The following is a 71185-nucleotide window of genomic DNA, read 5'->3' as shown; positions in this document are numbered from 1 at the left end:
AGCATCATAATGGCAATAAATTCCTATCTTTCAGTACTCACTCTAAATGTCAATGGACTAAATACTCCAATCAAAAGACATAGGGTAACAGAATGGATAAGAAAACAAGATTCATCTATATGCTGTTTACAAGAGACCCACTTGAGACCTAAAGACACCTTCAGATTGAAAATAAGGGGATGGAGAACCATCTATCACGCTAATGGTCAACAAAAGAAAGCCGAAATAGCCATACTTATCTCAGACAATTTAGACTTTAAAATAAAGACTGTATCAAGAGATGCAGAAGGGCATTATATCATATTCAAGGGGTCTATCCACCAAGAAGACCTAACAATTGTAACATTTATGCACCAAATGTGAGAGAACCCAAATATATAAATCAATTAATCACAAACATAAAGAAACTCATCGATAATAATACTATAATAGTAGGAGACTTCAACACCCCACTCACAGCAACGGACAGATCATCTAATCAAAAACTCAACAAGGAAACAATGGCTTTGAATGACACACTGGACCAGATGGACTTAACAGATATATTCAGAACATTTCATCCTAAAGCAGCAGAATATACATTCTTCTCCAGTGCACATGGAACGTTCTCCAGAATAGACCATATACTGGGACACAAATCAGCCCTAAGTAAGTACAAAAAGATCAAGATCACACCGTGCATATTTTCAGACCACAACACTATGAAACTCGAAACCAACCACAAGAAAAAATTTGGAAAGGTAACGAATACTTGGAGACTGAAGAACATCCTACTAAAGGATGAATGGGCTAACCAAGAAGTTAAAGAGGAAATTAAAAAGTATATGGAAGTCAATGAAAATGATGACACCACAACCCAAAACCTCTGGGATGCAGCAAAGGCAGTCATAAGAGGGAAATATAAAGCAATCCAGGCCTTCCTAAAGAAGGAAGAAAGATCTCAAATACACAACCTAACCTTACACCTTAAGGAGCTGAAAAAAGAACAGCAAATAAAACCCCAAACCAGCAGAAGACAGGAAATAATAAAGATTAGAGCACAAATTAATGCTATCGAAACCAAAAAAAAAAAAAAAAACAAACAGTAGAACAGATCAATGAAACCAGAAGCTGATTCTTTGAAAGAATTAACAAAATTGATAAACCTCTAGCCAGTTTGATCAAGAAGAAAAAGGAAAGGACAAAATATATCAAATCAAGAATGAAAGAGGAGAGATCACAACCAACACAACAGAAATAAAAACAATAATAAGAGACTATTATGAGCAACTATATGCCAATAAAATGTGTAATCTGGAAGAAATGGACAAATTCCTAGAAACATATAAACTACCAAAACTGAAACAGGAAGAAATAGAAAATTTGAACAGACCCATAACCAATAAGGAAATCGAATTAGTAATAAAAAATATGCCAAAAAACAAGAGTCCAGGGCCAGACGGCTTTCCAGGGGAATTCTACCAAACATTTAAGGAAGAGTTAACACCTATTCTCTTGAAGGTGTTCCAAAAAATAGAAATGGAAGGAAAACTTCCAAACCCTTTCTATGAAGCCACCATTACCTTGATTCCAAAACCAGACAGAGACCCCACTAAAAAGGAGAACTATAGACCAATTTCCCTGATGAACATGGATGCAAAAATCCTCAACAAGATATTAGCCAACCGGATCCAACAATACATTAAAAAAATTACTCACCACAACCAAGTGGGATTTATACCTGGGACGCAGGGCTGGTTCAATATCTGCAAAACAATTAACGTGATTCATCATATCAATAAAAGAAAGGACAAGAACCATACGATCCTCTCAATAGATGCAAAGAAGGCATGTGACAAAATGCAGCATCCTTTCTTGATAAGAACCCTCAAGAAAGTAGGGATAGAAGGAGCATACCTCGAGATCATAAAAGCCATATATGAACAACCCAACACTAATATCAACCTCAATGGGGAAAAACTGAGAGCGTTCCCCCTAAGGTCAGGAACAAGACAGGGATGTCCACTCTTGCCACTGTAACATAGTATTGGAAGTCTTAGCCTCTGCAATCACACAACACAAGAAATAAAAGCATCCAAATTTTCCAGGAGGAAGTCAAACTTTCACTCTTCGCAGATGACATGATACTCTATATGGAAAACCCAAAAGATTTCACCAAAAAATTGCTAGAACTGATTCATGAATTCAGCAAAGTTGCAGGATATAAAATCAATGCACAGAAATCGGTTGCATTCCTAGACACCAACAATGAAGTGACAGAAGGAGAAATCAAGGAATCGATCCCATTTACAGTTGTACAAAAAAACCATAAAATACCTAGGAATAAATCTAACCAAAGAGGTGAAAAATCTATACACTGAAAATTATAGAAAGCTTATGAAAGAAATTGAAGAAGACACAAAGAAATGGCAAAAGATTCCATGCTCCTGGATAGGAAGAACAACTATTGTCAAAATGTCGATACTACCGAAAGCCATCTACATATTCAATGCAATCCCTATCAAAGTAACACTGGCATTCTTCACAGAGCTAGAACAAATAATCCTCAAATTTGTATGGAACCAGGAAAGACCGCAAATAGACAAAGCAATCTTGAAAAAGGAAACCAAAGCAGGAGGCATCACAATCCCAGACTTCAAGCTATACTACAAAGCTGTAATCATCCAGACAGTATGGTACTGGCACAAGAACGGACACTCAGATCAATGGAACAGAATAGAGAACCCAGAAATGGACCCACAAATGTATGGCCAACTGATCTTCGGCAAAGCAGGAAAGCATATCCAATGGAATGAAGACAGTCTCTTCAGCAAGTGGTGCTGGGAAAACTGGACAGCAACATGCAGAACAATGAACCTGGACCACTTTCTTACACCAGACACAAAAATAAACTCAAAATGGATGAAAGACCTCAATGTAAGACAGGAAGCCATCCAAATCCTCGAGGAGAAAGCAGGCAAAAACCTCTTCGATCTTGGCCGCAGCAACTTCTTACTCAACACGTCTCCGGAGGCAAGGGAAACAAAAGCAAAAATGAACTACTGGGACCTCATCCAAATAAAAATCTTCTGCACAGCAAAGGAAACAATCAGCAAAACTAAAAGGCAAGCGACGGAATAGGAGAAGATATTTGCAAATGACATATCACTTAAAGGGTTAGTATCCAAAATCTGTAAAGAACTTCTCAAACTCAACAGCCAAAAAACAAATAATCCAGTGAAGAAATGGGCCAAAGACATGAACAGACGCTTCTCCAAAAAAGACATCAGATGGCTAACAGACACATGAAAAGATGCTCCACATCACTCATCATCAGGGGAATACAAATCAAAACCACCATGAGATACCACCTTACACCTGTCAGAATGGCTAACATCAACAACTCAGGCAACAACAGATGTTGGCGAGGATGCGGTGAAGGAGGATCTCTTTTGCATTGTTGGTGGCAATGCAGGCTGGTGCAGCCACTCTGGAAGACAGTATGGAGGTGCCTCAAAAAACTAAAAATAGGGGCGCCTGGGTGGCGCAGTCGGTTAAGCGTCCGACTTCAGCCAGGTCACGATCTCGCGGTCCGTGAGTTCGAGCCCCGCGTCAGGCTCTGGGCTGATGGCTCGGAGCCTGGAGCCTGTTTCCGAGTCTGTGTCTCCCTCTCTCTCTGCCCCTCCCCCGTTCATGCTCTGTCTCTCTCTGTCCCAAAAATAAATAAACGTTGAAAAAAAAATTAAAAAAAAAAAAAACTAAAAATAGAACTACCCTACAACCCAGCAATGGAACTACTAGACATTTATCCAAGGGATACACGTGTGCTGTTTCGAAGGGACACATGCACCCCATGTTTATAGCAGCACTATCGACAATAGCCAAAGTATGGAAAGAGCCCAAATGTCCATTGATGGATGAATGGATAAAGAAGATGTGGTATATATATATATACAAAGGAGTATTACTCAGCAATAAAAAAGAATGAAATCTTGCCATTTGCAACTATGTGGATGGAACTGGAGGGTATTATGCTAAGTGAAATTAGTCATTCGGAGAAAGACAAAAATCATATGACTTCATTCATATGAGGACTTTAAGAGACAAAACAGATGAACATAAGGGAAGGGAAACAAAGTAACATAAGAACAGGGAGGGGGACAAAACAGAAGAGACTCATAAATATGGAGAATAAACAGAGGGTTGCTGGAGGGGTTGTGGGGGGGGGATGGGCTAAATGGGTCAGGGGCATTAAGGAATCTACTCCTGAAATCATTGTTGCACTATATGCTAACTAATTTGGATGTAAATTTTAAAAAATAAAAAATAAAATTTAAAAAAAAGGAGAAGAAGAGGAGGAGGAAGGAGGAGGAGGGAGAGAGGGAGGGGGGAGGAAGGGGAGGAGGAAGAGAAGAAGAAGAAGAGGAAGAGGAGGAGGTGGAGGAGGAAGAGGGAGAGGAAGGAGAAGAAGAAGGAGAAAAGAAAAGAAGGAGGAGGAGGAGGAGGAGGAGGGAGAGGGGGTTGGGGATGAGGGGGGAAGAGGAGGAGAAGAGGAAAGAGGAGGAGGAGGAGAAGAGGAAGAAAAAGGAGAAGGAGGGGAAGGGGAAGGAGAAGGAGAAGGAGGAGGAGGAGGAGGAGGAGGAGGAGGAGGAGAAAGAGGAGAAGGGAGGGGGGGAGAAGGAAGAAAGGGGAGTCTGTGGCTCCACCCCCTTGTCTGTATGACTTGCTTTGGTCAAAGAGATATTGCCAGTCATGATGCGAGTAGAAGTTGGAAAGTACTTGCTCATCGGGCTTTCCTCTTTTGCTGCTCTCTGGCAGCCCAGGCCGGCTTGCTTCCTGTGAGTTGGAGAGGCTCCTGGAGGTGAAATGAGCCAGACCAGCGGAGGGGCCTCCCACCAGAGCACAGGCCAGAGCCTATGCTCCGAGAGGACTCCCTCTGTCCTGCCCTTCCTCTCTGGCCAAGTCCCTCCGTCTCTGGGTCTTGGTCCCCTCATCCATGCACTTAGGACAATGGGTCGGAGAAGTGGTTCTCAAACACTGATTTATGACAAAGTTTGCATCTGAGAGCAAAGGAGAAAAAAATAAGACAGTAAATATTCCCACTTAATCTGAAAGTCTTTCGTTTAAAGGATTCTTCTATAATTTCAGACCATACCCTCCCTATGCTGGTACTGTGAAATTGTCGTTTTAAATAATGCGAAGAGATGAGAGTGGGAGGGGAGGATACGGGTGAGACAAAATTTGCCAAATGTTGATAAATGTTGAAGCTGCGTCATCTGAGTATACGTTTGAATAATTCCGCAAGAAAACGTTTTCCTAAGTGATGATACAAGTCAGAGCTGGTGTTTGGAGTGCAGAGGGCTTGGATGGAGTAGCGGGGGGCTCAGTGAGTGCCCACTGGCTCCCCCACCCCCGCTTCACCCTTCTCCCGCAATGCGCGCGGCCACTCCTGCGGTCTCCACTGGGCGCCAGGAGGGAAACTTTGCACCCTGACCTCCAAGTGAGTCAAGGTCACATCAGGAATCTCTATTTCACAGGAGGTCAGATGAGATGGTGACTGTGAACAGGTGGTGGGAGGGGAGAGTGGTCTACACCCACCCACCTTCCCACCTGTTGAGCAAAGCAGGCGGATTGACTAACTCTTGGCCCTGGTCACATGTCCCTCCAGGAGTCCTACGAATACAGAGATAGCCCCTTGCTCTGCTGCTACCACACCCTCCTCCCATACCCATGGCTGACTGGCAGAAACTGTCAACGCCCTGACCACATCCCATTGGCCTTTGCCATTTTAGCAATTGATGGCCTGACTTCCTCTTGCCTGTATCTCCTTATCGACCGGTTTTCTCTGGCCACCGGAGCCCGCTGTCCCCCAAGCATGGCAGGCTACGAGTGCAAGGGAATTAACTCGTTGCACAGCATCCCTTGACCCATGGCCGATAGCATTCGGGTAAAAACACCCCAGCTCCCTCAGCCTGGGTGCAGGGATAACTCAGAGACCCGTGCTCCATGCTGCCCCCTGCAGTTCCTCAGTGGGATTCAACTCCAGCTGCCCACAGGGGCGGCCCCCTCCCTTCCCTGTCGCACACGCCCACTGCCCTACTGTGTGTCCTGGGACCACGTCCTAAATAAACCACTTGCTGAAAGCTTTGTCTCGGGATCCATATGTTTATGAGAGAACCCAAACTAAGAAGCAGACATTGGAAACTGTGGTGGACAGAACAGTGTTCCTCCTCCCCACCCCCCACCCCCAGTAGTATCTACACCCTAGTCCCCGAAACCTGTGAATATGTTACCTTACAGGGCAAAAGGGATTTGGCCAGTCTTGAGATTGCAAGATAATTGCAAGATTGAAATAATCCTGGATTATCTGGGTGGGCCCAATGTAATCACAAGGGTCCTTTCAAGAGGGAGGTGGGGGAGTCAGAGAAGATAATATGATGGGAGAAGTCAGAGCAATGTGATTGCTGGAAGGGACCACAAGCCAAGGAATGTGGGCGGCCTCTAGAAGCTGGAAAACGCAAGGGAACACATTCTCCTCTAGAGCTTCTAGAAGGAATGCAGCCCTGCCAATACCTTGATTTAAGCCCAGTGAGACCCTTTTGGACTTCTAACCTCCAGAACTATAACAGACTAAATTTGCGTGGCTTTAAGTCACTAAGTTTATGGAAATTCATTAAACAGTGAAAGCAAACTCATTCAGTAATCAATCAGCCACTCTTTCCCACTGAACCCGAGCAGTCGCAGCAAGCTTCCCAACATATGCTCATCAGCAGGAATTAGTACACAAGGAATTACCCATGAACCACCCATGTGCCAGGAACACCTGCCCTCCAGATCCAGACCCCGAGGACACATCAGAACCACCCTCTCCCCATGGGTGGGTCCAGCCCTCGCTCGCCTGTGTTCTCAGCAACCTTGACAATCAGGGACACCACTTCACTAACTCTCTGTGTGAAAGATGCTTCCTGGAGCACAAGCCCCACGAATGATGCCCGGTGGCACCTCTCAAGTGCCTGACCCTGTGACACAGCCGTTTGGGTGTGAGACGCTTTGCTGCGGCTGCTTTGAGGCCGCCATTTCGTTTCAGGGACATTCTGACAAAGCCTAAGAGACACAGCACTGAACAGTCCATGCTTTATTATCAAGTAATGTGGGGAAAAGGCACCTTGATGCTAAACCCAAGATCCTCCCTACCCCATCCCTCCACCCAAGTGGGGATCAGGGATGCCTGCCGCATCATAACTCGTTGGTGTGTTCAGGAGGTGTTAGATGGTAGCTACTATTTTTCCCAATCGGTCGATCAAGCCCCCATCTGCCTCCTTTCTCCCCAGAGGCTGAAGCTGTCTGCAGGGCGGGGGTCAGTCTGGCCTCCCCGAACGGACAGGTAGAGAAGCAGCAGTCCCGCCGCTGGAGCCTCTCGCGGCCACACGGCGTCGCTGTCGAGCCATCCTGGGCCCATAGGGAGGCGCGCAGGGCTGCGGGGCGGCGAGGCTCCTCGCGGAGGCGTGGGCGCCCCCCCACCACCACCACCGCCCAGCAGCAGCGATCCCCCCCTCCCCGGGGCTGCTGTCCTGGGCCCCAGCCCGGCGGGAGTCAGCCGCCTGGCGGGCCCCGAACCACGCCGAGGTCCGCAGCCGCCGCTGTGATCCTTCAGAAGGCGCCCCCCTTCCCCGGGCGAGGAGCCCCTCGCCGCCTTCTGCGAGAGGCTGCCTCCAGAAAGACTGGCCAAAGAGGCCCCGGTGGTCCAGGTGGACCTTCCTCCTCTCGCTCTGGAAAAGATGCACGTTCGCGCACACACACACACACACACACACACACAATCGCTGGAGGGCGCCCAGACACTGGCTGGGAAAATACAAATTGAAGACCAAATCTGCCGACCCAGAAAACCTCTGAGCAAAAGTAAAAGGGAAAACACACCGTTTCATTATTAAATAAGCGTTCAACTAGAATGTGCTGCACATCACAGGCAGCCCGCAAAGGGACGGCAAAGGACGACTTCTCTCCTTTAAATGGCCAGGCAGACAGCCCATTAGGTACACGTTCTCAAGATAAGCCACGACCAGTCCTCCAGCAAGAGGACTCGACAGCGCTGTGTGTCACCACAGTTCACGCTAAATTTGCCTAGCAATTATGGTGGCCACCTGTGTTTGCTAATTGCCTTTCTGCAAAAGAAAAATACTTTCCTCTTATCTTTTTGACAGGAAGCAGGTTTGCAACTTGGAACCAAGCACCAGCTGGTCAGGCTGCTCCTCTCCCACAGAAAGGGGAAGACGGGGCGCTGCTTCCTCCAGGATTCCATTTCAAAGAGATGGCTTCCAGGTCCTTAGGGAAACATTCCTGGGAGGTAAAGCCGACAAGAGGCTTATTTAGCTTTTGAAAAGATTTAGGTACATTTCAAAGAGGCAGAACTTACCAGGTTTCTCAACCGAATGCTCTAAGAACAGGGAGGGAGACAGTCTCTTCCCTTTGTTTCAATAGGGAGAATTAAACTTCTTTTGTTTTTGGGGGGCGCCTGGTTGATTTCAGCCCAGGTCATGACCTCAGGGTTCCGGTGAGTTCCAGCCCTGCATCTGGCTCTGCGCTGACATCAGGGAGCCTGCTTGGGATTCTCTCTCTCTCTTTCTCTCGCTCAAAATAAATAAACTTAAAAACTCTTTTTAAATTTGTATTTGCCCTTACACACCCGTGGTAAACACTCATTACCCCTGGAAACCACCACCTCTGCCTGCCCCACCACAGGAGCAGATACCACAGGCACAGACACCCACACATGTGCAAGCACACACACATGCACACATGGGCACGTGCATACACCAAGGCCGTGCACACGCATGCTCACACACACACATGCACAAATATGCGTGCACGCCTACTCTCACTCACCCTTTGCTTATCCTTTGTTTTCTGGACCCTTTTCTTTTCCAAGTGGAGCCAACAAAACCCAGCAAAAGTGAAGCCGGGGTCTAGGTGACCCCCAGGCAAACTGCAGGAGCGGAAGCAAAACTAAATCATGGCGACTGTAAGCCACTGAGTTTTAGGAGACAACTGACCAATACAATAAACCTTAATTTCTTTTTTTAGCGCCTGATTTGTAGTTCAGGATCCAGCAGCATGGAAAGCTACCCCCCCTCTCACTGCGCATGCGCACGCGCGCACACCCAGCTTAGTGCACCTACACGTGTCCGCGCACATACATGCAGAGCACAGCCGGGAGAAATTGCTTGACCTTGCAGTCCCTACTCTGTCTAGAGCCGATGCAGCTAATGACATGCCAGACATCACCCCACGGTTGGCTTCGCAGCCCCGCCTTCTGCCCTCACCCCACCTAAACCCTCTCTCGTGCTCACGGGGTTGACCACGGACCCAGGGGCCGCAAGCCCTCAGCCAGGAAAAGAAAGTGAGGGGTAGGAGAGGTGTCCAGAACCATAATGTGACCAAGGGTCTCCTGTCCTCTATAAGTTCAATGCCAAACATTTGGGCGCTGGGCCCGGGGTGGGCGCTAGTAAAGGCCAGACGCAACCTAAAAAAAAAAAAAAAAAAAAAAAAAAGGCTGGGCCTGGCTGGTTTTGCAGGGGTGCAAATGAGGCTGAGCCTGGGGCAAGGCCAGGGATCTGAGCCCGCCTGGCTTCTTTGCTGCGAACCCACAATCTGTGTGTCCTGCCTGCCTCCTGACCTACCACAGCCCAGCCTCTGTCCGGCTCCACCTTCAACCAATGATAATTATTATTATTGCAAATCGTAGTAATAAAGTTCCCTGGTGTGTGTGCCAGTCTTCTGCAGAAACTTCAAGAACTAGAGGGGACAGCACCTCTAATCAGGACTTTCCTGCCCTCGGGGCTCTCTACCGAGGCCCCAGGGCCACTGAGAGATAACAAAAGCAAGCCCTCACCCCACCCCAGTTCAAGAGAGACTGTTCCGAGTTAGAATTTCTTTCCAGGGAGGTGTCAGCCCAGGAGGAGGAAGGAGGTGGTGTTGACACAAACACACCCTCAAAACCACCACCCCTCCAGCCATGCAAGGGGGACTCGAGAGCACCACCATGGAGGACGTCGGGTGCCGGAGAGGACCCTGGCACATCATCCCCACACCCTCGCCCTAGGCGCCGACTGAGCCACAGACCCTCAGGGCCAGGAGGCTGTGTCCAGAGCGCTGCGGAGGGTTTGAGTGTCCCCCTGGATCAGACATTCCCCAAGTCAGGAACATTGCAGGCTGAGCCCTGAGGGGCACGCCTACCAGTCTCCTTCGTGTGACAAGAGCGTCATCAAGGAGCGCTACCCTTTTGCTGTCACCCTTACTCCCCTCTGGACCCTGACAGAGCCTGAAAACAACTGCCCACCCAGGCGGGGGGGGGGGGGGGCGGAATCAGAGAGACTTCCGTGACCACACACCCTTCTTCTCCCTTCCCTACTGCTGCGAACCCCGCCAGCTTGCATTGGAGAAGCTGATATTGGATGGAGGAGAAATATTTTTATTGAGATACGACTAGGCTTATTTTTTAACTTGCCAAAAATAGTTTCTTTTTTGCCCAACTTTTTTTATAAGAATTTTCAAACACACAGAAAAGTTGAAAGAATAGTGCAATAAACACCCATATGCTCACCCAAAAATTGTTGACGGGGTGTGTGTGTGTGTGTGTGTGTGTGCGTGTGTGTGCATGGTTTGGCTGAACCGTTCGAAACCAAGCTTCAGACATCACAGCATTTCACTCCTAAATCCTTCAATGTACATCTCCTAAAAGAATCTGATTTTGGGGGGCGCCTGGGTGGCGCAGTCGATTAAGCGTCCGACTTCAGCCAGGTCACGATCTCGCGGTCCGTGAGTTCGAGCCCCGCGTCAGGCTCTGGGCTGATGGCTTGGAGCCTGGAGCCTGTTTCCGATTCTGTGTCTCCCTCTCTCTCTGCCCCTCCCCCGTTCATGCTCTGTCTCTCTCTGTCCCAAAAATAAATAAACGTTGGAAAAAAAAAATTTTTTTTTAATAAAAAAAAAAAATCTGATTTTTGATGCCAGAATTTGAAAATGGTCTAATACCTGAAGGAAATGGATAAAGCTACACTTAGCTGAAACATTTTTTTTTAAGATTTTATTTTTAATAAATGTAATCTCTACACCCAGTATGGGGCTCGAACTCACAACCCCGAGATCAAGAGTCGCATGCTCTACTGAGCCAGCCAGGTGCCCCTGAAATATTTCCAAGGAGCAGGGGAAGAGAGAAGCAACAGAGAAAGTGCTAGAGCAGTGGGGTGAGAAAAACCGAATGATTTCCTGCACCCTACAAAGTCCAGCCAGTTGAACAATTCTATAAAGAAGATAAGACAGTTTCAGGTAATGACCGGTGCTATGAAGAAAGAAAACAAAGCAGGATACAGGTGATAAGAGTAGGAGGCGAGGCAGCCTTGGAGTGGGTGGTTCAGAGTGATGTCACACAGGAGCTGAGACCCCAAGGACAAGAAGTCAACAAAACAAGGCAATTGGGGGATCTATCTGTGTTCAAGACAGAGTAATCAGCAAGGGCCAGCGTCCTGGAGGCAGAAAGGAGCCTGGAGTGACAGCTCAGAGAGAAGGGGGGGACAGGAAGTAGTGAGAGAAAAGCAGTGGTCAGGATCCAAGTCTCATCGGCCAAGGGGAGGAGTTTGGGGAGAATTTTAAGCAGGCGGGCGACTTGATCTGGCTTGTAGTTTTCTTTTCTTTTTTCTTTAATTTTTTTTTCAACATTTATTTATTTTTGGGACAGAGAGAGACAGAGCATGAACGGGGGAGGGGCAGAGAGAGAGGGAGACACAGAATCGGAAACAGGCTCCAGGCTCTGAGCCATCAGCCCAGAGCCCGACGCGGGGCTCGAACTCACGGACCGCGAGATCGTGACCTGGCTGAAGTCGGACGCTTAACCGACTGCGCCACCCAGGCGCCCCTGGCTTGTAGTTTTCGATCCTCTGCAGGTTAGTTGAAAAAGACTTGGGCGGGAGGGCCAAGAGGGAAACCCGGAAACCATCAAGCAGGCTGTTTCCAATTCTACAGGCAAAGGAGGATCTGGCTTGGATAAGGTGGTGGCAGGGAGGTAGGCCATAAGCCCCCCCCCCATTTTAAAGTTGAGGAAACTGAGGCTCAGAGAAGTGAAGTGACTTAACCAAGGTCATGCAGCATCTAAGGGCAGGTCCAGGATTTTTTCTGGGATTTTTTCTTAATTGTGGTAAAAATATATATAACATGAATTTACCATTGCTGCCACTTTTTTTTTAAATTTTTTTTTCAACGTTTATTTATTTTTGGGACAGAGAGAGACAGAGCATGAACGGGGGAGGGGCAGAGAGAGAGGGAGACACAGAATCGGAAACAGGCTCCAGGCTCTGAGCCATCAGTCCAGAGCCCGACGCGGGGCTCGAACTCCCGGACCGTGAGATCGTGACCTGGCTGAAGTCGGACGCTTAACCGACTGCGCCACCCAGGCGCCCCTGCAGCCACTTTTAAGTGTACAATCCAATGGCATTAAGTACATTCACCATGTTGTGTGACCATCACCATTCGCCCATTCCCAGAATTTCTCATCATCTCACACAGAAGCTCCGTGCCATTAACTCCCCGTGATGAAACACTGGGTTCTATTCCTGAAACCAGTTCTACACTGTATGTTAACTAACTTGAATTTAAATAAAGAAATAAAACAGTAGCTCCCTCCCTCCCCCGCGCCCCCAGTCCCTGGTTACCTCTACTCTGCTCTTTATATGTCTGAATTTGCCGATTGCCACCTGTAAGTGGACTCCTACAGAATTTGTTGTTTTGTGTCTGGCTGATTTCACTAAGCCTGTTTTCAAGGCGCACTCGTGTTGCAGCATGTATGGGAATTTCATTCCTTTTTAAGGCTGAATTGTATTCCATCGTGTGTGTGTACCGCGTTGTATTTACCCAGCCACGTGTCGATAGGGGTCCAGGATTTTTACCAGGATGTCCGAGTTGCAACGTTATTCTGGTCGGCTCCGCTCCGAGACCTTCCACAGAGCCCAGCGCCGTGCCCCCTGCGGCCACCGGAGGGCGCACGGGGAACCCCAGGCAGGCGGTTTGCAGGCAGAGGAGTGTGGAGCCCCCGGCTTTTGCACACACAATCGTACACCCAGAACGTGCAGATGAGAGGGAAGCTGGCTGCGGGTAAAGTGGCCGCACTACAGGATCAGCCTCAAATGGAGGAAAGTGGGGAGGTCAGGGTGGGAGGGGCTGCCCCTGTAATCTTCTCCAACAGCACAAAGGAGACAGGTGCCGGCCACCCACAGCCTCCCGGGCAGCTGTCCTCCAGTGTGAACAACCCTGGTGCTGAGGAGCTCAGTGGGTCATGGGGGGGAGTGACGGGAGGGGGGAGAGGATGAGTCCAGCGAGGCTCGGATTCCCATTGCTGCTCTTCTCCAGCAGAGAAGAGTGACTGAGCTCCGGCCTGCGCAGTGGGCACATTTTACAGACGAGGAAACTGAGGCTTGGAGCCATGCACCGATTGTCCACGCAAGTGGAAGGGGCCAGCTCTGAGCGCCGCCACGTGGTCCTGGGCACCTCTCGTCTCCAGGCTCAGTGCCCTGATTTCTTCAACCACACCTCCTGACGGGCGGTCTTTAGGCCTCTCCGCAGCGGGAGTGTCGAAGGGTACGCGGCTCTGGAGGCTGACCGCCACGGCCTCCCTCCTTCTGAGCACTGGACCTCTAATAATGCCACCTGAGTTTGCCCTGCCTGGTTTTGGCAGCCACCTCACGGTGACCAAAATTGCTGTCTGCTTAAATCCTTCGACTTTTCCCTCCTGTACCGTTTGTTGCTAAGCCATTCCTCCCCCCGCCGCATCCATGGGTAGCTGGGTCTTTGGATCTGAGTCCGGGAACTGACATTTATCCCCGTCAAATTTCATCTCGTTCACTCATCTGACAAACATTTGTTCAGTGCCCACGCCGTACCAGGCACTGAAAGACAAGTCCCCTGCCCCGAAGGAGCTCTCACGGCCATTAGTCACAGCCGCAGCCATCAGCGAGGGCCTGCTATGTGCCCAGCACTGAACTGGGTGCTGCCTGCAGGTTGTCTCGCTGATGCTCATGGCACTAGGGTACAGGGGACATTGCCCCCATGTTGCAGGTGGGGAAACCAAGGTTCAGAAAGTTTATGTCACTTGTCTGAAGTGGCATAGCTAGAGAGTGACAGGCTCAGCATCCAACCCTCCAATCCCTTTGGATTCTGAGCCTGTCCTCTTACTTAGACACCCTCTATCTCAGCTTTGAGTTCTCTGCCGAGCTGGTAAACTTCACTGTCTGGATTTCATCGACCGCACTGATGAAACTAAGATGAAATCGGGAGCCCCGGGGTAGGCCACCCAAGCCCCCGTCCCCCAGACAGGCAGCCACCTGTGATTCCACACCCTGTGGGTTCAGCAGATACAACGCACCTGACCGTGAACCACCTGACCGTTCCCCCACCTTCACCCCCAGCCCCAGGCTCCATCCCCTGTCCAAGTAGCTATATATCTGCTTGTTAGCATCTGTGGCCATCAAACCCGTCCCCAATGCCAAGTCCTCTACATGCAGAAGCCCTTTGCCTGCACCACAGTGAAGATTCATCTGCCATTGTCCCTCCCCTGGGGCTAGGGGTGCGGTGGGGGGGGGGGAGACTTGGAGCCCAAGGACCCAGAGAAGGCAGTTGCTTTGGGATTTCTCAGGATCCAAACATCCCTCCCCACCCCACACCCCCGGCATCTGTGGCTTCTTGTCTCCCGCACCGTCTGCTCCCGGAGTCTCAGCCCATCTTTTTCACTCAGTGTTTCTGCCCAGCTCAGGAAAACCAACTGCAGAGCAGGCCTGTGGGCAGGAAACAAGGCAAGTGGAATGAATAAATGCGCTGCTGGCGTGGGAGCTGAGGTGGGTGGGGGGGAGGGTTGTGACATGAGCTCCCAGCCAGGACCCAGGGACACCACACCCCAGGACAGGGCTCAGACTTACCACCTCACAGAACCACATGCACCCGCCCTCCTGACAGCCCTGTAAGGTTAGAACTATTATCGTTGGGCCCATTTTGCAGGTGGGAAAACTAGGGCCCGGCCAGTGGGCTCCAGGGCTGAGTGCTCCCCCCGCTGAGACTGCTTCCTAGAAAGAGATCAGCGGCTTGTGGACCGAGCCCACCTGCCGACCGTGAACTTGGCCAGCTCCTACCATAAGCCCGGTCAGCGCTGCAAATAGGTCAGAGCCAGGCCCTGCCCTCGTGGCCTCAGGGTTGGGGGCAGAAGAGGTGGAGGACAAGAAAGGACGCAATTCCAGGCAGTGACAAATGCTATAAAGAGCACGGAGCCTGGTAGAGAAGGTGTTCCTAGAGTTGGGGGCCCTACTCAAGCTAGCATGTCCCGGAAGGCCTCTCTGAGGAGGTGACATCGGAGGAGCTGAGAGGGGCTGGCCTTGGGAAGAACAAGGGTAAAGATGATAAAAGGGCGTGAGAGCCAAACCCACCCTTCCACCCCCCAATCGGGGTTGATTTCAGAGAGGGAAACCACCGCTCTGAGATGAAGCCCAGGCGGGCAAGCACATGGGACCGTGCCCTCAGGGTGACTGACACCTGGCTCCATGGATGCCTGCCTCCTCCACGCTCCCTCCAGGGGGCTCTGTGGGCCCCCAAGGCCTCACTCTGTGTCTTCCTCACTTCCCCCATCCCCGACTCCTTTCTGCACAAGGCCCAGCCCAAAGCAGGTGCTGCGTCATGTTTGCCGAATGAACAAACACGCAAAGGCCCTGCTCACCAAATCCCGAGCACCAGCAAGGAGGAAGTGTGAGGACAAAGCCGAGGAAATCCTACCTTGTTCTACAGGGAGCCACTTGATGGAGTTTGTGGCTCCTCTAGGTGGGGGAAGCAGAAAAGACAAAGGGATTCCAGAAGGTGGGAGGAGGGGTCGCCTACACAATTGGAAAATTTCACAAAGTCCAGATTTCAAGCTATTTTTAAAATATCTGAAGCTCTGGCAACCCCAAGCCTGCATATTCCCATGGCAACACCAGCGGGTGCTGAGCACCGCTGCCCCCTTCAGACTGGACATGCGCCCTGCACTTCCCCGCGCACCCGGCCACTCACTGTGGCCAGCACCTAACCCACCCCCCCTCATTCACATCACCCGGCCCCGTGGGCACCTGAGTCGGCCCACCCTGGTTGAAAACATGGAACGAACAGAAAGCAGTGCCGGGGACATGGGGACTGAGACATCTGTCGCATCAGCCTGTAGCTAGGAGGTCCCCTCCCTCAAGTTCTTAGAGCACTTCTCTAGCGTGGGCGTTTCCAGATCCACATAAAGCCATTCTCTGTGCTGCGTTCAGGTGGCAGATGGGCTCTGAAACTCAGGCACGCCCTGGAGGTGTGACTTACGATTCCTGATGGGCCACTCTCCCGGCCATTCCCTCAGAACTACTGGAGAGCGCCACTCCTGGCCTTCCCTGGGCTGGGGGCTCCAGCTGCTAGAGTACCGGCCCTCAGCCATCCTGGGACCTGTGTCCTCGAGCTTTCCTACACGGGGTGACAGCTGAGGCCCAGCCTGCCTGGCCACCTGATGGGCTCGGCAGTGATTGGCTGGACCAGGACCTACTCTGGGTGCCTAAGGACAGCCTTGGTTAGTCATAGTCGATCTAAGGTTAGTCATTAAGTTTGCCCAAGTGCAGTCCTGAGCAAGCTGCATTTTTTCTCTTGTCATATCTCACAATGTTAGGAGCCTGGGCATTTGTTTATTCCTCTGCCCTCCCGGATCCCTCCCGGGAAAGGGGCGGGGGGGGGCGGTGGGCAGCCTGGTCTGGCTCCAGGAGGAATGTGCGGTCCATAAGTTCCTCTTGGCCAATTCGGATCCCAAGGCCAGATATGGAGCACAAGCCAACTAAGCCCCCCATGATTGCGTATGTGCGGCTCTGGGCAGAAATGTATGACAAGTCACACAAACAAGTTTCAAACAGAACTGGGAGTGCTCAAGCGAGCCTCAGCAGGGGAGGGGCAGAGAGAATGCCAAGCAGGCTCCGCACTGCCAGCGCAGAGCCCGACATGGGTTTCGAACTCGCGAGCCGTGAGATCATGACCTGAGCCGAAATCGAGAGTCAGACGCTTAACTGACTGGGTCCACCCAGGAGTCCCAGGGCTGACCCTCAAATTAAGTGCTGTGTGCTAGGCACTGTGCTCGGGGGGTTATATGCTTTATTTAAAATCCCAACAACCCTCTAAGGTAGGTATTAATCCGCATTTTACAAGTGGGGGAAACTAAGGCTTAACCAGGTGATGTCACCTGCCCAAGGCCAAACAGCTAGCAAGTGGTGGAGTCAAGATTCAAATTCAGGCATGTAGGACCCGCCTTTTCCTGGACTCCCCTGTTCCTGGGAAGGAAATTTGAGAATAAATGGAGGGGAAGGAGGGGTCGGTTAGAGTCTGAGGGCAGAGGACAATCCCTTGTGCAGGTCTACTGCTATTCTGTTAGAACCACGCAATGACGGGGACTGAATCTGGAGCCCCTGAACCAGTGGGGAAGACTTAGGAATAGCTCTTGGCCCTTGGGAATTGACTAAACATCTCACCATCCCCGCCCAGGGCCATAGTCTGAGCACCCGACAGGCCCCACATATGCCGCAGCTTCTGACTTGAACCTGTGAGCGGGTGGTGAGCGGGCAGACAGGCAGCGACACCAAGAGGGGCTCGCATGGCCACTCAACTGGATGGAACCTTTGCAAGAGGCAAGAGACCCAGACCGCACAAAGTGAATTTAGGCACGACTTGAGCATGACTCCACTGGGGAGCCACGGCCTCAGGGGAATCATCAGCCCCTCTGAGACTATCACAGCCATGTCTCAGCCCCTGAGGCCAAGGCCACCACCTGGATTGGGAAGAAAGGGTCCCTCCATGCTATTTATCCAACTTCCCTCCCATTTCTCCCCCCCCCCCCAAAACATGCCTGCACTCGCGCCCCTGGGTCTGCAGGTCCCTCCCGATTCTGCCTCCTGATGGTCCAAATCCAGTGTTAACACCACCTTCTCTGGGCAACCCACCAGAGTCTGATCTATCAAACCTCGTCATTCTTTCCCTCTCTGGAAACCGCAAGAACTGCGTGAACCTCTCCTGTGGCACTGAGGCCAATCTCCTTTGTGCTGTAATTGTTTCTGGGCTGCTGTTTTCTCTGACAGGCAGACTGGAGGGTCAGGCAGGCATCATAGCTCCTAGCATGGGGCCTCATGCATACAAAGCATGAAGCACATTGGACGGATGGAAGGGTGGATGGACGGACAGTTGGACGGACGGATGAATGGATGGATGGATGGAGAGATGAACAAACAAATGAGTAGGTAGGAGAGTGGATGGCCCACAGAAAGTTCAGTGTGACCCCTGTAATTGGCCAGGACACCCAGTCCCTCCACTGCTCCTGCAGAATAAGACCTGCCCTGTTTCACCTGTCATGGCGTGTCCTCTGCTTCAGCGAATCACAGATTTAGAAAAACTGTGCCGTGCAGAGCCTCCAGGGACGCTGAGGACAGGTGTGTGTTCCTTCCTTGGCTGAACCTCTGGCTCCCTGCGGGTAAGGTGAGGATGTTGGACTCGAGGATTCCCTGGGCCCTTCCAGCTGAAGACACATGTCTGTGCTGGGACGCAGCAAGAACAGGGAACACTGGCTGAGCCCAGCGTCCCTGAAAGGACACTCTGGAAAGGTTCCAGCAAAAGATGAAAGCATGAAAGAGAAAAGGGAAAGAAGGAGAGGGAAGCGGGGGGAGGAGGAAGAAAGAAGAAACTGCATTTCTATAACCCAAGCTAAAAATGCATTTAGCATGTAAGATTTCCCAATGTCACATCTCTTTAAAACAAGTTAATTTCAATACGTTCAATGTAGTGTCACTTCAAGGAAGAAGTGATGGGTCTTGTAAGATAATGGAGATGCCTCAGAAAGAGACAACCTGGGGCGCCTGGGTGGCTCAGTCAGTTAAGCATCCGACTTCAGCTCAGGTCATGATCTCATGGTTCGTGAGTTCGAGCCCTGTGTCGGGCTCTGTGCTGACAGCTCAAAGCCTGGAGCCTGCTTCGGATTCTGTGTCTCCCTCTGCCCCTCCTCCTCTTGCTCTCAAAAATAAATAAACATTTTTAAAAAAATTTTTTTAAAGGAAGAAAGAGACAGCCTGGGGCAGAAGGTGCCCAAAGGAAGGACGAGCTGGGGCTGGAGGGGGTTATGAAGGGGCTGCTCTCTCCACCTTTGCCACTCTAGCCAGACCACCTCCTCTAGTATCTGCTTTATGTATTGATCTTACAACCCCAATATATTGTTTGAATAAAAGCTTTCTGGGGTGTGTGTGTGTGTGTGTGTGTGTGTGTGCGTGTGTGTTTTAAGCCACCTAACTAATGAAGAGTGACAAGAGGCCCAGAGGGAGGTGATTTGCCCAAGGTCATTCACAAGTGCAGGACACAACCCCTGGGGGGGCCCTGGCTAAGAGAACGCCATGGTTCAGATATCATGAATCCAAGCACATCCACTGGGGGCTGGGGCCGCCCCTGGCTGGGCTTGCACATCTATACTCTGGCTCACCTCCAGCGGCCTCCGTGGGAAGTCACCAGGCTCCTTTAAACAACATTGCACTAGGACAGAAACAGACGGATAACCCAGGCCCAATTAGGAACCGGAAAATCTCGCGGAGGGCGAAAGCCCAGAGCAGGGGTGCTCGGAGAGGCGGCTCAGCTCTCTGCAAGCCTCACAGTCGAAAACCTTCCTAAAACAACCCCTTGGCTGCTTCGGAGCATAATTTAATCTTCCTTTGATGACTCCGGATCTCGCCCTGCCTCGGGCCACTCTGAGAATGTCAATTACTGCTGGGCCCAGGTGGGAAGCCGAGCTGCGGGCCTGACCCTGCCCTGGAGGGGGTGGTGGTGAGGCTGGCAGAGACTTCAGGGGGTGGGGGCCAGCCTGAGCAGCCTGAGCCGGGGAGCTAGATGCCTACCTTGGTGGAGAAGGGGGCTGCGGGGGAGAATAGGAAGCCCCCGCCCCAGCCAAGAAGGGGAGCCTGATGTGGGCCCCTCACTAGCCCCCAGAGCAGACAGGGTGGGGCAGCTCCCCAGAGCCCTTGGAGGTAGAACCAGAGAGCTAAAGGCAGGCAGGAGTGATGTGGACAGCCAGCCAAGGTGACCTTGCTAAGGGAGGGATGGTGCAGGACAGTGTCCCAACAGACTTTGCAGAAAATGTTGGTTCCACTGCCCCTGACCTGCCACTTCCTGGCTGGGAGACCATAAGCAAGTTGTTTAACCTCTCTGCTCCTTAGTCTCCGAATGTGCAATACTTAGAATAGTAACAGGGCTGCTGTATGGTTAAATGAGCCTCGTGTTGGCTGCTAAAAAAAAAAAAAATGGGGGTGAGACCACAGTGACTGATGAGGAAAGATCTGGAAGAACATACGTCAGAACACACACAGGGTTGGCTCTCAGGTGAAGGCTGGATATTTTGTTTTGTCTTTGGCCTCTTTGTATTCCCTGTGTTGTATGCAAGAAAAACATCATTATATAATTAAAATAATTCGGAGAAAAGAACAAAACGCTAGGGACAGTAATTTGTCCCCAAAAGGAAGGTAGAGAGCAGAGATGAAAGGGGGCTGTTCCCCTGAGCTTGAGACTCAGACAGGGGAGTCCCTGCCACCTGGGGGAGCCCAGCGGATGAGAGCCCTGAGCCTTCGGGGGGAAAGCTGGGCTTGGTGGGTCCACGGCGTTCTTCCTGCCACTACCACTAATTCTCAAAAGAAAGTGAAACATTCGCCTAGGAAACAACTTTCGCCTTATATAAGTCTCCCTGGGGAAGGCTCAAATACAGCTCCTGGGGCTGAGCCGCCCAGCCACAGCAGCTGCCAGACCCTGGGCCAGACAAAGGGCTTCAGCCACATTCAACCACCAGCCCCACGGGAGGGAGCCAGGCCCAGCTACCAAGCGAGGAAGAATGGAGACACCCCCCGCCCCCCGCCCCAAGCTCTGGCCACCATAGACCCCTGAGGAGCCTCCGAAGTCAGGTCTTGTTTCCTTACTATGATTGGCCAAGTCCCTTTTCCCTTTGGGACCTGCCTGGGCCCTTTCCGTTGTCCCACTATGGTGGACCCAGCCCCAGGAGGACAGCCAAAAGCCAAGAGGCTCTGGGCTTGGGGAGACTTTCCCAGGAAGCAACCTGGGCTCTGCTGACCCTGTGTGTCTGCTCAGGGCGACCAGGGACTTCCCCACCTAACCTCGCTGCCCCCCACCCGCCCGCCACCATCAGGCCCGTGTTGCCAATGTCCACGACCAGGCCCCTTGGCCCCAGCTGTGTGGCCGGCACTGCCTTGTGCATGCAGCATGTGTGACCACGTGGCTGAGCACAGGGATACTCACAGCCACAAACACACACACACACACACACACACACACACACACACACAGACGCACCCAAGCTCACACAGCTGCGCCTTACACTCCGACCTCGAGACACCCATCCCTACAGACACCCCTATGCCCACACCTCTGGACACACGCCACACATGTGGCCCCAGGCCTCTACATGCCCCTGGGTATGTCCTCCTGTAGCCACGCGTAAATCTGTGGACACACCCCCCCGAACCCCACATCCTTACGCATTTATACACACACGGTTCCACATGCTTGTGCTCGCACCTGGCACGCCCTCTCCCTGTGCTTCCACACCTACCCACACACCCACACAGAGCCCGTATGCACACTTCCCTCTCCCTGGCCAGGCGCCTCGCCGCAGCTCTGGTTCGTGCTGCCCAGCGCCATGGCCTTCCCCGAGCTCATGGACCACATGGGCAGCAAGGGCCCCTTCCGGTTCCTGAACCTAGTCTTGTTGGCCTCCCCATCCTGGGCCCGGCCAACCAAACCCGCTGCAGACCTTCACAGCGACCACACCTGCCCACCACTGTCGCCCACCCCCCAACGCCTCCACGGGGCCCTGGGTGTTTCCTAAGGGCCCAGATGGGAAGCCCGAGACCTGCCTCCCGTTTCAGGCCCAACACCAGCCTGCCCAACGACACCCAAGGGGGGCACCGAGCCATGCCTGGATGACTGGGCCTATGACCCCAGCACCACGGACTCCATTGTCACTGAGGCATGTCCACGGGCGACCCTCCTTCCTCCACCCACAGCGCGCAACCCACACCTGCCATGCTCAGGGACGGGAGAACAGGCGAGGCTCTAGTCAGGGCACTGGGAGGACAGGGCGCTGGGCAGGCAGAGAGGAAGGACCTGGGTGCCGAAGCACGCGAACCAAAAAGTGTCGTTTCTTCACATTCAGAGCGCAAGCATCTCTCCAACAGGCAGCCCCTTCTGCGGCAGGGACAGCACTAAGGTCTGAGGATACAAAACTGCCCTGTGCCTGCTACCAAAGGGTCCGCAGCCCTGTGGGGTAACATCAGTTAATCAAAGTAGCACCGAAAGAAATTACAACTTCAAAGGACTTAGGGCTGTGACCTCAGACTATGGTCCGGTCCCTTAGGGCTGGGTGTGGGGGACCGGGGGACAGGCCCTGGAGAAAGCTTCCCTGAGGAAGTGACTTTGAAGCTAAGAATGTCCAGCAAGAGTTAGCCAGGCAGCGAGGGACGGGAGGAAAACCCCATCTTGTGCAAAGGTCCCAAGATGGGAGGGAGTGTGGGGGAGGGAGCGGACCGTGCGGAAGGTTGAAAATGCCTGAGCAGACCCCCAAATCATCTCATCTGCTCCCAGTTACTGCCATTCATCCAGCCCTTTACTTATTCCCTGAGTCTTCCCCCTGCCACCTGCTGGAATCACAGAGGAAAGTCAGGCTCTCGAATGAACTGACGGGCCAGCCGGGAGACCATGGAAGGAAGAAAGGAGGAGGGAGAAACGGGAAACGAAATCGTTTATTGAGGATCTACAAACAGGCAGGCTTTGCAGGCATTGTGATTTTCACCATGATGTTCTGTTGAAGGTGATTTTTTTTAATGTTTATTTCTTTTTTCGGGGGGCGGGGAGAGGGGCAGAGAGAGAGGGGGACAGAGGAGAGAGCCCCATGCGGGGTTCAAACTCACAATAGGTGAGATCAGGACCTGAGCCCAAGTCCGCTTTACAGACTGAGCCACCCAGGTGCCCCTTGTTGAAGGTGATTTTTACCTCCTTTTACAGATCAAAACAATGAAAACTCAGAGAAGGGGAGTGAAGGTCCAGTATCACACAACTGGTCAGTTTTAGAACCGGAATTTAAAGCTAACACCCATAAGAGGCACAGGAGGATACATGTTTATGGCAGTTCAAAAGAGGGAGGAACCACAGGATTCTAGGGAGCCTTCCTGGAGGGCATAGCATCTGAACAATGAACAGAGACCAGTGTTTTCATTCTCCCCTCAGGGACCAGGAGCCCCTCAAGGGCAGGATGTTGCTTTTGCCTCATTAGGAGAGGTGCATTTCAAAGTCTTTACTCTGAGCCAGTCCTGCGGGAGGCGTGCTGTGTTGGGGGGGTGGGGGATGAGAGAGAGTCTTGGAATCCCAGGAGACAGCGTTCTAGAGCGGGAAGTATTATAGTGTCTCCAGTTCACGTACAAGGAAACTCAAGCGCAGCCTGGTTCCACAACTTTCCCAGGATTGCATATGCTTAGGACCGGGCAGAGGTAGGATTTGAAGCCAAGACTATCTACATTCATAGTCTGCATAACCGCTTTTCATGTGTTTAATAAATATTTATTTATCTATAAAGCACTTAACTATGTGCCAGGCACTGTTCTAAGTGCTTTATAAATATTAACACCTTTCACCTTGCTGACAAGTTAGTTAGTTAATTAGTTAGTATTAGAACGGGAGAACTGACGCATGGGGGTTGCGGAGCTTGTTCAAGTTCGCACCACTGGGACGCGGAAAATTCAGGAATCTGAACACCGGCACCTGGCTCCAGAGCTGTGCGCCTAGCTGTTACACTTGCCAACTCTCCTATCCCCTGGATTGTATTTCCTCTGTCTCCCTTGCTCTTTCTCCCCAGTGCCAAGCTCACGAAACGCATCCAACATTTACTCACAACCACATGCGAGATGTTGAGGACACAGAGTCAAAGTGCACCTGCTCCCTGCTTGCCCTCCAGGAGCCCATCTGTAGTGAGGAGACAGACCCACCCCTCAAGGACCACTGACCGTGACACACTAGCTCCCTGACGCTGGGATTTCCAGCTGCTTTGCTGGATCCCCGGCAGCTAGAACAGTGACTGGCACAGAGGAGGCATTCTGAAGTATTTGTGGAGTGAGTATTTGTGTGCATGAGCTCTATGCACTCTGAGTGCTCTGGGAGCCCAGCATAGGGACATCTAATCAGCCCGGAGGGGGGCCCAACTGGAGTTAGCAGGTGTGCCGCAGGCCAAAGCACCAGTGGAATCAAATGCACAGTCACAAGAGCAGGATGAGAACAAAACATCCCTCGGTGAGAGACAGGAAGGCTGGAGGGGCGAGCAATGGGGAATGGAGGTCACCAGATATGGGGCTGGAGAAGAGGAGGGCCTGGCTTGGATGCTAGACGAAAGTGTAGCGTCTGTCCCCAGACACTAGGGAGCCATCGAGTGGTGTTGAGCAGGAGAGTGGTACGCTCAGATCACCCTGTAAGAATGGTCACTCTGACGGCAGGGCAGGGAGTGGCTCGTGGAGAGTTTTAGTCCAGGGGCAGACAGACCCGTTAGCAGGTTGACACAGGGATCCAGGGAAAAGATGATAAACAGAAGGGACCGTTGGAATAGACACCAGAGAGTTTGGGGAGTCAGAATCTGGAGAACTTGGAGACCGAATGGACGTGACGGTGAGAGATGGGGAGGAAGTCAAAGGTACCTCGATACCTGTAAAGAAGTTTCCAGATGTCCGGATGACTTGCTGTATACCGGGTCACTGGGAAGTCAGAGAGGAGTGAGAATCACCATCCACATCCTCCAGGGACACAGAACCTAGCTGGAGAGGTGACAGTCCTTCAGGGAGCCATAGATAACAATCATCAATTACTGTGTGCTCACCCCATGCCAGAAGCTTCTAAGAACTTTGCTCACATGCACTCATTTAATCCTTATAACGATGCTGAGGTTCGCATCTTTATTGTCCCGTTTTTACAGATGGGGAAACCAAGGGACAGGTCCCACATTTCATAAATGGTGGAGCTGGGAGTCGAACCCGGGCAGGCAGGCTCCTTGGGACTGCATGAGCCCACCCACAATCTCTGTGTCCGTTGTGGCCCCAGGAGGCTGTTGTTCACAGATCCGACTTTCCCCCAGGATGGGGAAGGTGTTTTTCTAACCCGGCTTTACCGGTACCAGGCTAGGCTCATAATAAGCGCTCAGATAACGCTGAATGAAAGCCATGCCCCGTCAGAGCCTGGCAGGAGTGACTCAGACATTGCTTCCTCCCCAGGGTGCACCTCAGACTCCAGGGAGCCTGGCCAGGAGCAAAGGTTGCAGGTCTTGTACCTGGTCAAGCATCACTTCACCAGTGTGGGCTGGCCAAGTTCCCAGACTCCATTCCAGCACCTGGGGGCATGGGAATCTGCGTCCCAGCAAACACGGGGTTCACCAGCCCTCAAGGTACCGTACCCTTTTCCGGGTCAGGTGTGGCTCATGCCTGGCTCCCTGGATTCTCAGCTGTGAGAACCCAGAGAAGGGGTCCCTGCCCAGCCAGGCAAGTGTCAGTGGCCAGACACAGCCAGACAGTAACACGAACACAGCAATTTTTCTGATTGTGGCGAATTCATGCTCCGCCTGCTTGGGGCGGGGTGGAGCGGGATTCAGGTCCCCATGCGGCAGACGTAAAGCGATGGCTGGGCCTCACCTTACAGGTGGGTCTCCAGAGGGGAGGCAGGGTCTGCAGGTGCCGCCCCGCCCCCACCCCAGCCACCGGTGGTCAGAAAGGCGGAGCATCTGGCAACCGCCTCAGTCCACGTGACCCTAGTTAGCTTCTGCAAGGGGCCCTTCCCGCAGATGGACAGCATGTGATCGTGAGCCAGGATCCAGCCACAGAGTTCACATCCTCACTCTGCCCTTCACTAGGAATGTCATGAGGCCAGAAGTCTTGGTTTCCTCATCCGTAAAAGGGAGGAAGAGAGCCAAGTGTGACCATTCAAGGAAAGCATTAGCACAGGGCACAGCCCCTGGGGAGCCTTCAGCTAATGTCAGTGGCTGCTGTGGCTGCTGTTGTCACAGTTATGGTGAATAGACATGCCCTGAGGGACGTCTGGGTGGCTCAGTGGGTTAAGCGTCTGACTCTTGATTTTGGCTCAGGTCATGATTTCAGTTTCGTGAGTTTGAGCCCCGCGTCGGGCTCTGTGCTGACAGTGCCTGTTTGGGATTCTCTCTCTCTCTCTCTCTCTCTCTCTCTCTCTGTCCCTCCCCCACTCATATGCTCTGTCTCTTTCAAAATAAATAAATAAACTTAAAAAAAATAGACATGTCCTGAGAACTGAGAGGGTTGTCCCCAGCAGAAGAATAGGGGGACCCCCAGTAACAGGGGAGTCAGCTGTCACGGCTCTTCCCAGCTCACCTGGGCCCTATGGCTTTGCCACACTCCCCAGCTTCCACCTAGCCCTCTTCTCATGGGAACAGCAAGCCTGAATGCAGGTCCCACCTCCACCCCCCCAGAGCCAGTGACCTGGGGAGTCAGCTCCCCTCTCCACCTCAGCTGTAGAACAGGATAATAAGGAGCTTCCCCCCTTCCCCACCCCCGGAGAAGGCACAGATGGCAGGTGACAGTGACGTGAGAGAGCACAGCACAGGGTCCAGGGTCCAGGGAAGTTCCCCTCCCCCTCTGATCCCCTAAGCTTTCCTGGCAGGGGTGACCACACATTCCTTTCTCTGAGTTCAGCAGAGACAAGGCTGGTATTTTTCAGAAAGAGCTTTACTAGGACATTAAGAGGAAACAATGGCCTTTCTTTCAAGTCTGGAGAGTGTGGGGAGCATGGATTGAGGGCTCTGAGATGGCCCCCAGCCGTAGCCCACAGCTCCCACATCACTGAATCTCAGCCCTGTGGGTGCCCAGCTCACCCGTCTGAGGGTCCTAAAACCCACCCTGCAGCCCTTAGAGGCCCGAGTTGGCTTGGACGAACAGGCCCTTCCCCCCGCCAGACCCCTGTGATTCCCCTCTGGGCCTTGAACTTTCCTGTTCTGTGCCTAGGGCCTGAACGACTGACAACATTTCTAGAATAAGGGGATGATGGCAAATACAAAAGCAGAGAGGAACACACAGCACAGAGCTGTTTCGGAATCCGGCAGTAGCGTAACCCGACTAAAGCTGCAGACCCCACGTGGCCCAGCCTATGTCTGGAGTCAAAGTGAAGGAGCAATAAATCACGCTCTCTCAACACCTTGAAGTACAATCGAATCTTCAGCTATAGGTTTTCTTAACAAGGCCTCCTCAAGGGTTTTGCACAGCTCACCACACAGAAGCATGCCAAAAATGTCTCTAAGTATCTTTCCCTTCCCCCCCCACCCCCAAATTCCAGGATGCCTTTATTTATTTTTTTTTTCTTTTCAGATTTTTATTTAAATTCTAGTTAGTTAACATACAGTGCAGTGTTGGTTTCAGGAGTAGAATTCAACGATTCGTCAGTTACATACACCACCCAGCGCTCATCATTACAAATGCCCTCCTTAATGCCCATCCAGGATGCCTTTAAAAATCGCTCCAATTCTTAGGACACCTGGGTGGCCCAGTTGGTTAAGTGTCCGACTTCAGCTGGGGTCATGATCTTGCAGTTCACGAGTTCAAGCCCCGCGTCAGGTTCTGTGCTGACGGAGCCTGGAGCCTGCTTCAGATTCTGTGTCTCCCTCTCTCTCTGCCCCTCTCCCATTCGTGCTGTCTCTCTCAAAAACAAACATCAGAAAACTTTGTGTTTTAATCTCTCCACTTCTCTCTGTTCCTGGTTCTCTCACTGTCATGCTCTTCCACTCCCAATCTCCCTCCTGTCACCACCCACCAAGCCCACAGGTCTTTCAAACATACAAGAAGAATCACACAGCGTATCTGTTTCCTAGAATTTCTATAATGGAGACTAGAAGTCCAAAATCAAGGTGCAGGGATGCCCTCTCCCAAGGCTCTAGGAAGGAATACTTTCTTGCCTCTTCCAGTTTCTGGTGGCTGACCGTGATCCTTGGCTTACACATGCGTCACTCCAGTCTCTGCCACCATGGTCACATGATGTTCTCCCTACGTGTCTGTATCTTCTCTTTTTACAAGAACGCCAGTCCTGTTGGGTTAAGGGCCCACACCTACCCCAGTATGACCTCATCTTAACTAATTTTATCTGCCACAATGCTATTTGTCAAATAAGGTCACATGCTGAGGTACTGGGGTTAGTATTCAACCTATCTTTTTTTGGGGGGGGGACACAATTCAAACCATTGTGATCGCATATCTCAGGTCTGAGCCCCGTGGATTTGCACTGGCCTGCAGGGCCACATTTTTATCATCCGTTCTGATGAGCTTTATTAGCCATGAAGTCTCTGGGGGCAACTTAGAGTCATTTGAAGTCCAAGATGTTTTTCATAGCTCACCACAAAGCACCTTCTTCTGAGCTTTAAACCTTCATGTTACCATTCCCTAGTTAGTAGACACTTTGCCATAGAGGTTTCTCCAGTCCGATTGCGAAGTTTTTCCAGTTCCTGGTGCTCACACGCGGTTATAGATCCTACGTACACAGCCTAGGCCCTCTCCATCCTGACATACGCCCATTGTGGTAAAGTGGACAGCCTCCCACATAGTATCTGGAGTGCGAACCCCATGACCTCTCCTTAGGCATCAGTATGTCTTTTTTTTTTTAATTTTTTTTTTCAACGTTTATTTATTTTGGGGACAGAGAGAGACAGAGCATGAACGGGGGAGGGGCAGAGAGAGAGGGAGACACAGAATCGGAAACAGGCTCCAGGCTCTGAGCCATCAGCCCAGAGCCCGACGCGGGGCTCGAACTCACGGACCGTGAGATCGTGACCTGGCTGAAGTCGGACGCTTAACCGACTGCACCACCCAGGCGCCCCAGGCATCAGTATGTCTTAACCACTAAGGTTCTCCATTTCTCTGTTCTTCCTGGGGAAGGCTCACTCCTTCAATCCCACGAGCATTTACTGAATGCCAGGCACAGTGCTAGGCACTGGGAGTACTGTCATGAGCAAAACAGACTAGACGTTCTACCCTCATCAAGATGCTAATCTTGGGGGGCGCCTGGGGGTCGCAGTCGGTGAAGCGGCCGACTTCAGCTCAGGGCGTGATCTCGCGGTCCGTGAGTTCGAGCCCCACGTCGGGCTCTGTGCTGACTGCCCGGAGCCTGCTTTGGATTCTGTGTCTCCCTCTCTCTCTGCTCCTCCCCTGCCCATGCTCTGTCTCTCCCTGTCTCTCAAAAATAAATAAACACTAAAAAGGTAAAAAAAAAAAAAAAAAAAAGAAGAAGAAGAAGAAGAGGAAGACCAAGTACAGTGGAGTATATGGGGAGATAGTAGTCGAAAATGAGAGGAGAGAGATAACAGGGATAAATCTGGGAGCAGATTCTGCAGGGACTTGTGGGCCATTTGGAAGGATTTGGACATGTTTCAATCATTTTTTTAAGTAGGCTCCACACCGAGCACGGAGCCCAGTATGGGGCTTGAACTCATGACCCGGAGATCAAGACCTGAGCTGAGATCAAGAGTAGGATGCTTAACCAACTGAGCCAGGCAGGCGCCCCAGGGCATGTTTTAAACATGACTCAAAGTCCATTTTAGGAATGGTATTTCCTGTAAATGACTTCAATTTTCGGGTAGGAACTAGCTTGTGACAGTTATGCTGATGCCTACAGTGACCACAAGTACCATGGTAGAGACCAAGACTCAGCAGATCTGGTCTCAGTGGAGAAGGGCAGACAGCCTTAAGCTAATCCAAATGGGTCTGACATTGACCCTCTCGTGGTCTAAACAGAATGCTTTCTTTTTTTTTTTTTTAATGTTTATGTATTTATTTTGAGAGAGAGAGAGAGAGAGAGAGAGAGAGAACACAAGCAGGGGAGGTGCAGAGAGGGAGGGAAAGAGAACCCCAAGCAGGCTCTACACTGTCAGTGCAGAGTCTGACGTGGGGCTCAAACTCAGGCACTGCAAGATCACGACCTGAGCCGAAATCAAGAGTCCGACAATTAACTGACTGAGCCACCCGGGTGCCCCAAGACAGAATGGTTTCTTAAGGCACTAGATAACCTGGAGGTTGGGGGGAGGGGAAATCGAATTTCCATTTTCCACTTCTTGTGGGATGTATTAGGATGGGCTACGTCACCATAACAAAAGAGTCCACGATAATTCAATGGCTTATACCATATAGAAGTGGTTCTTCTTCTCATGCAATAGCTCTGAAGTGGGAATTACAGGTGGGGGGGGGGGGGGTGGCTCTGCTCCGTAGGGTCGTTCAGGGACCCAGAGGGATAGCGGCTTTTGCCATCTTCGACACGCGGCTCCCAGAGTTGCTCTCACTGTCAGGAGACAGGAAGGGAGAAAACACGCAGGTCCGGGCCAAAGATTCTCTCTTAATCAAATGAGATGGAAGTAACAAGCATGTCTTCCACTCACCTTCCATTGTCACGAACTGCATGGCCCCACTCAACTACTGGGTCACCTGGGAAATGTACTGTTTACTATGGAAGGGGGGTGGGGCAGTGCATGGATTTAGGGGGACAGTAGGTCTTTCCTTTAGATTTTCCTAAAGGAGTTTTCCATAGCACGCCACGAAGTACCAAAAGTCTCTCTGGACACCCACCGGCCCCTCCTCACACCCCCTCACTTCCTCCTTTACCCTTTTCCCTCCTACGTCACCACACAAGTACTGCGCGGGCTCCCTTCTCGGCCAGAAGAACCCGCTGGGTTTGCTGGCCATGCTGGGCCACGTGGAGACATCCTGTGGACCTGGGGTCTTTGTCCAGCCCCATCCCCCTCACTTCCAGCAGAGGAAAATGCAAAGGGCTCCCTGGGATGTGTGGTTCTTCCCCCACACTATTTCACGTCCAAAACATTCTTGTGAGGCATTTTTGGCCAATGACATTCTCCACTTCATTACACAAGTAATTCAGGATAGCTGGACAAAGGGTGCGTGTTGGGGATTAGCAGGAGATTAGCCCAGACAGGTAGGCAGGGGCCAGAGCATGAGGGCTTTATAAATCTGTGTTAATAGAGCTTTCTCTTTATCCACAGGGCAGGAGGGAGCCAGTGCGTGCCTTAGGCAAGACAGGAACCTCACTGAGTGGTTTCAGAAAGTCATTCTGGTTAGCCGGGGAAGAATGGTGAGGAGGAACGGAAATCAAAGGCTGCAAGGCCTGTCTGAAGATCAATGCAGGAATCACTTCTGGGCCTCAGTTTCCTCATCTGTAGAACAGGGATGATAATGGCAGTAACGCCCCACCATAAGGTTGTCGTGAGGACTGAAGATGTTAAAACATGGAAAGTGCGTACTTAGGGACGGTGCCTGGTGCATTTTAAGCCCGCCATAAACACTGGCTGCTATCATTACTCTTGCACTAAGACAGTAGTGGTGGAAATAGAAGATTCCAGGATGGAATGACGGTATAGCGGAGAGGGATGAGGCAAAGGAGGGTTCCCAGCCACTGAGATTGTGACCTGGCATGGAGTGGGTGACAAGTCTCATTGAGGTCACTGTGAGACACCACCCAGGTAGAATTTCCAAGAAGGCAACTGAATCTACTGTCTCGAGGCCAGAAGAGAGGTTGGGCTGAAGATATGGATTGGAGTCTTCCTCATAAAACAGAAATGGAAGCCATAGGAGCAGGTGACATTTCCTGGGGAGAGCGGATAAAAAGAGGAAAATCCAGGAAGAGCCCTGGAGAATCTGGAAGGGGTAGAGAGAAAGGAGCCCACGAGGAGAAGGAGGAGGGGTGAATAGGGTGAGGAAACCAGGTGGAGGGAGAGGTCAGCGTTAGCAACATCAAGGGCTTCCAAAGGTCAGGGCACGTCAGGCTACAGAAGGTTCCATCGGGCTTGGTGAAAAATACATCGCGGGTGGCTCTGGCGAGCACAGTTCCAGCGGAGTGGTGGGGGCAGAACTGAGTTATGGGGACGGGGTGATAGCAAGTATAGCTCCTCATTCAAGAGATTGGGCTTTGAAGGGAAGGTCGAAATGAAGTGGATATGGAGGAGATAGAGTTTCTAAGAAGGAGAGAACTTGAGAGACAGAGACAGAGGATGCGGGACGGAGCACAGTGGCAACACTAGAGCAATGTCCCCATGGAGGAGAGGGAGAGATCTAGGGTGCGGATGAGCACTGACCTTGGATGTGTGAGGTGAAGCAGAGACAAGCAGGGAGCCACGGGGTGAGGGCAAGCTTGGAGGAGATGAGGGAAGATGTTGAGAACAGACCTGGGTGCGACTGCGACAGCCAAGTCGACTCTAGAAGCTTCCGACAGGCCACACATGCTGGGAGAGAAATTATCATCACACATCACGGGTTAGGGACCCCAAAGCCTAGGCCAGGCTGAAAGCAGAAATAACTCTTGGGATGAGGGGGCCAGGCTCAGGGAAGTCAGGTTTGGGTGGGCGCTGTGGGGCACAGGCTGAGGGGGGCTGGGACGGCTGGTCTGGCCCGAGCCAGGCTGGACCACCTTTCTCTTGTGAAGTGGGACTTGGCGAGCGTCTCCAGCAAACTCAAGGAGGTGGCCCAGTCTCTCTTCGCGGCAGGCACAGTGATTGGGGGGATCGTGCCGGGAAATCTATCTGACAGGTGAGACACTGCCTATGGGGACATCCCACCTCAGTCTGACCACCCACGCACCCCCGAAGAGCCAAAGAAAGCTGGGAGAGACAGGAATCATGGTCCCTCCCGTGTGACCTCGGGCACGTCCCAAGCCCTTCCAGGCCACAGCCTTCTCTCTGCCCCAAAGCCCTTGCAGCTTTGCGTCTCCCCACCTCTTCAGACCCTGGGGGAAACCCTCAAGGTCCTCAGACACCATGTAATGGCTGTGTGGCAGTGCAGAGGGGGCACGTGGACTGTTTGGAGACGAGAAGTCTTTTGACCTCTGTTCAGGCCACCAAGCGGGGGGTAGAGGCGATCACTCATTAACTCAAACGTGGAATTGCGAACCTGTCCCCCCAAAATAGCAGTTACCAGTAAGGTTCTGTCTGAAGAGGGCGTTCCGTGCCCTGCCTGGCCCTTTGGGAGAGGAGGGGGGAGGGGAGGCATCCAACCCTTTGCCCTGAGACCTGCAGAGTCACTGTCTCGGCTAGCTCAGCCCTTGTTCTCCTTGAGCTACCGGTTTGGCCACAAGCTGACCCTGACCAGCAGCTACCTGCTGCTGGCGGCCAGTGGCTCCTGTGCAGCCTTCGGCCCCAACCTCCACGTCGACATGATCTTCAGCTTCCTGAGTGGCTGCAGCACACAGGCATGGCCCTGAGCCCCGTTATCTTAAGTGAGCCACATGGGAAGGGGGAACAGGTGTTGGGGGGGTGGGCCCAGCCCGAAGCCAAGAGAGTGGCGTCTGGGCCAGGCTCAACACAGGCTCCCTATGACCTTGGTCAAGTAAGGTGCTGCTCCTCCCAGGATCTCAGAGCCCCCCCCACCCCCAGCATAACAACAACAGCCACTATCAATACGGAGGACTCCCCCTGGGCCTGACACTCTGGCAGGCACCTGACCCATTCAGTCCACGCCCACAAGTAGGTGACACTGTTGTCCTAATTTTATAGATAAGGACACTGAGGCAAAACAAGGGAGGTCATTTGCCTCTGGAGAGGCAGTCGAGGGTGTGGGCTCGGGGGAGCGCCTGGCTGGCTCAGTCAGGAGAGCCTGCAACTCTTGATCTCAAAGTTGTAAGTTCGAGCCTCACGTTGGGTGTAGAGATTACTTAAAAAAAAATTTTTTTTTTAAAGGCGGGGGGGGGCACCTGGGTGGCTCAGTCGGTTAAGCGTCCGACTTCAGCTCAGGTCATGATCTCACAGTCTGTGGGTTTGAGCCCCGCATCGGGCTCTGTGCTGACAGCTCAGAGCCTGGAGTCTGCTTCCGATTCTGTGTCTCCCTCTCTCTCTGCCCCTCCCTGGCTTGTTCGTTCTCTCTCTCTTTCTCTCTCTCAAAAATGAATAAACATTTAAAAAATTAAAGAAAAAAAAAAGAAGAGTGTGATCTTAGAAGTCAGACAGACCTAAGTTTGAGTCCTGCCTTCTTTTTTTTTTTTTTTAATGTTTATTTATTTCTGAGAGAGAGAGGCAGCGGATGAGCCGAGGAGGAGCAGAGAGAGAGGGAGACACAGAATCTGAAGCAGACTCCAGACCCTGAGCTGTCAGCACAGAGCCTGGCGTGGGGCTCGAACCCACGAACCTCAAGATATGACCTGAGCTGAAGTCGGACGCTTAACTGACTGGGCCACTCCGTGCCCCGAGTCCTGCCTTCTTGAGCCTCAGTCACAGCATCTGTAAAATCGGAGGGATGAACCCTTAGGATCAGAGTCAGATCAAGCAGCTGATAGGGGGTGGGCAGGAGCTGGTGCCCCTTCACAGGGAGGTGCCCAAGGCCCAGCAGGATTCTAATCTGGTCCTTGGGATCCTCCTGCAGGTGTCGAGCGTGTGTCCATCCAGACGCGGGCCATCATATCAACTTTACTTGGTTACTTCTATACCGGCGGCCCGTTCTTTCTGACGGGTCTTGCCTATGCCATCCGCCAGTGGCTCTGGCTACAGTTAACCGTGTCCATTCCCTTCTTCGCCTTCTTCCTGTTGTCATGGTATGCGGCCCCCACCCCTTCATCTCCTTCTTTATGCCTGCCAGGGCCAAACAGAGGGAGCCCACGCTTGACCAAGCCGGCTGACTCGGTCCCAGGACACCCCTGTCCCAGAGTCAGGAAGGGCATTCCAGGGAGGAGGAGGAGGAATTAACGCACAAAGGCATGCTGCATGGGCTGGTGTCTGGGGGGCATCCAGGGGCTGCCTGCGGTGGAGGAAGGGCGTACGTTGAGATGGACGGTATGGTGCCAGGCCATAGAGGGCACAGAACGAAGAGCAGCCTCAGCCTCATGTGAGGGACAGAGAATGCCTCTAGACATGTTTGTGGCGCAGAAAGTCCTGACCAAGCTCCTGTGTGTGACACAACAGCACACAAGGACCAACCCAAGTGGGAGGGGATGAGAGACCGAGGGGACATGACCGTGCGGGCGAGAGGAGCCCTAGGGACGAGTCTGAGAGGCATTTTGAAGGAAAAAAATCCACAGAGCTGGGGACCGTCTTGGACTTGGGGTTTTACGGATTCTTTTATGGAAAGGAAAGCTTAAACCTGGGACCCGGGAGAATTGGGGTGTCTGGGTCAGAGATGCCAGAGAGGTCAAGAGCTCACTGTCAGCATGTCAAACCTAAGAACACGTCGAAGACAGGAACTGAGTCTCCAAAATGCAGTTGGGGCCAAAGAACAGGAAATGATGAATGAGTTCAGGAAAAGAAATGACATCTTGGAGCGACCCTTTATTGAGCACTTACTGCGTGCAAGGCCCTGTTCTAGGCATCGCCCTATGTCACCCCGATCCTCATGGCATCTCTGTGTGAAGGAGACGTGGCTGTCCTGTTTTACAGACGAGGAAACTGAGGCTCAGAGAAGTGAAGCAATCCCCTAGGGTTACACAAAAAGACACAGAACTGATATGGGTTTCCGTTTGAAAATGAGAATAGAATCTCCTGGAGGGGGCGGGACAATCTTGCGGAAAGAGAGGGGTGGGCAGAGGGTCCAGGGCGGAGCCAGGGCGTGTCCACAGGCTGGGATGGGAGCAGAGAAGGAGCAGAGAGTAGGGGAGGCAAAATCAGGGCGGATGGTCAGCAAGATACAGTCGAGAGTTCAGGCCTCCTCGCTCTGTGACTTGGGGCAAGCCTCACCCACTCTGAGCCTCAAGATTTTCCTAGGCAAACTGGAGATAATAATGCCTGTCACCCAGGGTTACGTGGGCCTGGTTCACAGGAAGGCTCACTGACTGGAGGCCACAGTTACTATTCTCGGGGCGAGGAGAATGGAGTCTAGATCCTGGCTGTGGTGTTTGGGAGCAGGACTTTGCTCAGAGCAGAGCCATGGAGGCCGCCGGGGCAGAAACAAGACAGGGTAGTACTGAGCCCGAGAGGCCACCGCTGTCAGCTGGGCCAATGGTCTGAGGCAGGTTGATCAGTATCTGCTCCCCCAGGACCTTGCTGGAGCCGGATCCTAGGTGCCTGTGGAGGCCACAACCACAGCTAATCCCACCTCAGACCCGACTTTTTTTTTTTTGCGGGGGGAGCCAGGGAATGGGTGGTGGCAGAAGGAGAAAGAGAGAGAGAATCTTAAGCGGGCTCCACGCCGGGCGCCACGATCGTGAGATCATGGCCCGAGTCGAAATCAAGTGTCGGACGCTTAACCGACTGAGCCACCCAGGCGTCCCCAGGCCAGACTTTTTAAAAAAAAATTTTTTTTATGTTTTTATTTTATTTTGAGAGAGAGAGTGTGAGTCGGGGAGGGGCAGAGAGAGAGGGAGACACAGAATCCGAAGCAAGATTCAGGCTTCAAGCTGTCGGCACAGAGCCCGATGTGGGGCTTGAACTGATGGCCTGTGAGATCATGACCCGAGCCAAAGCCGGGAGGCCCAACCGACTGAGCCACCCAGGTGCCTCCCCCTGAGACCAGATGTTTTTAAAACATCATTCCTCACCTCTCCCCACACCTCTGCCTCCGCTCGTCTTCTCTTACTGACACTCAGGGTCTGCTCGGTGCAAACCAACCCCCAAAAGTACAGCCCGGAGGTGGGGACAGTGAGGTTGTCTGCCCACCTGCCAATCTCAAGACCCCATGCGGTGCTCATGCTACAGCAGAATCCCTCCTTTGCAGGCAGAATCCAAGGGTCCTCAATTCCATTTCCTAGGCTCCAACCCTACCCTGAGCCACCTTCCCAAGCTGCCCCAGGACTGTCTCCCTGCCCCCTTCTTCACCCTGGAAGGCGGCCCAGAGAAGAACAGGGAGGTGGATGTCCAGGACCCTCCAGCTGTCTAGCCTTGAACATGCTGTCCCTTCCCCAGGACCCACCTGACTTGGCCTAGGCCCAAGGATCCTGGCTAAGGAAAACACCCAGCAATAACAAGTGGCCCAGGTAGGGGGCAGAGGAAAGGCTCTTCTGGAAGGGGGAAAAGAGAATCCCAGAATTTGTGCTGGCTGCAGGCAGTCCAGGTGCAAAGCTTGGCCAAGTTTAAATTCCATGAAATCTGCAGCGAAACAGCTTGGGTTTCTGGACCTCCTACCCCTTGGCCCTGGCTGTTGATGTTTTTCCAGTGCCTAAAAAAAAAAAAAGGAAAGGAAAAGAAAAAGAAAAAAAAAGAAAAAGAAAAAGCCTCTGGCATCGGGGGGAGCCACTGTGAGTTGATTCTGGAACCCAGGTGGATACCAGAGTCTGTATGTTGGATGGTCCCGTCTGGAAAGTTCTCAAAGGCCCTGAAAATACTCTGGCAGGTTGCTGCCCTCAATGGCAAGAAGGAAGAGGGAGAAAAACTCACCATGGAGGTGAGAACCGAGAGGGATTATGGCATGGAGCAGGAACCCTCCTTTGCCTCTGTTTCCCTGCTCACGAGCTAACATCACATTGAATGTCCCAAGCAAACTTCTCTAGAGGCACCAGGCCTGCACCTCCCTCTCTCCTTCCTCCTGCCCACCAGCTGGTCACTAATGGCACCCTTCCCTTCCCTCTTCCCCGAGGAGCTCAAACGCAGCCTGCAGAAGGAGATCTCCTTGGCCAAGGCCAAGTACAGCGCAGCTGACCTCTTCCGGACACCCGACCTGTGCCGTGTGACCTTCTGTCTTTCCCTGGCTTGGTAACCCACCACCCGTCCCTACCCACACCCTAGCACCTCTGCCAAACAAGGGTAATGAACAAGGCCTGTGGTGGCTTCACCTGAGGGGAAGGCCCAGGAGTCCAGAGACCCCCTTCCCTGGCTGCCCCAGCCCAGCCCCAACCCTGGAGATCCACTCATGTCCCTGTCACACACCCAGGTCCAGCCATCAGGGTCTGCCTCCCTGTTGGGTCACGCCCACCCCGTCCACAAGGCAAATGCTCCAAACCCCTTCACAGCTCACAGCTCACAGCTCACATCGTGCCATGGCAATTTCCCCATTCTCTGCCTCTCTGTCACTGCCTTCACCGGTCCGGCTCTGCCCTCTGGGACCCCACAGAGCAAGACTGGCCACCAGAGCTTGAAGACAGAAATCGTATTTCTCCTTAGTCTTCTCTTTCTGTCTGACGATCTGCGGCTCCTTCAAAGCCCTTTCTGTGACCTGGCTCTGAGGCCCTTCTCCGTCCCTGCATGAATAGGGTCCAATTTGTCCAGGAACTTCAAAGGGGATGCCATGAGCCCCAGAGGGAAAGGGGAGGCATCGGACCCATGTGCACAGCTTGACTCTCACCTCTCCCATTCTAGATGTTAAACTCTTACCCGACGAAGGGAAGATCATTTACTACCTCCTTTGGTCTCCCAGAGTCCTGCCAGTCCTGATATTCTCTGGAGGCAATTATGGGACATCTTTGCCACCACACCCTAGATCACGCCCACGTCAGGCATAACCAATCAGTCCCGCCGCTGAGCCCAGGCACAATCCCAGAGAGCTCAAAACAGCACTCAATCAGCCCTTACCAATCAGCTGCAGTTGGGATAAGAAACGAAACCATTCGTCCTCCTGGTGACCCAATGACCAGTGGGGGAGAGACCCCTGTCTGGCTGCTGGTGCCAATCCATCCCTCTCTGCCCCTCAGGTTTTCTACTGGTTTTGCCTACTACGGTTTGGCTATGAGTGTGGCAGAATTTGGAGTCAACCTCTGCTTCCTCCAGCTCATCTTTGGTGGGGTTGACTTCCCGGCCAAGTTCATCCACTTCCTCTCCATAAACCATCTGGGCCAACACAGCACCCTGGCCAGTGGTCTACTCCTGGCAGGAGGGTGCATCCTGACTCACATCTTTGTGCCCTCGGGTGAGAAGCTGGGGCTACATCAGAACCCTCTGAAAGAGGGCCAGCGTGTCAGTGGACGTCACGGGCTGCCACGGGCTGGGAAGCGGGGTGCCAGGGACTCCAAATCTGCAGACTCTACCTCTAAATCTCTGTGTTACCTTAACCAGGTCCCTGCACTCTCTGGGGCTCAGGTCTCCCATCTAGAAAATAACTCAGTTGGGCTAGATGATATCGAAGCTCCTTTCTAGATCTGACTCAAACTGGGTAAAGTGTGGCTGTGTCTGGACAGTACGAGGAATTGCTCAGGGATCTGGCAAGCCCTCATCGCTACAGAGGACAAGCTGGCATGGGAAAAACAGGGTTCAGTGCTCAGGGAAGCCCCCGTCACCTACTCCACTGCGACCTTGGAAAAGCCACTTCTGTATAGATGTTTGTGTGTTGATACGCCCATATCCTTCCAAAGGAACTTGAGATATTTTAGGACAAGAATATATACAACAAAATATGGGAGGAGGGAACCAGAGCCGGGGAAAAACACAAAGGCGGCAAGACAGCCTGTAAAGCACTAGAAATAGCCGAGGGACCATTACTCAGCTTTATATTTAGACCTGAGCTTTCCAGCAGCCAAAGCAAAAAGGGAGACAAAGTCGGCTGAAGAGTGAGAACACTCAGCACTCAGGTGCTCCTGAGCCCGAGGCCCATCACATTTTCTTCCGTCTGCAGATTCGCAGACCCTGAGGACAGCCCTGGCTGTGTTTGGGAAGGGGATGCTCGTCCAGTTCCTTCGGCTGCCTCTTCCTCTGTTCAAGCGAGCTGTACCCCACGATCATTCGGTAGGTGCAGGGCTTGGGGCTGGCCGAGCCAAAAGATACAGGGTCAGGTGGGATCGCAGCATCCTCTAGCCCCCTGCCCAGGGGCCCCACACACAGGCTGCCAATCCCTACTCTGAACTCTCCCAGGCAAACAGGCATGAGCATTGGCAACTTGGGGGCCCACATGGGAAGCATGATGGCCCCGCTGGTGAAGATCACAGGGGAGTGGCAGCCCTTCATCCCCAAAGTCATATTTGGGACCATCACCTTCCTGGGAGGCAGGGCTGCCCTCTTCCTGCCTGAGACCCTCAATCAGCCCTTGCCAGAGACTATCGAAGACGTGGAAACCTGGTCAGTCCCTTGCTTCTGGTCCTCCTGGAACTCCTAGCTGGGGAAGCAGGTCCATACCGGGGGCTTTTCCTGAGATCTCTTTCCCTAGGTCCTGGCGGGCAAAGGAACCAAAGCGGGAACCAGAAATGGAAAAAACATCCCAGAAGATCCCTCTGGACCAGGCCTGGACCCCAGCTGAGGGCAACTGAGCCCCCCCTTTCCCTGCCCCCCAGAAACTAATCCTTGCCAGGTCCTTGCCTGCCTCTGGGCTCTGAGGACACCTTTGGGGGGCCGCCGTGGCGGGGGGGGGGGCGGTGCTGAGCACATCCATGCTCCTGAACACAGTCTTCTGAAAGCTTGGTTGAGGGCATCTTCACCACACCGGAGCCCCCAGCCCTGGCCAGTTCAAAGATTCGGCCACAGGCCTTCCCACGCCCCACCCTTGCCCTCACCCTCCTTCAGCCCAGCCCTTCCCCACTGGCCACCTTCCCCCATTGTTCCAGTCCCCTTCCTCTGAGGTCCCCTGGGCTCCCTGGTTCAGTCCTAACAAAGACAGCTTCCTCTTCTTGCTCCCCACCCCTTTCTTCCATGGGAGGGTCCAATAAATGGCAATGAAGAACTCAAGCCATGCTTGCGGCTCAGGAATGGGCGTGGAAGGGAGAAGGGGGCAGGCCACCACGTGGACATGCGCACTGCTCTCCCCTGCATCCGTACTTGTGTGTAACACGTGGGTGTGGACACACAGGTACAGGCAAGCTGGGCTGATGTGAACCTGTGTTCGCACGTGGGGGACTGAGGCATGTATAGGCCAAGCCTACTCGAGACGCTGCAACGACACGCCGCAGGTGCATCGCTTAAACCACAAACGTGTCTTCCTCCCACTTCCGGAAGCTGGGAGGTCCGCGACGATCGAGGTGCTGGCAGCCTCAGTTCCTGATGGGAGCCCGCTTCCGGGCTTGTAGGCGGCCGCCTTCTCATTATGTCCTCACTTGGCCTGGGGAGAGAGTGAGAGGAAGCAAGGTCTCTGTTGTCCCTTCTTATGAGGATGCGAATCCCAACGTGATGCCCCACCCTCGTGACCTCATCTATCCCTAATCACCTTCCAAAGGCCCCCACCTGCAACTACCAGCACACCGGAAGTTAGAGCACCAACATTAAACATGGGTGAGGATGCAATACAGTCCGCTGCAAGTCCTGGGCTTAGAAATGAGTGTGTGCGTGTACGTGTCCCAGCGCGAGTGTGGGCAGAGGACCGGAGCAGCCCAGAGCAGCTGCGGTCGGAAGCCCGTGCTCCTCCAGTCCCCATCCACCAGCCCTGCTCGCCGCAGGTCTCTGATCGGTGTCGCAGGCCCATGCCACCGGACAGTTCTGTCTCCTATTTAAGGGGGAAAACCCCAGACACAGCCGAAGGCTGTTGATGTCACCCCATGCTCCCCGAGTTCCCGCCAAGCACAGCAGAAGGTCATTCCTCCCAACTGGGGCTCCGCATCCAGCCCATCCAGCAGGCAGCCTTCCCCCTGGGATCTCCACCCATCCGCTCTCTTCCGGCTCTTTCTCATCACCGGTTAAATAAGCCCCAGCCTCTCCTATCTCACCAAAAACCAACCAAACCAACCAGCCCTCCTTGGAGCCATATCTCCCTCCAGGGGCCACACTGTCTCTCTCTCTCTCCCCTTCTGCAGCTAACCTTTGGAAAGGAACTGGGTGCCGCCCTGGCTTGCACCTTCAAACCCTGTACATCTTCAGACTGCACTCTGACCCAGATGCAAGTAGATGAGAGGAAGCCAGTTGCAGAGAAAGAACAAAGCAAGTGCACGGAGAAAAAGAGAAGAGATACAGGGGCCCAGATAAAAAGACTTGGTGAGACTATTTGCATTGATTCTTTTTTTTTTTCTTTAATGTTTATTTATTTTGGACAGAGAGCAGGGAGCAGAGAGAGAATTTCAAGCAGGCTCCACACCGACAGTGCAGAGCCCGATGTGGGACTCGAACTCACAAACCGTGAGATCATGACCTGTGCTGGAATCAAGCTGGAGGTTCAACCAACTGAGCCACCCAGGCGCCCCTGTTTGAGTCTATCCTTAGTGGATTCCAAATCCCAGGTCTTCCTCAGTCCTGGATGTGCTTTCTGACCCTGAGTTCTATAAAATATCCTGAATTTTCTGAATAGCTTTTGTTTTGTTTAAGCTAAACTCAAGGGTTTCCAAACCAAACAATTCCAAAAGCAGCTTCTCTCCCTCTGTCATCTTTTAAACACTGACGTTCCCCAGAATTCTTTCCTAGAACCCCTTCCTCAAATATTCTTTACCAGCATTCTCCAGTGGAAACGTAATGCAAGCCACTTACGCAATTCAAAAATTCCTCGTCGTTGGAGCACCTGGGTGGCTCAGTTGGTTGAGCATCTGACTCGTGACTTCAGCTCAGGTCATGATCCCAGGGTCGTGGGATTGAGCCCCTCCTCAGGCTCTGCACTGAGCATGGAACCTGCTTAAGATTCTCCCTCTCTCTCTCTCTCTCTCTTTCTCTGCCCCCCTCCCCCACTCGCACTCTCTCTAAAAAAAATTAAAAATAAAAAATTCCTGGTTATTTTAATTCCTAGCTATTTTTTAGTTTAAAAAGGTAAAAATAATTTTAATTATATATATATAATGTATATATGATGTATTTAATTATATATATATAATGTCTTTTATTTAACCAAAAATATCCTATATTACCATTTCAACATGAAATCAATGTAAAAGCTATCGATAAGATATCTTATAGCCTGTAATTCGTATTAAGCTTTCAAAATCTGGGGTATATTTTACCCTAATAGCATTTGTCAGTTTGGACGGGCTCAGTTCAAGTGCTCAGCAGTGGCTAGAGGCTGCCGTGTTAGACAACCCAGAACACTCCAGGGCTTCGACTGGCAGGCACAGAGTTAATTATTCTCAAATCCGTACTTAGATATTTGAAAGCTTAATAAACACGAAAGAGATCATATTATACCGCTGCTTCAACTTTTCAGTGACTTCCCATTGGGATGAAGTCTAAACTCTGCTACAAGGCCCGTCATGCTCAGGTCCCACCCTGCCTCGATGGCTTCAGTTTAAGCACCCTCCACCGTGCACCCTGAAAAGTAGCCTCTTTCAGTTGTCCAGAATTCAGGATGGTACCCAGGATGCCCTGGCCATAACCCCTCCCATGCTGTTTCAGGGACACACAAGAAGGGGAGCGAAGACGCCGAGGAAGACATTTCCTAGGCATGTGGTCAGGACTCCTGGTGAACTGGGATACTGGTCAGGATGTACACGGCCCATTCCTCTTGCCGTTCCCCAATCCCCCCGTCTGGACTGCACCCTTTCTCCATCTCTGCTTCTTCCTCTACAACACCAGCTCCTCCTGCTTTCCCTCCTCCCTGCTCTCGGTCCCTGAGCTCAGCCTTCAGCTGGCTCAGTGAATGGTCGTCCAATATGGGGCACCTCTCTCTCGGGCAGAGTCCTCATGCCGAGCCACCTCATTGGTTGCTCGCCTCCTGTCCAGCCTTTAGATGGCAGTTTCGGATGAATTTCTAATTTCTGCACCGTTCGTTGGCCCGGGTAGCCAGGCCATGAGACATAAAACTCACAATTTGGCTCCTTGCTCAGAACGTTGCTATGTGCCCAGCAGGCACTCAGAGTTTGCCAGACTTCTGTCCAGGCCACTCATTTCAAACTCACATTTAGAACACGTGATCTGAGCAAGAATATTTTCTCTGACCTGTAAATCATTTATTGGAAAAGTCTCACAAAACGATAAAAATCAAGGTCACGGGTAGCCACGCACCTTAAATCCCACTTATTTAAAATTTAACAGGATAAAATTATATAAAATCCAGATGTGGCAGAAAATCTGAGATATGTGATGGCGGCTAGCATGGTCACAAGAACAATGGAACTGAGTTCTAGATTTCCTTGCTGGGTGATCAAGGACAAATCCCTTGCTTACTCTGGGCCTTGGTGTCCCTACCTATGCATTGAGAAGTTTTCATCTGAGTGACAGCAGTCATCTCTGATGGCATGTGGCTCTCGGCCAGTCAGAAGTCTCAGATTTGACCCCTTCTCAGTGAGCATGGCCAGAACTTAAGTCCACATTCCACTCAATCCAGCGAATGCAACTCTGAGTACTTAATGATATAGAGTGTCCCTAAAGGATAGTTCTCAGTTCTGCAAATCATCTGCCAGGGGAGCATTTCCAACCGGAAACTCTCCACGGTCTGGGAGGCTGGTAGGAAATCCCTGTGCTAGCCAGATGATCCCAGGAGCCAACCACAATTTCCAGGAGTCTCTGGAGTCTCCAATTGAGGCTTTTCCAGGCTCAGCCTCACTGGAGCTGGTCAGGCACGAGGGAGGGAGCTCTTCTCAAAGGCAGGGTTGGGCACACACTCAGAAAAGGAGGTTGCTTGGAGGGGCCCCACCATCTCCCCTGCTGCCCTCAACTCTCTCCCTACTCCCCCATGAGGGCACCAAGTCCTGACACGAGATTGGCCCCAGAGCCCCCAAGCTGTTTGTCCAGCTGTCCTCACATCCCCAGGCCACAAGGCTCTTATATACCTTGGCCTGGAGAATGTTGTCAGGCATCTGGACACCCACCGGGTCCCAGCCCAGAACCAACACTGGGTGGGAGGAGGGAGGCTGGGCTGAGTTACATCCCTCTCTGGGACTCCCCTATTCTCTTCTGTACATAATGAAACTAGATGATCCCTAAGACCCCTTTAATTGGGCACACCTCTAAAACAGCAGGAAACAACCTGGCTCTGAAGTTAGATAGAGTAGGTTTGAAGCAGTCTAAGACTTCATGGAGCCAGTGCCTCAACAGACAATAAACAGCCCCCCGACTTAATACAGTTTACAGTTTGCGTAAACCGCACAACGATAGCCGGGCATCTTGAGTCCTTACAAGAGAAGTCGGAAATAAAACTGCTTCCCCTCAACACCAAGACTTGGAGGTTTATGCCTGTGAGAACTGAGAAACGCCCCTTCCCTTCCCGGCCCTTTGCATCAACTAATTCGGACAGGGCCTGGCTACCTCCCATAAAACCCTGGAACCCTAGGCATCCGTGGTGTTCAGACATATGCCAAATGATGAAGTGCGGTGGATGGACGGTCAGTAGGAGGCAGATAACAGGGAGGGACAGCCAGAAACCCCAAATGGAAACACACCGCAAAGGCAAGGGTCCAGCACGGAAGCTCAAACCAACAATCGGGTTAGAACATGGCGGAGAAGAGTGTTGTTGGCCTGGACACAGGAAGATTGGGGTCCTGATGTGGCTACTCCAGTGGTCAAATTGGCTACATAATGCCTGGGAAGGGAAAGGGCTGCAGCGCTTTGGAGCCCAGGCTACTCTGCTGTACTCAAGCAGAGGGTGGGGGAGCAGTTTTCCTCCTCACCTCGCAAAGGTTTTCCCTACTCAAATAAGAGCATGGGCATTCTTAGAAATATTTTGGTAGGAGTCTTCAGTATGACTGGAATATCCTCGGCCAAGCGGGTATGGGATTGGTCACTCTTCAAAATAAGTCTGAGACATCTTTTAAGGTAGGGTTTCCCAAACTTAGCACTAGTGACATTTGTGGTCCAGAAAATTCTTGATGGGGGGGGGGTGCTGTCTTATGCATTGTAGGATGTTCAGCTGCATCCCTGACGCTATGACAGTCAAAAACATCTCCTGACATTGCCAAATGTCTCCTGGAGGCGGGGGGTGGGGGGTGGGGGCAAAATCGCCCCCAGTGGGGGGATCACTGTTCTTAGGGTAAGATGTGCTTAGGCCTATTTTCTCTCTAAAATCAATATAATAGTCTCACCTTTTTTTTTTTAACTTTTTTAATAAAGCTTATTTTTTTTGAGAGAGAGAGAGAGAGAGAGAGAGAGAGAGAGAGAGAGAACAAGCAGGGGAGGGATAAAGAGAGAGAATCCCAAGCAGATTCTGTGCTGCCAGCTCCGAGCCCAACGTAGGGCTTGAACTCATGAACCTCGAGATCATGACCTAAGCTGAGATCAAGTCCTGCGCTTAACTGACTGAGCCACCCAGGCATCCCAAGTGTCTCACCTTTTTACCAGAAACAGATAATAAGAACAGCTCATTCTCACTGAGCTGCAGGGCAGTGGCTACTTTAAGATCTTTAGCTGTATTGGGGCGCCTGGGTGGCTCAGTTGGTTGAGCGTCCGGCTTCAGCTCAGGTCGTGATCTCACCGTTCATGAGTTCGAGCCCCATGTCGGGCTCTGTGCTGACAGCTCGGAGCCTGGAGCCTGCTTCAGATTCTGTGTGCCCCTCTCTCTCCGCCCTACCCCTGCTTGTGCTCTGTCTCTCTCTTTCAAAAATGAACAAACATAAAAAAATTTTTTTTAAAAGATCTTTAGCTGTATTCACACGTTTAACCCTGCAGTAGCCCAATGAGGCAAACATGACTATTATACCCATCTTGCAAACAAGAATACTGAGATAATACAGGATTTTAGCAACCTGCCCTGTCTATACAACCAGTAAATATGAAATAAGGATTTAGATCCAAGTAAACTGACTCCAGGGTCCATGTTGTATATACTCTGTACTATGCAAATTAAAAGCAAGAAGTTGCAACCCGCTTTATTGACATTTCCAACCCATGATCCAACCAATCAGATCTCATAGAAGCCCATCCAATCAGAACTCAGCACCGCCCTGATCCTGAATGACTCGGAAGGCAAACTGTTGGAGGAAATTGAGTGATTATCTTAGAGTCGTGGCCACAAATAAAATAAGTTCATGTTCACTGAAAAAATAAAAATAAAAACTATGGACAGAGAACAAGACAAAGGGAAAATTTTGAATCAGCATAAGCCAGAAGGTAAAAGCTGAGACACTAGAAGAATCGATCTACCTCATGCATGATGTTGGTCTTCTGTCCCTCTTCTTCAAAAATAGCCTCTGACCTCCATAGTCTCTTCCAGCTGAACAAAGCCGTGGTCCCATAAGATATGAGCTGTCCCCAGGAGACCAAAGACTGGAGTTGCCAGTTTTAGCATATAAGAAACAGGACGCCCAGGGGCACCCAGGTGGCTCAGTCGGTTAAGCATCGGACTCTTGATTTCGGCTCGGGTCATGATCTCATATGGCTCGTGAGTTCAAGCCTGGTGTAGGGCTCCGAGCTGATAATGCGGGACTTGCTTGGGATTCTCCCTCTCCTTGTTTCTCTGCCCCTCCCCTGCTCGCTCTCTCTTTCTCTCTCACACACAAAATAAATAAATAAACTTTTAAAAAATTAACGAATACAGGATGCCCAGTTAAATCTGAATTTCAGATCAATGAATGATTTTTATAAGCATGTCCCATGTAATACTAGGGATATACTTACACGAAAATAAGACGCATGTGTTGATCTGAAACTGGGAGTCCTGTATTTTCTCTGGCAACTCTTCCCCAAGACAGACTGCTTGGATCGTGTCCACTAAAAAGGAAAAAAGTCCCCTCAAGAGGCCACCACACTTCCCAGAGCCCAGTCTTCTCCCTAAAAGGAAGACCATAAGGTCCCACCTGGCCCCTGCCACCCCCCAGGTGCCTAGACAGGCCCTCCCAGTCCATCCCCGCTCACCACTCCCACCCCGGTCCACTCTCCTGCCCTTTATACCCACTTGGAGAATTTCCACTGACATAAGGATACTCAGGGGGTTAATCCTTCTGATACCAAGTCACACGTTAACTCATTCCCTCCAGGCCAAGGATTAAATCCTGTCCGTGTAGGGGTCAGGGCTTCTGCAGACCCTGAGAGCAAAGCACCCCACCCCCAAGTGAGGGGAGGCTCGAGGGAAAGGGAGGGACAGAACACAGGGAGAGAGAGAAGGAAGGAGGGGCCGCCAGCCGGGTTCCTGTCCCCCCACAGAGCCAGCTCAGATTCGGCTCTAGGAACAAGTCAGCCACAGAAGCAGGGCAGCTTCTCTCCTCCAGCTAAGGACAGCAGGCACACAGACGCACGGACAGAGGTGCTAGGCGGAAGTCCTCAGCCCCCAGCCGTTCGGCCGGGCCTGGCCCCATGGCCTTCAACGACCTCCTGCAGCAGGTGGGGGGTGTCGGCCGCTTCCAGCAAATCCAGGTCACTCTGGTGGTCCTCCCCCTGCTCCTGATGGCCTCCCACAACACGCTGCAGAACTTCACCGCGGCCATCCCCACCCACCACTGCCGCCCGCCCGCCGAGGCCAACTTCAGCCAGGACGGGGGGCTGGAGGCCTGGCTGCCCCGGGACGGACAGGGGCAGCCCGAGTCCTGCCTCCGCTTCACCGTCCCCCGGCGGGGACTACCCTTTCCCAACAGCACAGACGCCAACAGCACGGGGCCACAGAGCCCTGCACCAACGGCTGGATCTATGACAACAGCACCTTCCCCTCCACCATCGTGACTGAGGTGAGGAAACCCGGGACCCCCCCTGCTCTCTGTGACAACCGGACTTGCCTTCCCCACTGAGACAGACAGACAGATGCTCCTGCGCGCGTGCGCGCACACACACACACACACACACGCACACACACACCTGTCTCAGATTTTCCAGAGACCAAGATGGGAAGATAAAGAAAGAGGTTCAAGATGGGGGCCTTGGTAGAAAAGGGGGATATCAGAGTCCAGGGAAGTCTCTCAGCTACCGGGACCGGGGAAGCAAACGGGGACGGGGAGTGTCAGGGAAGGGGCTGACGCAGGTCTCAGAGGGCCAGCCCAAGGGACGGGAAGGGGAGTCTTGCAGCCCAGGCTCGTCTCTGCCTGACCCTTGCCCCCTCTCCCCACAGTGGGACCTCGTGTGCTCTAACAGGGCCTTACGCCAGCTGGCCCAGTCCTTGTACATGGTAGGGGTGCTTCTTGGAGCCATGGTGTTTGGGTACCTGGCAGACAGGTCAGTCCTGGGTAGAGCCAAGGGGCCGGGCTGGGCCCCGGGCCTCGGCTGGGTTCACGGGAACCAAGTGGGAAGTCGGCCTTACCACCCAGGGGCTGGTTTGAGGACCTACGGGGCCAGCCTCGTGATACCGCACAGGTCCTCAAAAGACCAAGGCAAACGCTCCTCTCCCTACCCAGCCTGGCACCATCAATCCTCAGGACCCCTACTGCTGTTCTCCCCTCCTTCCCCCCACAGGCTGGGCCGCCGGAAGGTGCTGATCTTGAACTACCTGCAGACAGCCGTGTCAGGCACCTGTGCAGCCTTCGCTCCCAACTTCCCTGTCTACTGTGCCTTCCGGCTCCTCTCGGGCATGTCGCTGGCTAGCATCGCCCTCAACTGCATGACACTGAGTGAGGGATGCTGGGAGGGCAGGGCGGGTCCCCACTCACTCACCTCTGACCACCCAACCCAGCAGCCACTTTCCAGCTTCCTCTCCCGGCTCCCCCCCCCCCCACCCCGGTCCTGCCGTTCCCACTCCTGAATCCTCCCCGCCCTCTTTTGGGTGGCCAACATAACAGCCTTCTTCTCGAACTCCTGACCTCTCATCCAGACACAACCGCAAACTCCATTTTTTTAGGGCCAGGAGGTTCCCATGAATGACTGAAGCAGACTGGGTACAAGAGGGATTAGGGAACGGTGAGGACTGTACCCAAAGGAGAGTCGCATCCCCATCCGGAGGGGCCAGGGCCACTCAGCAGCTCGAGCCAGAAGGTTCAGGGCTGTCAGATCTCACTCCCTCCTCTTTATTAACGCAAAAATAGCCCCATTTTTTAACGTTGGAAATTAATTCCAATATTTTTAACACAGGTCAAGCCAGCATCGTGTAGACCAAACCCATTTAATGGGCTGAGCGTGGTCTGTCCATGAACCATCAGTGTGCTCCCTCCGATAGGTCACTCCCTTTCCCCTGGTTCTCAGATAAGGAACCTGAGACTGGAGAGAAGGGAAAGGATTTGCCCAAGGGCATCCCTCGAGCCCAGAAGGGAATCTATGGATTGGAGGTCCTCTGGACTACAGGAATGAACCCGGGTGGGGCCAGGGCAGGACACCTAGAAAATTCAGCCCCCAAATCCAGTCTGTCTCCAAGTCATTGGCCCAGCAGCCGAATCAGGAGCCCACAAGGAACAAGGCTGGGCCTCTTCAGACCCCAGCAGAGAGGTGGTCCGACTCCCCCCTTGACCCTCCCAGATGGAGAAAAGCCGCTGTCTCCTCCGAGCTGCTCTGGCCGCTGAATCGGCCCAGGCTGGGGAAAGCCAGAGGAGAGGCTGCTGTTGAGAGAGCACTGAATGGTCAGAGACGCTCTGAAGGGAAAAGGGGCCCTCGCCAGGACAGTAGGTCGGGGGGCAGCAAACCCCAGCAGCGGGGTGGAGGGAACAATTCCTAGGGATTCTAAACCCCTCTCCCCATTCCTACGTCCGCCGAAAGTCCCCCACGCCCCCCATCGAGGAACCCACCCTCATTAGATGTGTCTTCCACTGAGCCTTGGGACAGATGAAAGTTTGGGTGGAGAGAGGGGTCTCTGCCTGTCCCGCCCCCGGGGGGGTCTCCATCCACCCGCAGCCCAGCCAGATGCACCACTCTGTTCTAACCCTCTTTCCAGGTTTGGAGTGGTTGCCCATCCACACGCGGGCTTGTGTGGGCACCCTGATAGGCTACGTCTACAGCCTGGGCCAGTTCCTCCTGGCCGGTGTGGCTTATGCTGTGCCCCACTGGCGCCACCTGCAGCTGCTGGTCTCCGTGCCTTTCTTCGCCTTCTTCATCTACTCCTGGTGTGTGGGGCCCAGGGTGGGCAGGGCTGCAAAGGAGCCCCGAGGGCTGCAAGGGACAAGACGTCCCCCAGATCTCACACACGCTACCCCACAGAATCAGAGAAGGTCACACCTAGACCAGTGCCTCTGAGGCTGTGCAAGGAAGGACCTGCCCTGGGTATCTGGTTCTCCTCCGGCTTCCCCCGGCTCTCCAGCCTGCCTGCACCGCGCTCTTTACTCGGCGCCCAAAAGCTGAGCTCCTGAGTCGGGGAAGGAGTCATCACCGAGCTGGACACTGCTTTGTGGTCTTAGCGGAAGGGATCTGGCCAAACCTCTGGGTTCCCGGCCTTAAAAGAAATCCCACTGCAGGCCCCTGGGAAGCCCACCCCCTGCCCCCAGCCCAGCAGACTGGAACCGAAGCCACCTTGACCCCTATCCTCACCCCGGCTCCCAGGTTCTTCATCGAGTCTGCCCGCTGGCACTCCTCCTCTGGGAGGCTAGACCTCACCTTGAAGACCCTGCAGAGAGTGGCCTGGATCAATGGGAAGCGGGAAGAGGGGACCAAGCTAAGTATGGAGGTAAGACCCCCCCCCCACAAGACCTCCTGTGACACCCTACCAGGATTCCACCCTCAAACCCCGAACTCAGGTCCCAGAGGGCTTCCCTGAGTAAGGGGTTAGGCTGGGAGGAGCTTCTGGAGGAGTCCAGGCCCTGAGCCCTGCACATCCTGGCAGGTGCTCCGGGCCAGTCTGCAGAAGGAGCTGACCATGGGCAAAGGCCAGGCGTCCGCCCTGGAGTTGCTGCGCTGCCCCGCCCTTCGCCACCTCTTCCTCTGCCTCTCCATGCTGTGGTAGGCCCAGACAGACCTAGTGGCAAAGAGATAGAGAGACAGCCTGAGAGACGAAAGGCTGGCTGGGGAGAGAGAGTGGATATAATGAGTGGAAGAAGCCAGGCAAAAGGGAGGAAAAGGCAGCACACCTGCCGTGAGGGGCGGCAAGCCTCCACCAGGGACAGTCTTAAAGAACGAGATGACCTCCAGCCTCAGTTCACCCCTGGTCCCCACACTGGCCATCCATCTCTCCGTCTTCCCCTTTTACCAACTCTGTTCCAGTATGGAAACACCTCATCAGGAGTGGTCACCCCCAGAGTCCATAGAAGTATACCACAAAGGCAAAGACCCGTCTGGCTTACGAAACATTTGGAGACTTTCCTGGCCCGGCAGCGCCTGCCAGAGACACAAACGTGGGCAATAAGATGCCCAAAACTCGTCTCCAAAAGTAACGCTCTGGCCAAGGCCGATCCCAGCCAAAGATGTTCCTTTCCCGTTGCAACGTTCCCCATTACTCCTCTGATGTGCTACCTTCCTGATGCCGCCAACAGCAATCCCATGATAGTTAGAAGCACGCCCCACATTTCCATCGACGAATTCCCTGGTTCCAATTTGGGATTTACTCCCAGTTGCAGGTCCTATCCAATCACCCAAGCTTCATTTCGTGGGCTCTTGACTTCTTAAGAAGCACCCATCCCAGAACCATCCCAGAACCATGCACAGGTCTGCAAAGCTCTGACCTCCCCCCAACACCTTGACCCTGAAAGACACGGCTTGAAAGTCCACCTGCCCTTGGGCCAGTAGCAACAGATAAGATAAAGACTAAAACTAAGTAAATCTTAACATGACGACTAAGCCAAAACCCCCTAATACACCGGGGACTCTAGTTAGCAGAAGATGGAGAAAGCTGGGGTATTGGAGAACTACCCCCCACTTCCACGAAATACATACTAAATGTCTGACGAAATATTAGCCAAGGCAGATTCCAGCTTCTTAAGCAGGGCACCCAGTGTGGCTCGCCCCCATTTTGAATGAGCACCCCCTCTTTTATGCCTTCCTGACAAACTCCATACCCCTCCCCCCCTCCCCACTAGGTTTGCAACTAGTTTTGCCTACTATGGGCTGGTTATGGACCTGCAGGGCTTTGGGGTCAGCATCTACCTAATCCAGGTGATTTTTGGTGCTGTGGACCTGCCTGCCAAGCTTGTGGGCTTCCTTGTCATCAACTCTCTGGGCCGCCGGCCTGCCCAGATGGCCTCCCTGCTGCTGGCAGGCATCTGCATCCTGGTCAATGGGGTGATACCCCAGGGTGAGCACCCAAGAGTACCTTGGCCCTTCATCTTTAGCCCTATCCCCAGATTCTCAGCCCCTACTCCCGAGCTCCCACTGACTCCCTCCTTTCTCGCCAGATCAGTCCATGGTCCGAACCTCCCTTGCCGTTCTGGGGAAAGGCTGCCTGGCTACCTCCTTCAACTGCATCTTCCTATACACTGGGGAGCTGTACCCCACGGTGATCCGGTGAGTGGGAGGGGTCTTGGGACAAGACTTTCCCTCGCGCATAGGTCAGACCCCAGAGCACCATCCGGAATGCCATGGCCCAAGGCCCCTCACGGCACTCATCCAGGCAGGGCATGTATCAGCCACTCGGTACACGCTCCATGGCTAACGCAGGTGTCCCTGCCCACTAAGCCCTTACCCGATCCAAGGAAAAGCTCTCCAAAGGAGCAGGGCAGAGCAGACAGCCAAGAAGTCACATCTCACGGGGCAATCGAGTGAAGCTCCACCTTGATCTCCAAGGCACAAGTTAGAAGCTGCCACCAATTCTTAATTTCATCTATAAACCAAGCGGTCCATCTGAAACCAAAGACCAAACAGGAGAGTTCTTTCTTATCACAAGGGCCACATTTAATAAGGGTGGCGCTTGGTAGACGTACGGATACACGTAGCACTGCTTTCGGAGTGCCACAATTGGGGAGTGGGGCCGGGCATTTCTGCATTAAGAAACAAGAAACACGTGTCTGTTTTAAGAACGGGATGCAAAATTCGCGAGAGGTCAAAGAAAGGCCAGGCTGCCCTAGGCTACTCGGAACCAGCAGGGTCATGGTCACCGTCCTGTGCCTGCATGGGACTTCAGGGGAACGAGCAACAGTAGAAAGCACTCACTATGTGCCAGGCACCGTCTTAACCTTTTTGACAAATATCAACTCATTTCGTCCGCAGAGCAAGCCTATAAGGTAGGTGCTATGGCTATTCCCATTTGATGAGTGAGAAAAGTGAGCCACAGAAAGGTTAGGTGATTTGCCCAAGGTCACACAGCTTGTAAGTGGGGAAGCTTGGATTTGAACTCAAGCACTTTGTCTCCTGAGTCAATGTTTTTAACCTCTGCTTTCATAGAGGAGGTTCTGAACATAGTCTCAACGTGCAGTCTCCAGGTCCTCTCCCCTGGGGATTCTAATCCAATAGGACTGTTTGCTCCAGAGCAACTATAACTCAAAATCCACCCCACCACCCCCCACCCCGCCCCAGTGATCTGAGCACCACCGGCCTAACTGAACTGTCTGATTTGACAGCTCAGGAAACTGAGGCCCAGAGATGAAAAGGGACTCTTCCTAAGGTCACACAGCAGGTTAAGGGCCGAGGGGAAATTCAGTCTCCTGATTCTTTGGCCAGAGCCTTTCCCCACCTGTTTTTTGGATTTTATGGTTGTCTGTTTTTTTGTTGTTTTTTTTTTTAATCTCCAAAACAGGGATGCCTGGCTGGCTCAGTCAGTAGGACATGCGACTCTTGATCTCGGGGTTGTGAGTTCAGGCCCCACGTGGGGCTCCAATAAAGATACAAATAAAATTATTAATAAAGAAATAATTATTTTTTAAAAAGATCTCCAGGACAAACGGCAAATTGGTTTGTCAGTCAAATGGGGGAAGAGACGAGGGACCAGGAGGCCTCAGCCTGAGCTGCCCTGACCCCCGCACCTCAGCATTCATGTCAGAACAATGACTGACACCACCCCACCTTGGGCCCCACAGGCAGACAGGCTTGGGAATGGGCAGCACAATGGCCCGAGTGGGCAGCATCGTGAGCCCACTGGTGGGCATGACTGCTGAAATCTACCCCTCCGTGCCTCTCTTCATCTACGGTGCGGTCCCTGTGGCTGCCAGTGCTGTCACTGCCCTCCTGCCAGAGACCCTGGGCCAGCCACTGCCAGACACGGTGCAGGACATGGAAAGCAGGTGGGAGCAGGGACTTACCCCAGGTCACGCGCCCTAGACTCCTGGGGCTTCCGGCTCCTGGAAGCAGTAGATGTTGGGGCAGAGAGATGGTAGCCGGGCACAGCTGAGTAGAGAACTCCCCGGAAGCCCCCGGCTCCTGGCCCTGGCCTGGAGGCTGCATACCCAGGACACCACTCTCCTGCCCCCCCAGGAGGAGAGGAAAGCCAAGACGGCAGCAGCAAGATCAGCAGAAGCAAATGGTCCCGCTCCAGGCTTCCGCACGAGAGAATGGACTCTGAGCACTGAGAAGGGACCTCACAGAGCCTAAAAGGAAGTGAGGGTCCCACGGGTCCTGAGCCACCCACTGGAGGAGGGGAAATGGCAGCCCAAGTGTCCAGGCTGTGGTTCAGGAAAGCACCTCCCAGGGGTCTCCCTCCGTGAATAGACTCCACCAAGACCACGTCATTAAAAGGTCCGTGTGCATCTCCTTTGGTCTCTGTCGTCTCAAATGTCATAGTCACTCCACATCAGCCAGTGGCCCAAAAGTTTATACCGTCCAATCCCTGCCCTCAACCTCCAGTATTTCATAAACCCTCCCCTGCCCCTACTTTCCACCCTCTTCCCTCCCTCCTTCTCTACCCTATTCAAATACTCCTATGAGTTTTTAATATCTTATGCTCCTCCCCTCCCCCCCCCCCCCCGCCCAGTTTGAAAATTGACAAGGGACCGAATGGAAGCAGCCAATCAGAGGCTTTGTTTCAGGCTCCTCCCCCTCTGTGAGAGCAAATGGGAATCTCCTGCAGCAAAGAGGGAGAAAAAGAACCACAGACGCTGGCCCTTGATCCTCCAGATCCCAGCAGGGTCCAAACTCAAAACCAGCTTGTCACTTCCTGCCTTGCAGCTGGAGGTTCCGTCCACTAGCCACCCTAAGCCTTCCCACCACCCTTTGCGGATTTTCTTCGCTGGTCTGCCTCCTGCAGGCAGGAAGGGGAGACAAGGGAGGAGGGAAGGGGGAGGGTAGAACCGAGCCAGAGAGAGCCAGCACCAACTGCCACTTTGACGCCAGGCACTGCCCTAAGCACTTTGCATATACTGACTCGTTTAATCTTCCCAGTAACTTTCCAGAGATAAGTACTGTTTTTATCCCCCATTTGAGAAATGGCCACAGAGTGGTTAAGTCACTTGCCCAAATTCACACAGCTAGTAAATTGTGGAGTCAGGATCAGAACACAGACAATCCACCTCTGGAACGCATGCGCCTGACCCCCTCCACTGCCCAGGGCTATGAGGCACTGAGACTTTGGCCTCTTGCACCCCCAGGACTTGGCTTCTTCCCCTCCCTCCTGGACTGAAAGGAGAGAGAAGGATAAGGGGGAGGAGAAAAAGAATCCTGGTCAGAACCATGCAAAAGGAGGGATGGAAGGCAGTTTAGGGGTCACAGTCAGGAAAAGAGGAGGCTATCCGATCCCCTGTGTCGGCAAGGGAGCTCATTTCAAGGAAGTCCCGGGCCGCGGGACAGACAGCCCTATTAGCGCCCCCGGTGGCAAGGGTCCGGGCACCAGCCATCCCCTCTTGCAAATGTGCCTTCTCAGTCATGTTTGTCCCCCTGGTACATTGCCCATCACTCATTCCCCTGCAGCTGACTCAGCCCCTCCCCATCCCTCGGGGAAAGTCCACACCTCTGAAGTTGTACACATTGTCTTCCAGGTAAGACACAGGGCTCTAGCTGAGTCAGGGCAACCTGGAGAGGGGAGGTAACCCAGAGCTGCCCTGAAGAAGCCACAAAGCCCTGGGACGGCACACACCAGCTGCACGGAATCCATTTCCCCAGCTGCTGGCCAGGAACTTCCTGTGCTCACCCCATACCTTTGGCCAGACGGAACCTTACCTTCCTTCCATTTTTAACTCACCAGCAGGTGACTTCTGACCTGTCTCCTCAAGGAGTCATCTGTAGAACACTGGCTCACATGCCATCCTCTCACAGTGGCCCTGAGCCTGAGTTTTTATACTGTCACGCCTCACTTCAGTGGTCTCAGATGTTGTCCCCAGTTTTGACCATAAGGTCCTATCATCGGCCAGGATTTGTAGGACCTTTGTGGCCACCCTCAGTTTCTCTGTCTGCAGCTCTGAGCACTCCCTGGCCGGGAGGGTACACTCGGGAGGTTTCTCAACTGCATGGCCCTGGTAGACGGCTCACCAGAAGCCACCTTCCTTGGGCTCCACGCTTGTACCCCAGGACCCACCTCTACAACCCAGGCGTCGGCCCACACCAAGCCCCTTCACTTCTTTCCTTTCCCAAGAGTTTTCATGACCCCTCAGAGAAGAGATGCCCAAACAGTTCAGCTTTCATATCATGTGGAAAGCTGAATAATGGACCTCCAAAGGTGTCCACATTCTAATACCTGAAACCCGTGAATATGTTACCCTACATGGTAAAAGGGACTTTGCAGGTGCCGTGAAGCTGAGGATCTTGACAGGGAAATACAAAGCCAAACCACAATGAGATACCACCTCACGCCTGTCAGAATGGCTAACATTAACAACAGATGTTGGTGAGGACGTGGAGAAAGAGGAACACTTTTGCACTGCTGGTGAGAATGCAAACTGGGGCACCCACTCTGGAACACGGTATGGAGGTTCCTCCAAAAATTAAGAATAGAACTACCCTATGACCCAGGATTGCACTACTAGGTATTTATCCAAAGGATACAAAAATACTGATTCAAAGGGGCACAGGTGCTCCAATGTTTATAGCAACACTATCAACAATAGCCAAAGTACGGGAAGAGCCCAAAGGCCCATCGACTGATGAATGGATAAAGAAGATGCGGTGTATAGATACAATGGAATATTACTCAGCCATGACGAAGAATGAAATCTTGCCCTTTGCAACTACATGGACGGAACTGGAGGGTATTATGCTAAGCGAAATGAGTCAGTCAGAGGAAGACAAATATACGATTTTACCCATATGTGGAATTTAAGAAACAAAACGGATGGACAGAGGGGAAGGGAAGCAAAAGAAGATAAAAACCGAGAAGGGGACAAACCATAAGAGACTCTTAAATACAGAGAACAAACGGAGGTTGCTGGCGGGGTGTTGTGTGGGGGGATGGGCTAAATGGGTGATGGGCATTAAAGAGGGCACTTGTTGGGATGAGCACTGTAAGCGATGAATCACTACATTCTATTCCTGAAATCATTAGTACCCTATATGTTAACCAATTTGGGCTTAAACTTTTTTAAAAAGCTAAGGATTTTGAGATGGGGAGATTATCCTGGATTATCTGGGTTGGCCTAATGTGATCATAGGAGAGGGAGGCAGGAGACCAGAGTGGGTAATAGGAGATCTGACCACAGAAACCAAAGTGTGGAGTGGTACAAGAAGGAACAACAAGCCAAGAAAGACAAGCTGAAAAAGACAAGGACATGGCTTCTCCTCTGAAGCCTCCAGAAGAAACAAAGCCTTGCCAATACATTGATTTTAGACTTATGATTTCTAGAACTATAAGAAAATTGATTTGTGCTGCTCTAATCCACCAAGTCTGTGACTTGTTGCAAGAGCAGTTGGAAACCAATGCACATCCCTTATTCTCAGACGCCTCCAGGGTGTCAAACTGGCCCATGGAGGTTTTGTTTTCTCATGAGTGACTTTTTGGTGGAGATAGGGTTTTACTGTCTAGATCACCATAGGCCTCACCACTCCCTATTGTCCTATACCTGGTCGGAATCACACATTGATAATACCATACGGTCCTTGTAGCTACTAAGTTTGGAACTCCTAGACTGCTCTCTGTTAAACTCCCAACTCACTTGTATATGAATTTAAAATTATGGGAAAGATTTTTGTCCCAGGGATAGGAAGTAAAAGAAAGGCACTGGATGGACCCCACTGCCCCATTGTTCCTCCTCTTTCAAGAAAACCACCTAATGATGTTCTCTGAGATGTAGTCAGAGCTCACGCGGTAGTCATAGAACTGTAGCTGACTCTATTGCAAAAAGCTGGAGTCATAAGCTAGACGAAATTGAGGCTCAGTTTCCCTGACCAGCTCTAGTGAGCTCTGTTCCTGCTTCTTCTAAACTCTTTCCCCAAGAGAAGCCTATACCCAGGAGCCAAGTTCCATCTGAGCCACACACATAGAAGAAACCAAACAGTCTGTTAGTGCCTCAATTGGTCAGGGTTTAGATTTAGATGGTAGACAATGTTGGGTCTGGATGGGATGTTCGGAACTGTGGCAGCCATCTTGTGACCCAGCAGGGAAACCAAAGCAAGGATTAAGGCAACAATTGAGAGTGACTTTGTGGAAAGATGAAACTAACCTGAGGTTTGATGATGTCATTGAGCCACTGACTTAACCAATCTTGAAGTCACCTACTACTCTAATTGTTAAGTGTAGGAATTTAAACGTAAATCCTCCTTCCTCTTTAAGCCATTGTGAATTGATTTTTCTGTGATCTACAGTTAAAGATAGCAACTGGAAAAAAAATTTTTAATAAAATAAAAAAAAGATATCAACTGGCCACTGGGTGGTTCAGTCAGTTAAGTGTTTAACTCTTGATTTCAGCTCAGATATTAAAATTTTTTTAATGTTTTTATTTATTTTTGAGAGAGAATGAGCAGGAGAGGGGCAGAGAGAGAGGTAGACACAGAATCTGAAGCAGGCTTCAGGTTCTGAGCTGTCGGCACAGAGCTGGATACAGGGCTCAAGCTCACCAGCTGTGAGATCATGACCCAAGCCGAAGTCGACGCTCAACCAACTGAGCCACCCAGGCGCCCCTCAGCTCAGATCTTGATCTCAGGGTGGTTAGTTCAAGTCCCAGGTTGGGCTCCATGCTGGGTGTGGAGGCTACTTTAAAAAAAAAAAAAAAAGACATCTTAATTAATATATTTTTTACAACTTTATTGAAATATAATAGACAATTAGTTGCTCATATTTATGGTGTACATTTTGATGAGTTTTAACAGAGGCATACACCCATGAAACTATCAACACAATCAAGATAATAAACATATCCATCACTACCAAAAGTGTACTCGTGGGGCACCTGGGTGGCTCAGTCTGTTACGTGTCTGACTCTTGATTTCAGCTCAGGTCATGATCTCACTGTTCGTGAGTTGAACTCCTGCATTCGGGGTCTGAGCTGACAGCGTGGAGCTAATCTGCTTGGGATCCTCTCTCTCTCTCTCTCTCTCTCTCTCTCTCTCTCTCAGCCCTTCCCCTGCTTATGCTCTCTCTCTCCCAAAATAAATAAACTTTTTTTAGAAAGTTTCCTCATGCCCTTTCTTTGTGTGGACATAGGCTTCCATTTCTCTTGAACAAATATCAAAGAACGGAATGGTAGGTAGTATATAAGGCATTTGTTTAACTTTTTTTTTTTAATTTTAGAGAGAGAGAGCACGCAAGCAGTGGAGAGGGGTAGAGGAAGAGAGAAGGAGAATCTTTTTTTTAATGTTTATTTATTTTTGAGAGAGGGGGTGGGGAGAGAATGAGCAGGGGAGGGGCAGAGAGAAAGGAAGACACAGAATCCAAAGCAGGCTCCAGACTCTGAGCTGTCAGCACACAGTCCGACCCAGGGCTCGAACCCACAAACCATGAGATCATGACCTGGGCTGAAGTCGGACGTTAAACCAACTGAGCCACCCAGGCACCCTGAGAGAGGGAGAATCTTAAGTAGGATCCACACTCAGCATGGAACCCAATGCAGGATTTGATCCCACATCCCTGGAATCATGACCCAGGCAGTCCTAAGAATAACCAATTTTCCGAAGTGGTTGTAACATTTCACATTCCTACCAGCAGTATATAAGAGTTGCAGTGGCTCCACATCTTGCCAAAACTTGGTATGATCTATACTTTAAATTTTAGCCACAGTAGTGAATGTGTGGTAGTACATTATTATACTTTTAATTTGCACTTCCCTAATGACTAATGGTGTTAAGCAACTTTTCAGGTACTTATTTCCATTTAGATCTCTTCTTTGGTAAAGTATCTTCAAAAATGTTGCATGTTTTTAATTTAATTGTTTGATTTCTTATGATGGAGTTGAAAGATTTTTTTAATATATTCTAGAAACAAATCCTTTGCCAGTTATGTGTTTTGCAAACATTTTCTCCAAGTTTATAGCTTGCTTTTTCATTTTTATAACAGTGACTTTTGAATGGCAAAAATTTTAAATTTTTGATGAAGGCCAATTTACTGGTTTTTTTCTTTTATAGTTTATGCTTTTTTGTGCCTTATTTTTAAAATATTTGCCAAACTGAAGGACACTAAAATTTCCTCTTAAGTTTTCTTATATAAATGTTATAGTTTTTACTCTTACATTTATGCCTATGTTCCATTTTGAGGTATCTTTGTAAATAATGTGAGGAAAGAGGGCTGTGATGCATTGCCTTTTGCATATGGATATCCAACTGTTCCAGCAGCATTTGTTCAAAGATTTTTTTTCATCAATTAATTGTCTAGACATCTTGGTCAGAGATCAAATGGCCCTGTGTGTGGCTTTATTTCTGGACTTTCTATTCCATACCACTGATCTATTTATTTGTCTTTACATGAATACCACACTGTCTTGATTATTGTGACTTTAGAATTAGTCTTGAACACAGATAGTGTAGATCCTTTAACTCTGTTTAGCTCTTTCAAAGTTGCCTTGGCTAGTCTAGAGCCTTTGCATTTCCATATAAATTTTAAAATCAACTTGTAAATTTCTGCCCCCAAAAGCTGCTGCAATTTTGGTTTGTATTACATAAAATCCAGAGATCGTATTGGAAATAATTGACATCTTTTTTAATGTTTATTTATTTATTTTGAGAGAGAGGGAGAGAGAGATCGCAAAAGCGAGGAAGGAGCAGAGAGAGAGAGGGAGAGAGAGGATCCCAAGCAGGCTCCACGCTGTCAGCACAGAGCCCAATGCAAGGCTTGATCTCACAAACAGTGAGATCATGACCTGAGCCAAAATCAAGAGTCAGACCCTCAACTGATTGACTACCCAGGCACCCCGGAAATAATTGCTATCTTAACAATATATTTTTTTTTAATATTTATTTTTTACAGAGAGAGAGAGACAGAGCATGAGCGGGGGAGGGGCAGTGAGAGAGGGAGACACAGAATCCGAGGCAGGCTCCAGGCTCTGAGCTGTCAGCACAGAGCCCAACACGGGGCTCAAACTCACAGACCACGAGATCATGACCTGAGCCGAAGTCAGATGCTCAACCAACTGAGCCACCCAGGCATCCCGCTATCTTCACGATATTAAATGTTCCAGTTCATGATATAGTTCTCCATTTATTTAGATCTTTAACTTCTTTCAGCAATGTTTTGTAATTTTCAATGTCAGGCCTCGCACATATTTTATCAAATTTATCCCTAAGCATTTTATGCAATTATTAATGATATTTTTATTTCAATTGTCCATTGCTACCATATGGATATACACTTGATTTTTGTATACTGACTTTGCATCCTGAAAATTTGCTAAGAACACGTTAGTCCCAGTAGCTCCTTTTGTAAATTCCTTAGGATTTTCGGTAAAAACAATCATATTGTCTGCAAATAAAGGCAGATTTCCACCTTCTTTCCATTCTGGAAATCTTTCATTTATCTTACTTACATTATTACATTCCAATACAATGTTAAACAAAAGTGGTGGGAGTGAATATTCTTGTTTTTTTCCTGAACTTAGAAGGAAAATATTTAGTCTTTCACAATTAAGTATGATGTTAGCTATAGTTTTCCCACAACTGTCGCTTATCATTTTGAAGAAGTTCTCTTTTACTCCTAGTTTGCTGAGATGTTGTGCATGTTGAATTTTGTCAAATGCTCTTTCTGCATCTATCGAAATGATCATACAGGTTTTTTTAGTCTATTTACATGATGAATTACATTAATTGATTATTTACAGTTAGATCCTACTATCCGGCAATCACACTACTACGTATTTACCCAAAGGGTACAAAAAAACTGATTCAAAGTGTGTGTGTGTGTGTGTGTGATATTATTCAGCCATAAAAAAGAATGAAATCTTCCCATTTGCAACAATGTGGATGAAGCTCAAGTGTATTATGCTAAGCAAAATAAGTCAGTCAGAGAAAGACAAATACGATATGATTTCACTCATATATGGAATTTAAGACACAAAGCATCAAACTCTTGATTTCAGTTCAGGTCATGATCTCACAGTTGTAAGGTTGAGCCCTGCATCAAGGAGCCTGCTTGAGATTCTTTTTTTCTCCCTCTACCCCTCCCTCTGCCCCTTCCCCACTCACTCACACGTGCTTGTGCTCTCTCTCTCGCTCTGTCTCGAAAGAAAGAAAGAAAGAAAGAAAGAAAGAAAGAAAGAAAGAAAGAAAGGGAAAACAGATGAACATAGGGGGAGAAAAAGAGAGAGGGAAACTATAAAACAGACTCTTAACTATAAAGAACAAACTGAGGGTTGCTGGAGGGGAGGCGGTGGGGGGATGGGTTAAATAGGTGATAGGGATTAAGGAGGGCACTTGTGATGAGCTCTGGGTGTTATATGAGTCACTAAATTCTACTTCTGAAACTAACATTACACTATATGTTAACTAACCGGAATTTAAATTAAAGCTTCAAACAAAAAAAATAAAATAAAGTTAAATCAATTTTGCATTCCTGGGATAAACCTCACTTTGTCAAGATGTGTTATCCTTTTTATATATTTTTGCATTAAATTTAATAAAATTATAAAGAATTTTGCATTTATGTTCATAAGGGATACTGGTCTCTAGTTTTACTGTAATGTTTTTGCCTGTTTTTTTAAACAATTTTTTTAACGTTTGTTTATTTTTGAGAGAGTGAGAGTGGGGAAGGGACAGACAGAGAGAGACAGACAGAGACAGAGAATCCCAAGCAGGCTCAACGCTAAGCTCAGAGCTCGACTCAGGGCTGAAACTCAGGAACTGAACCATGAGATCATGATCTGAACCGAAATCAAGAGTCAGACACCTAACCAACTGAGCCATCCAGGCATCCCTGTTTTTGTCTAATTTAAAAAAAAAAAAATTTAACGTTCATTTATTATTGAAATACAGAGAGAGACAGAGCATGAGCATGGGAGGGGCAGAGAGAGGAGGAGACACAGAATCTAAAGCAGGCTTCTGAGCTGTTAGCACAGAGCCCCACACAGGGCTCAAACTCACAAACTGCGAGATCATGACCTGAGCTGAAGTTGGACACTTAACCAACTGAGCCACCCAGGCACCCCTGTTTTTGCCTAGTTTTAAGATCAAAGTGTTATGATTGAATATTTGTATCCCTCCAAAACTCATTCGTTGAAATCTGATCCCCAATATGATAGTATTTAGAGGTGGGCCTTTGAAAGATAATTAGTTCACGAGAGTGGCATCCTCATGAATGTGATTAGTGCCCTTATAAAAAGAGGCCAGAGAGCTAGCTTTCTCTTTCTGCCATGTGAGGACACGATGAGAAGTTAGCTATCTACAACCTGGGAAAGATTCTCACCAGAGCCGAACCATGCTGGCACCATGATCTCAGACTTCTAGCCTATAGAACCATGAGAAATAGATTTCTGCTGTTAATAAGCCACACAAAAATAAATACCATAAATAAGTTTATGGTATTTTGTTATAGCAGCCTGAGCAAAGACACAAGGTAATACTGCCTCATAGAATGAGTTATGGAGTATTTTCTACTCTTCAACTTCGTATAAGTGTAGAACTTGGTATTACTTCCTCCTTTAAAATGTTTCGCAAAATTAGTCCATGAAGTCACATGTGCCTGGAATTTTCTTTTCAGGGTGGTTTTTAATTACTATTTAATTTCGTTTAACATTTCTTAGAGTGGAGGTCTGCCTCTGCTAAATTCCTTCAACTTTTGTATGCCTGAAAAAGCCATGATTCTGCCTTTGGATGTGAAGGATATTTTTCCTAGGTATTGAATTTTAGGTTGACAAGTTTTTTTCTTTCAGTTCTTTAAAAATATTTCTCCTTTATCTTCTGGCTTGCATGGTTTCCTACAAGCTATCCAAATTCCTAAATCTATTTCTTCAACTCTGAGAGAACACCCACTTTCCTCCCTATCCCCACTGTTCTATAGCCTTGAAATGTTCACCACTGAACAAATTCATAAGGTTCATTTTGTTTGTGTCCCTCCTCTCAAGGGATAACTGTCCTGTGCTGCCTGTTGTCTTATGTCTAAAACAGTTGTTGTAAATAATTTTATAGGCTTTTTATTAGTTTAAGGCAGGAGAGTAAATCCAGGTTCTGCTACTCTTTGGCTGAAAGCAGAAGTCCCAACAACTGATATTATAGTCTTCATGGCTTCTTGCCAATACGTTTCTATAAATAGAAACAACTGAAAAAATAAAAAACAGTATTTTCTGATTTCTATACATCCATGAAGATAGGATGACAACAGAATTAAAGAAGACATTACTCAGGGTGGTGCCTGTGTACCTCAGTGGGTTAAATGTCCAACTTCGGCTCAGGTCATGATCTCGTAGTTGGTGAGTTCGAGCCCCACGTCGGGCTCTGTGCTGACAGCTCGGAGCCTGGAGTCTGCTTCAGATTCTGTGTTTCCCTCACTCTCTGCCCCTTCCCCACTACTTCTCTCTCTCTCTCTCTCTCTCTCTCTCTCTCTCTCTCTCTCTCAAAAATGAATAAACATTTAAAAAATAAAAATAAAATAAGAAGATATTACTCAGAAATCTTGAACTTGGGGTTGAATGAAATAAACTATCAAAACACCTGTCTTGGGTGCCTGAGTGGCTCAGTCGGCTGGGTGTCCTACTCTTCATTTTGGCTCAGGTCATGATCTTATGGTTTGTATATTTGATCCTCATGTGGGGCTCCATGCTGACAGTGCAGAGCCTGCTTGGGATTCTCTCTCTGCTCCTCCCCTGCTCTCTGGCTCTCGCTCTCTCTCTCTCTCTCTGTCTCTCTCAAAATAAATAAATACTTTAAATTAAAAAAAAAAACTATCTTTTCTGCTCCAAAGTATGAAACCTATTGAGAGAGAGACAGCAGTCAAATACCTCACTATGGAGTCAAAAGCAATCAAAACGCATGCTCTCTGAAGGCAGGGAGACCTCAGAAGAGAGGAAGAAGAAAAATACCCAGAAATGCCCTGTTCCTTCTCTCAGACTTGCCAGTCGGATAACTCACTTCTTATTCCACAAGGAAACAACAAGTCAGGAGAATGGAAGTTTCTCCCATACCTCCCACCTAGCATCTTCCTTTCGGGAGGGATAAAGTCCACTTCCAATTACACTAAGAACATTGTTGTCTTACAAGCATTAAGGATGGAAAAGAAAATATTCCAGGCATGAGGAAATAGCAAGGTCCAAAATAAGTCTCCCACCATAAACAACCAAAAAACTAAAGAATATGAGGGAAATCATTTTCAGACATTGGACAACAGGTGGTACAGGACTGTAATTTCTTGAAAAGGGAAACAAATAATGTGAGACCTATTTATCATTACTCAGGCTTTCTTCCCCTGGGGCAATGTCTGGACTGCTATGTAGAGAAATGGAATCCAAAGGAAGTCTGCTGATATCATGGAGCTGAGGGGGACAAAACAGAAGTACAGAGTGACCAAGGTAGCTAGAATTTGCAGCATAAACTTCTGGAGACGAAAGAGTATCCAAATAAATATAGAGTCCCACAAATCTACAGTGTATATAGAGAACTCTGCAACTCAATATAAAGTCAAACACTCGGAATTCAAAATGGGCAAAAAGAAGATGGCCAATGGAATGGCCAATAAGCAAATGAAAAGATGCTTATCATCATTTGTAATCTAGAAAATGTAAACCATGAGATAGCATTACACATCCACCCAAATGGCTAAAATTCCAAAGGTGGGCCATACCAAGCACTGGAAAGAATGTGAAGTAACTGGAACTCTCATTCATTGCTGGTGGAAACAGAAAACTTGAAAACACTTTGGGAAACAACTTGCAGCTTCCGATAAAGTTAATCACACACTTACTGAATAACCCAGCAATCCCACCTCTAGGCATTTACCCAAGAGAAATTAAAACATATGTCCACATATTGGACACAGGTGTTCACAGACACTTTATTTGGAACAGTCAAAAACCGGAAACAGCCCAAATGTTCATTAACAGGTAAATGAATAAACAAATTGTGGTATACCCACATAATGGCAATAAGAAAGAATGAACTATTGGTATACTACAAAGTGGATAAATCTCAGAAACATTTGGCTGACCGAAAGAAGCCAGACACAAAAGAATATGCACTGTTTGGTATTCATCTGAAATTCTAAAAAAGACAAATCTGTTGTCCAAGGCTAAGTAAATATTGACTGGGATATGTCACCAGGACATGGGGGAGGGGGACATGATGGAAACGTTCTATATAGTGGTTATATGAGTGTATAAGTTTGTCAGAACTTGTGAAAATGTGCCCTCAAACATGATGGATTTTATTGCATATACTAAACCTCAATAGACTTTATTAAAAAAAAAAAAAAAAAAGGATTTTAGTAGGGGGCCTGGCTGGCTCAGTCAGTGGAATGTACAACTCTTGATCTCGGGGTTGTGAGTTCAAGCCCCACCTTGGGTGTAGAGATTACGTTTTAAAAAAATAAAATCTGACACATGAAAAGATGCTCAACGTCACTCCTCATCAGGGAAATACAAATCAAAACCACACTGAGATACCACCTCACACCGGTCACAGTGGCTAAAATGAACAACTCAGGAGACAATAGATGCTGGCAAAGATGTGGAGAAGCGGGAACTCTCTTGCATTGTTGGTGGGAATGCAAACTGGTGCAGCCGCTCTTGAAAATAGTGTGGAGGTTCCTCAAAAAATTAAAAATATATCTACCCTATGACCCAGCAATAGCACTGCTAGGAATTTACCCAAGGGATACAGGAGTGCTAATGCCTAGGCGCACATGTACCCCAATGTTTATAGCAGCACTTTCAATAATAGCCAAATTATGGAAAGAGGCTAAATGTCCCTCAACTAACGAATGGATAAAGAAATTGTGGTTTATATGTACAGTGGAATACTACTTGGCAATGAGAAAGAATCAAATCTGGCTATTTGCAGCAACATGGATGGAACTGGAAAGTATTATGCTAAGTGAAATAAGTCAGGCAGAGAAAGACAGATACCATATGTTTTCACTCATATGTGGATCCTGAGAAACTCAACAGAAGACCATGGGGGAGGGGAAGGGGAAAAAAGTTACAGAGAGGGAGGGAGGCAAACCATAAGAGACTCGTAAATACTGAGAACAAACTGAGGGTTGATGGGGGGTGGGGGAGAGGGGAAAGTGGGTGATGGGCATTGAGGAGGGCACCTGTTGGGATGAGCACTGGGTGTTGTACAGAAACCAATTTGACAATAAATTATATTTAACATATAAAAAAAGATATATTGAAATCAAATAAATAAATAAATAAATAAAACCTTCTTTAAAAAAGGATTTGAGGATGTTTAATCAGCTAATGGGATAGACTATGGTAGACATTTCCTTGATTTTATCTGTTATAATTCTGGGAAGGAGAAAACTTGGGGGTGTCTTGAAGAAAATATTATAATGAGGAAAGAGACCCTGCTGATATATACCTCTGAAAAGGGTTTACTTTTTGAGGGAAGGTTAAGCTGTGGCCCTGGCTTGGAGCTGGGGAGACTCAAAAAGCCAAATGATGGGGCACTGCACATATCGCTCCTCACAAGGAAGGCAGTTTCTTCCACCTGATCCAACTTTACCTACCCTTTAGAAGGCTTGGAACAACTAACCTGTCAAATCTTTTTTTTAAGTAAGCCCCATGCCCAGTATTGGGCTTGAACTCAAGACCCTAAGACCAAGAGTTAGATGCTCTACCAACGGAGCCAGCCAGGTGCCCCAACCTGTTGAAGGTTCCTACTGTGAAGTCACAGTTTAACTTGGCGCCTTAGAAAAAAGTTATAAAAACTATAGCTGGCCATCAGGAGGCCTAGGGCTATAGGAGACAGAAGAATTGGTGAGCTGAAGAGACAAAGGGCACTTCTTCTCCTCCCTCTGAATGGAAAGACAGAAAACAGTTTGAGGGAGCAGGAGGCCTCAGCCCAGCTGCTCTTGCTAGGTCCTGCCCATGGTCTTCAACAACCTCCTGCAGCAGGTGGAGGGTGTCGGGTGCTTCCAGCATATCCAGGTCACTCTAGGGGTCCTCTCCATGCTCCTGATGGCCTCCCACAACACCCTGCCTCCCCTTCATTGTCCCCCACTGGGGACTACCCTTTCCCAATGGCACAGAAGCCAATAGCAAGCAAAAGGGCCACAGAGCCTTGCATCGGTGGCTGGATCTATGACAATAGCACCTTCCCTCCCACCATCATGACTGAGATGAGGAAACCTGGGTCCCCTACCTCCCTTCCAACCCCTATGTTTCCATTTTAGCAACCCCACACACAGATACAGACTTTTTGACCCTAACCCAAGTTTGTCTAAATGTGGGAAAACACTGGAGCTATGAAGACCTTTGCCCAAAATATGGGTAAGACAACAGTGGTTGGATTTGCAGACTTTCTGGTAGAGGAAATTATGGAAGCTTTCACAGGAAGCTGCTCCTTACCCCCTCTGCCCCCACCAGAGAAACACTGCTCTGCAAGTTCGATATTCTGTTTTGGTTTCCCTGGGGGATTGGAAAATTCTACAGGGTAGGGAGGCAGGGAGGTGATACAGTGGAAGAGAGAAAGGAGGTGTGTGAGTGGTAGAAGGAAAAGGGAGTACACCTGAGCAGGGAATTTGGGGGTCAGAGTCCTAGAGACAAAGACAGTTTACTGACTTCATCTAGAAATAGCTCTAAGCAGCTGAGGCCAGGAGATGGAGAGCAGCCAAGAAACTAAGTTGGGAAAGAGAACAGAGTTATGAGGGGTCATTTCATCTCTACTGACTTAATGCCCCTCAAACACACACACACACACACACACACACACACACACACACACACACACAATTGTAGCATTACCCTGGCCTGCTAAGTGGTTCATCCAGCTGAATTCTGTACTTTGTAGCTACCACGTTGATTATGCCCTTATCATCTGTTCTAGTCAATGGTCTTTTGGTTGCAAGGAAGAGAAGATCTCGCAAATCAGCTCATGGGAAAAAGGAGCGTTATTGTAACAACACAGAGATTTTAGGGAATCCAGGGACAAGAAACAAAATGTGTCTGGGCCTCAGGGAAACTGGAGCCAGGACTTAGAGCACCAGAGGCATCTCTATACACTTACTCCATTACTCTTTCCTTCTCACCACATTTCGTCTGCATGTTCATCTTGCAAGATGACCACCAGCCCTATATCTACTCCATTATCTCTCAGATTTAGGACCCACCACCAACCAGAATGCTTGTGTGCATCTTAACTCAAATTCTTAGCAAAGGCTCTGATTGGCTCAGTGCAACACGCTGAACCAGTGCAGCGGTGAACCTCCTCTTACCCCACAACTGGCTCAGGTGTCCACACTTCATCTAATCATCATGCCAAGGGGCAATATAGTGGAATTACACAGCCCACTGCTTATTAGTCAGGGCCGTGCAGAGAAGATGCGCTAAGAAGGGGCCCTGGTAGGGCATAGTCCCCAAATTTACCTAATGCAGCATCTGCCTGAATTGATCCAAGTTAAGCCATGCTCCCATTAGGCGGACCCAAGACACAGAAGCAGAAGGTGACCAAGCATGGCTAGTCCTCCTCCCTCTGAGGCATGCAGGGATCATATGCCACCCACCCCCATGCAGAGTGGGGGGTCTTTTCTTCATTATTTGCCAGCCTCAATCCAACTTCTAAGACATTCATGTCCACCCCCTCTTAATTTATATGTTATCAATCTTTCTGATTCTGCTTCCCCATTTCCCTTCTTAAAACTCCACATTCCTCTTCCCAAAGTTGACAGTACTCTAGGATCTATCAACCTACCTCTTGCTCTTCTGTTCAAAAGAGGAGGCAGTTTGATCCAAAGCTCATATTTCTTGCCATGTAGGACAAAGAATCTGAGTAAGTGAGCACCTTGCATTTCCTTCAAAATGGAGACTTGGTGGTAATCTCTTTATCATTTTTTGGTTTCACTGGCTGACAAAGTCAGACTCATATAGTTCTTCATTCCCAGAGATGTACGCAGATGCCAAGGCTAATACAATCCTGTTCCAATAGATGCTAAGGATGGGACCATCATCCACCACCACACAACAGCATGGGGCACTAAAAGTCCTATTTCAAAAGCACAACCAGCATACCTCTTCTTTGAGCCAGTAATGTCAAAGCTTGTGCCTGCACAAGAGAACGATTCATTAGGATAATAGGCAGTTTACAGTATGAAGCCGGACCTTCTGAGTTGTAAAGCAAATGAAATGGCTCACACGTTAACAGGAGTTGCTTAAGCAAGCAGCCTAATTGCGGTGAAAACACTCCACCCAGGCCACATAGCTGTATCTGTAAGGCACAATAGCATAGGTCACCTGAAAGAAACAA

At 50.4% G+C, this 71185-nt stretch overlaps 2 protein-coding genes and 1 long non-coding RNA gene across 3 annotated transcripts; 2 read left to right on the top strand and 1 right to left on the bottom strand.

Annotated features, from left to right (window-relative positions):
• The first annotated feature begins 21415 nt into the window (after window positions 1-21415).
• On the top strand, window positions 21416-40218 carry SLC22A8 (solute carrier family 22 member 8). Its single transcript, XM_045039467.1, is given in 16 exon segments — window positions 21416-21788; window positions 21791-21826; window positions 21829-21955; window positions 21957-21990; window positions 21992-22060; window positions 32557-32660; window positions 33186-33310; window positions 33313-33345; window positions 34485-34653; window positions 37307-37430; window positions 37623-37738; window positions 38674-38888; window positions 39591-39631; window positions 39633-39700; window positions 39827-40030; window positions 40119-40218. Coding segments are annotated over 16 exon segments (1623 nt in total). The 5' UTR covers window positions 21416-21730.
• On the bottom strand, window positions 39449-47619 carry LOC123380638. The gene is made up of 2 exons (XR_006586669.1): window positions 46889-47619; window positions 39449-41003 (listed from the first exon to the last, which is right to left on the bottom strand). It is a non-coding gene; the product is annotated as an uncharacterized LOC123380638 (long non-coding RNA).
• A 108-nt stretch (window positions 47620-47727) lies between these two features.
• SLC22A6 (solute carrier family 22 member 6) lies at window positions 47728-55201 on the top strand. Its single transcript, XM_019812564.3, is given in 11 exon segments — window positions 47728-48335; window positions 48338-48405; window positions 48783-48886; window positions 49124-49278; window positions 50529-50697; window positions 51131-51254; window positions 51411-51526; window positions 52600-52814; window positions 52915-53023; window positions 54532-54735; window positions 54926-55201. Coding segments are annotated over 11 exon segments (1650 nt in total). The 5' UTR covers window positions 47728-48037; the 3' UTR covers window positions 55014-55201.
• Window positions 55202-71185: the final 15984 nt, after the last annotated feature.

This window comes from Felis catus, chromosome D1 (assembly GCF_018350175.1).
Source record: "Felis catus isolate Fca126 chromosome D1, F.catus_Fca126_mat1.0, whole genome shotgun sequence".
Taxonomy (NCBI): Eukaryota; Metazoa; Chordata; class Mammalia; order Carnivora; family Felidae; genus Felis; species Felis catus.
This window is presented reverse-complemented; position numbering and strand designations above follow the sequence as displayed.